Below are 72,089 nucleotides of genomic sequence, written 5' to 3'. Positions count from 1 at the left end.
CTTAAACATTTCCTATTCGATTTCTTACCTTTAAACTGATGATAATGATAACCTGTTAATATAGTCCTTGTTGGAGATCAGACCAACTATGAAATATATAATATAGTGTCTAGAAAAAAAGTAAGAAATATACAGAATAATACAATTTCCCCCATACCCAAACTGTTCTGCTTTTATTTCTAATTAAACTAGGGACTTTCCCAGTGACTCAACAATAAAGAATTCGCCTGCAATGCAAGAGACTCAAAAGATGTGGGTTCATTTCTTGGATCAGGAAGATCGCCTAGAATAAGAAATGGCAATCTGCTCCAGTATTTTGCCTGGAAAATTTCATGGCCAGAGGAACCTGGTGGGCTACAGGCCATGGAGTCACAAAGAGTCGGACATGACTGAGTAACATGAATGCATGCACAAACTCTAACTAGTAAAAGATATCCATTTCTTTTTAGAAGGCCCTCTTGGCATAAGACCCATAGTCATTAAGCCAGTTTCTCTGACATTGCCTCCTATAAAGACGCTATGTATGCTTCCATTCTCCCATCATTTTACCAACATTACATTCATAACTATGAGAGTTAAAAATCATCCCTAAGGTGTGAGACTACATATAAAGAAATTAAAATTAAAATGTAGATTTGAAAAATAGCTGGCATGCTCATATCAGTCCCCTTCCATATGATTAATATGAAATAATATTGGTAGTAACAGGACAGCTCTAGATCAGCTTAATTTTTTCATTTGTTTTGGTAAACTTGATAGGAAAATAGCCACATTATTGTAAAAGAAAAGTGAATAATATTTCTTATTCTAGTGTTTCACAAAAAGAAAAATTAATGAAAATGAAAAATTATAATAAATCTCTTTAGTAAAATAAATTTAAGAAAATTCCTTGGAATAATCCTCAATATTAATACATAAGAATGAACATGTTCCAATATGTTTTTTGAATTTTTAAATGAGTTATTAATTATCCTGGCTTAAGTCAAAGTGATATAACTTGTGTGATTTCACTATCATGAGCCTCACTTATAATTTATTAGTTCACCAAATTCTTATCCTATTGAGTTTTGATTATAATGCTGATATTGGTGTTTTAAACTGCACCATGAATTATTGCAAGCAGGCTCCATCACTTTGTAAAATCACAAAGGTATTTCTAAACCTTCATCTCTATTGCATTTAATGGCAATGATCATTTGTGATAAAAAGGAATAAACCATTATTCCTTGACTGGAACAGTTTTAAACATTAGAATTAGTGAGCTGAGATCGTTTAACCTAGACTGTCTTACTTGCGATATAATATTATGTAATTGTGAAAACGTTAATGTGATGCCCATGGAGCTGCCTTCAATGGATGTTTTTATATTCGGGGGTGGCACAGCTGGCAATTTTGAATGAAACCTCACTCAGGATCTTTAATTAGAGTTTAACTGTAAGTTTAAAATTCATTTTTAAATGGTTAATCTTATATATTCAAATGCTTTTATAATACATTCTAAAAATTCAGATTCATTCTTGACTGAAGTCACCACAGAGTTTAAATGTTACGGCATGGGCACTAATTTCCTCCTCCATAACTAGTTGTGAGTCTACATTTCAATTCTAAGGCTTTTTCCCTTTTTACTATAATATATCTTGAAAGATTTAAATCACATAGTCAAAAAATAATTGCCATTTTAAATTGAACTCAGAGCAGAACAAACCAATTACTGTAGTTGCCTCAGTGTAAAGCATTTTACTCTTCTAGCAGCTCTGGAAGTGGGCATACTTCCTCTATCACAATTATTATCACATTACTACTGAATTTGTATTCAACTCCAGAAGCAGACTAAAAATCTTACAGGGGAATGAATATCCTTGAAGTCCATATTAGATTTTAATGGTCTTATATGGCACAATTTAAAATATGAGAAATCTAAAGTTAAACTAACATATTTATTCTCAAGATCTCTGATTGCATGAAATTCCAGTTGCCTGTAATCTCACCAATGCATGGTAGCATCAATTATAGCAGGTGTGTAGTGATATTTTCACTTGGTTTTAATATACATTTCTCAGATGGCTAATGATTTTTAGCAACTTTATATGTGTTTTTGGCCACTTGTGTGTCTTCTTTTATGAAGTGTTTGTTCAAATCTTTTGCCCATTTTTATTGGATCATTTACCTTATTATTACCGGATTGTAAACTTCCTTTGCATATTATGGAGACAATTGCTACACTGGCACTTTAAGTTGTAAGAGGCTACAAAAGAAATCAGCTGAGCTTTTATAGCCTCTGTAGTAGAAGGAAGGCAAAGTTTAGAAATCTGGTTATAGCAGTTCGCATTAGCCTGTAAACAATGCTTTCCATGGGTATCAATCCATATTTATAACACTCAGTTGAAAAAATTATTATGATGAGACTTGCAACAATATATGTGATTATGAGGGCATGTGTGTACAAACATGAATATATAGTATCCTGTCCATTACCAACTCCTGGAGTTTACTTAAACTCATCTCCATGGAGTCAGTGATGCCATCCAACCATTTCATCCTCTGTCATCCCCTTCTCCTCCTGCCCTCAATCTTTCCCAGCATCAGGATCTTTTCAAATGAGTCAGCTCTTCGCATCAGGTGGCCAAAGTATTGGAGTTTCAGCTTCAACATCAGTCCTTCCAATGAACACTCAGGACTGATCTCCTTTAGGATGGACTGGTTGGATTTCCTAGCAGTCCAAGGGACTCTAAACAGTCTTCTCAAACACCATACTTCAAAGGCAACAATTCTTTGGTGTTCAACTTTCTTCACAGTCCAACTCTCACATCCATACATGACTACTGGAAAAATCATAGCCTTGACTAGATGGACCTTTGTTGGCAAAGTAATGTCTCTGCTTTTTAATATGCTGTCTAAGTTGGTGATAACTTTCCTTCCAAGGAGTAAGCGTCTTTTAATTTCATGGCTACAGTCACCATCTGCAGTGATTTTGGAGCCCCCCAAAATAGTCTCTCACTGTTTCCCCATCTATTTCCCATGAAGTGATGGGACCAGATGCCATGATCTTAGTTTTCTGAATGTTAAGCTTTAAGCCAACTTTTTCACTCTCCTCTTTCACTTTCAAAAGAGGCTCTTTAGTTCCTCTTCACTTTCTGCCATAAGGGTGGTGTCATCTGCATATCTGAGGTTATTGATGTTTCTCCCGGCAATCTTGATTCCAGCTTGTGCTTCCTCCAGCCCAGCATTTCGCATGATGCACTCTACATATAAGTTCAATAAGCAGGGTGACAATATATAGCCTTGATGTACTCCTTTCCCTATTTGGAACCAGTCTGTTGTTCCATGTCCAGTCTTAACTATTGCTTCCTGACCTGCAAACAGGTTTCTCAAGAGGCAGGTCAGGTGGTTTGGTATTCCTGTCTCTTTAAGAATTTTCCACAGTTTGTGGTGATCTACAGAGTTAAAGGATTTGCAACAGTCAATAAAGCAGAAATAGATATTTTTCTGGAACTTTCTTGCTTTTTTGATAATCCAGCGGATGTTGGCAATTTGATCTCTGGTTCCTCTGCCCAATTAAGTTTCTGTAATAATAATTTGTTACATTATAAGACATGCAGATCTACAGGGTATTTAACCACAAAGGCCTTTTAGTGTACCTTATCTATCCTTCAGAGTGTCCCACTCCTGTTCCTCTTTTTTTGTTATAGTTGTGTGAGGGTATTTGTTTCTTTGTGTGATGAAACAGAAAGGTGGAATGGCCACCAGTCCCAAACTATACAGATACAGAGACTTGCTTGGCCGGAACTTTTTTTTTCACACACATACACACACAACATTAGAATCTGAATGGCAAGATGATTCAAGTATTAGAAAAATTAAATGGCATTCAAAGAAACAACAATAAATATTAAATGAAATCTTTACTAGCTACTTCAAACATAAAAGTGAATAAGGCACAATCTCTAAATTAGAATTCACATCCTAGGAAAAGATTAAGTTACATATAAACATAGGCTATGTGAATACACTTTCATGGCAATGCAAAGTAACTCTGTTACTTGGAAGAGGTGAAATGATTTGTCTTCACGAAGCAAATAGTGACATAGGACCTAACTCTTAATAGATGTCTGGGCATTTGTGAAATGAAGAAAAGAACAAATAATATTCCATATAGAAGGATGAATGAACACAAACACAGATATTTGAAAAACCTACAATGTCCCAATTGACAGAGGAGCATGAAAAGACAGTAGAGATAACTAGAGATGGATTTTTTTCTCCTTGCAAAATACAACTGTCCCTGAGCATCCATGGAGCATGGGTTCCCGGACTCCTCTGTCAACAATCTATGGATGCTCACGTTCTTTGTGTAAAATGGCATAGTATTTGCATATAACCTTTGCATATCTTCCCATATACTTTAACTCATCTCAGATTATTTGTAATACCTGATATAATGTAAATGATATGTAAGTAGTTCCCAGAGTGGGGCATTCAAGGTTTATTTTTTGTAGATTTCTGGAATTTGGGGGGAATATTTGTGATCAATAGTTGGTTGAATCAATATGTGTGACAATGGCAGATATGGATGGTGACCACAGTTTGAACCTTATTCTTCTTTGGGCTTCTGTGTGGGAGTGACATATTGCAGGTCTACCTTTATGCTAGGTGACTCTAGCATCGATATAAGAGGTCAGCAGGGTAAAGCAATCTTGTAATAGTCCAGGCAAGAAAAGGGATTGGAATGTGCTGTAGAAAAGGGATGTATAAGAACAATAGGTTAAAATGTTTATTATTTAACATTTAACATTATCATTTAACATTTAATAGAAGAATTTCAATACCTACATATTGAAATGCCTATTGATTGAATAAGTACTATTTCAATAAATTTAGAGAACACGGAGGACTTTTCAAGAAAGGAGAAAGGCTATGGATAAAAAAAAAAAGATGGAACTAGCAAGTTAACAGAGAAGGAAATGCCAACCCACTCCAGTGTTCTTGCCTGGAGAATCCCAGGGATGGGGAAGCCTGGTGGGCTGCCATCTATGGGTTCACACAGAGTCAGACACTACTGAAGTGACTTAGCAGCAGCAGCAAGTTAACTCATTTGGCTCAAGCAGAGTGTAGGGTGCAAAGAAACAGAAACCTGAAGAGACAGTTTTAGGACCAGGGTTGGTGGCTCAAACAATAAAGAATCTGCCTGCAATGCAGGAGACCTGGGTTCAATCCTTGGTTGGGAAGATCCCTCGGAAAAGGAAATGGGAGCCCATTCCAATATTCTTGCCTGGAGAATTCCATAGATAGAGGAGTCCGGTGGGCTACAGTCTATGGGATTGCAAAGAGTCAGACACAACTGAAGCGATTAACACTTCCACTTTCCAGACAAACAAAAGTGTCAGATATAGAAGCAGAAAAATTAATCATTCTGGGACAATGTGTCTGATGTAAATAATAATATTCAGGGAAGCTAGCCTTTTGCAAAATGATGGGATTAGAGAAGGAAGGGTAGAATTTGATGAGAAACCGACAGTTCATTCACAAAGAAGTTCACCAATCACTCCATTTAAAATTAGGGCTATTTCAAAAATTGTTCACACATAAGGGTACTGGGAACTATAAAACCAATATTGGGCTGGTAAGTGACTAACTGGTTTCTCCAGGGGAAAACAGGAAAAAATTTTAAAAATAGATATATTGTATTTGCTAAGTACATAGTGTAAATACTCAGACAATGACCAATTACAATGTAAATACATTATGGCAAATTTCGTAATATCAATGTGCTCACAAAATTCTTTGTTTATCTTTCTCTTTTTTTTTTATTCTCTGTCTCTCCATTCCTTCCATTCATCAGTTAGGACTTAGTTCAGTCACTGAGACATGTCCGAGTCTTTGCGACCCCATGAACCACAGCAGGCCAGGCCTCCCTCTCTATCACCAACTCCTGGAGTCCACCCAAACTCATGCCCATTGAGTCAGTGATGCCATCCAACCATCTCATCCTCTGTCATCCTCTTCTCCTCCTGCCCTCAATCTTTACCAGCATCAGGGTCTTTTCAAATGAGTCAGCTCTTCACATCAGATAACCAAAGTATTGGAGTTTCAGCTTCAACACCAGTCTTTCCAATGAACACCCAGGACTGATCTCCTTTAGGATGGAATGGTTGGATCTCCTTGCAGTCCAAGGGACTCTCAAGAGTCTTATCTAACACCACATTTCAAAAGCATCAATTCTTTGGTGCTCAGCTTTTTTAATAGTCCAACTCTCACCTCCATACATGACCACTGGAAAAACCATAGCCTTGACTAGATGGACCTTTGTTGACACCGTAATATCTCTGCTTTTTAATATTCTGTCTAGGTTGGTCATAACTTTCCTTCCAAGGAGTATAAGTCCCTCAATAAACTAAACTTTTCCATACAAATTAAGTAGTTCAATTTTCATTGCCGACACTCTTTTCCCTCCATATGAATGAATTTAGCAATCTAAAGTGCTTAGTCTTGTGACCCATGGCAGAGTGAATCATTTGGGAAATGAAAATCCTCTTATATATCCTTATAATTTTTGTTTCATAAAGTCACAAAAGCACATAGCTCACTCAGTACAACATCTGTTCCAAAATATGGAACTTTAGAATTTCAAAGTAATTCCAAGAAGCTAGAAAAATGACTTTTGTGGAACTAACCCCCTTAACTGAAAATTCTAACTCCAAATTAATGTAATTAACTATTATGAATTTTATGTTTCAAAAATCTAAACTTCTATTATACGTTCTTCTGGTTTTGTTTTTTTTCTTTTTAAATTAAGTTACTTTGCTAAATGCACCAAACTAAAACTCCCTTTAGCTGAATTTTCTTACTCTATTATAGATGAGTTTAGCAGATAGTTCATTTTATTTTTAAATATCTCTTCTATGCAAATAAATCAAATATAAATATTATGCTTGAATCTCCTGTACTTAGGTGAGTATTCAAAAGGGTGATTTGATTCATTGTAGATCAGTGAATCAAACTTTAAAAATATGTAATATACTCAAACTATGGAGATTAAAATATAGATGCCTAGTTTAATACAAAATTTAATTAAAGCATATATGAGCTATTTAACAGTTCTGCTAATTATATCTGATGAGTTTTTCTCTTTGCAAATTATCGCATTTTTTAACACCATGAGATCTAACCCAGTAAACATAAGACATTTTATTACCTCACAAATGCACAGCCAGACATGTAGTCTGAAAACTAACATTAGATAAAAATAATCTTTGCCTAAGTTTACCAAGTGTACTAACTTTCAAAAGCTGGCTAGAACTTTAACGAACTGTTGCTTATTATGGACTGGCGTCTCCCCTAGCTGTAGAGTTAACCAGCATTTTGCCATTTTCAAAAGAGTTTCATACTGATGAACGGCAGAAACCAACACACTATTGTAAAGCAATTATCCTCTAATTAATAATAAATAAATTAAAAGAGAGATATTTGGGATTCTAGCGATTAAAGGGACACAAAAGAATAATTTATAACAATGATAGTATTTTGTGGGTGTGCACATTGTATTTTGTTTGATTTGGATTAGTTTGGTGTAATTTTTGCGCAAATGCATTAGTATAGGTTTGAAACAGACTTTGTGAAGGAAAACTTTGCTTGTTGAGATGATTTTTCCCTTTGACTACAACTATCAGTTGTTTTCAATTCAGATTAAAAGTTAAACTCCTGAAGCACAATAGCCTTCCCTGGGAGCACCAAGTGTGCCCAGAATTTTGAAAGGCAACAGCACATCACTCACAGCTATAGTAGAGTGAAAGTCTAACTCACAGGCATAGATGCTGGCGTGCCAAGATCACTGCGACTTTGATCATACTGAGCTCACACAGACCATCTCAAATGAAAGATGCCATCAGCCCACCAGCTTTTCGCTTGCCAGCCAAGTGATGTCCTCAGGAAGACACAGTGAGCTTCCATTATCTGGAACAGTTGTATTTGATCAATACTCATTTCTCTGTACTTGGTTGTGTTTCTATGAATCATAACCTCTGCCTTGTTCTCATTTATGTGGCTCTGCATATGCTCTTGGAGAATTCTTAAGTTACTCTTTCAGGAAAGATATCAAATCTTCACACATCTCTGGATTTAGAAGAAAGTCTAGAAAGTATCTATCAACTCTTCTTTTCCACTTTGGCTCCAGTGCAAACAAATATAAGAACACAACCTGGAAGCAGAAGTATTTTCTTATCAAAAAGTGAAATATTGAGGCTATTGGGAGAAGACAAAAAGGGAAAAACAAAGGATAAATTATATTTTGTGAAATAAAAATGTTTGAATCAAATAAAGTTAATAATAAGTACATAATTTTAAGAAATATAACATCATCACAGATTTCAAATATAACATCATCACAATTATAAGAAAATTGGGAAGTCAGAATATTCTTGAGATCACTTCAGAGTTAAATATAAAATTTCATTGTCTGAAATTACTTGGGTACATAGTTCTTATTTTAAACTAATTTTAAATATTATTTTAGGCTTTAAAACCCTGTTGCTTTGGAGTAGGGGTATTATAAAATAACCAGGGTGCTGAACATTCTAACAAACTTAAGATACATCTATGCTTTGAGATGAAAATATTACTTCACTACTCAAATAATTATACAGATATTTTAAATTTTTTTCTAAAATATTTAAACTGAAGGTAAGTGAATTATATTAATATATCATTATATTAAATAATCTTTTATAGTATATAATATATATGTATATTATGTACATGTATATTACATTTATATATGCATATTATATGTTTATAATATATATGTGTATATATAAGTATAGTATATAATATAAATGACCAAGTATATTTATAAAATGCAATCTTTATCTCCAGCTGTGTAAATCATAGAATAATTTCTCATTAAGGATTATGAGATTTTTCTTATCACTTGCATAGCTATAGTAGTTACTGACTAGAAATTCATCTGATCAGATAATTTTAAGGTCTAGACCAGAAAGTATGTGCTAATATTTTCATGATAAGATTTTATATTATTAAATAAAATTAGTGGCAATTTATCCTGAAATAGTTTAAAAAAAAAGAAACAAAGTCCATCTGGTTATTATAATCTCAGTCATTTTTCCAGCATCAGCAGGAACGTGAATGAAAATAGAAACAGGGCTGGCAGAGGAAATTTACCTGAGGTTCTATTTATGATTTCACTGTGCTCCTTGGCCATCCTAGGTCTTCTCCACACAATAGAGCTCACATGAGGTTTATCATCTGACAAAGTCTGTATGTCCCTTATGCAAGAGAAAACAAACACACAGGTGATTTTAAAAGAAATATTTATTCTGCAGATGTGAATGTCTCAGGGCAAAGCTCAGCTTCTCTGATTTTTGAAGACTTTAGGACATGTCCAGGAACACTTACTGTAACCTGAACACTCTAGATATGTAAATCTCACCCATGATTTATACTGAAGAGAGACACCAGCTGAGAGAGAGAGCTGTTTATCCAATAGCAGAGGAAAATCCACTGTCTTCCTCAGGCCTTTATTTATAACCTTGATGATATTATTAGAATCCGTTGATATACTACCCATGCGTGCATGTTAAGTTACTTAAGTCGTGATCGACTTTTTGGGACATCACAGACTGCAGTGTGCCAGGCTCTTCTGTCCATGGGATTCTCCAGGAAAGAACACTAGAGTGGGTTGCCATTTCCTATTCCAGATATTACCCAAATGTATCACTATATTTGTCACTGACACGACAGAGAAAGATGAAGATAAAACAAAAATCTACCGGGGAAGAAGAGATTTAAAAGTAAAAAAGAGATTTGAACACATTTTAAATATTATAATCACTGTCATATAAAGTTTTGCTCTAATATTTTGTTTGAAGCAATTAGATTTGTAACATTCATCATAAAATAATAAACTACTTTGCAATCATTTATTTTTATCACATACACATAGGACAATTCTGATAATTCCAAAATAAATACACATTGGAAATTCACAGAGTAAAAAAGTTATATGAATATACTTCAGTTCAGTTCAGTTGCTCAGACGTGTCCAACTCTTTGTGACCCAATGAACCACAGCATGCCAGGCCTCCCTGTCCATCACCAACTCCCAGAGTTGACCCAAACTCATGTCCATTGAGTCGGTGATGCCATCCAACCATCTCATCCTCTGTCGTCCCTTCTCCTCCTGCCTTCAATCTTTCCCTGTATCAGGGTCTTTTCAAATGAGTCAGCTCTTCACATCAGGTGGCCAAAGTATTGGAGTTTCAGCCTTAACATCAGTCCTTCCAATGAACACTCAGGACTGATCTCCTCTAGGATGGACTGGTTGGATTGCCTTGAAGTCCAAGGGACTCTCAAGAATCTTCTACAACACCACAGTTCAAAAGCATCAATTCTTTATGCTCAGCTTTCTTTATAGTCCAACTCTCACATCCATACATGACTACTGGAAAAACCATAGCCTTGACTAGATGGACCTTTGTTGGCAAAGTAATGCCTCTGCTCTTTAATATGCTGTTTAGGTTGATCAAAACTTTCCTTCCAAGGAGTAAGTGTCTTTTAATTTCATGGCTACAGCCACCATCTGCAGTGATTTTGGAGCCCCCAGAAATAAAGTCAACCACTGTTTCCCATCTATTTGCCATGAAGTGATGGAATGGGAGGCCATGATCTTAGTTTACTTATGTTGAGCTTTAAGCCAACTTTTTAACTCTCCTCTTTCACTTTCAAAAGAGGCTCTTTAGTTCTTCATTTTCTGCCATAAGGGTGGTGTCATCCACATATTTGAGATTATTGATATTTCTCCTGGCAATCTTGAATCCAGCTTGTACTTCTTCCAGCCCAGCGTTTCTCATGATGTACTCTGCATATAAGTTAAATAAGCAGGGTGACAATATACAACCTTGACGTACTCCTTTTCCTATGTGGAACCAGTCTGTTGTTACATGTCCAGTTCTAACTGTTGCTTCCTGATCTGTATACAGGTTTAATCATCTATAAACCATCAACTCTATGTCAAACCATGAACATTTCAAAATTTTCAAAACTGATTTTCTTTCCTTAAGTATTATGGCAATTTCAAAACTGTAGAAAATTTTAGTTTTCTTTTCACATTGATTGAATCATAACCTGCATAGTTTTCTTTACAATACTATTTATTTTATTCTTATTACACAAAAAATGTAGGAATATCATACTGGTTTTACCAGAAGCACTTTGTTTAATCCACCTTCTTTTTTTGTTGTTGTTCTTCTTTTATTCTTCTGAGTTTCTGATTTAATTTGAGATAAGCACTTTGTGGTTTTGTTAATCATCTCTCACCACATATTTTTAATATATACACATAACAACAACACCATAGTTTGGCTTCAAGTCAAGCAACAGGGAGCAAACACAGTCCTGCCCATCAACAGAAAATTGGATTAAAGATATACTGAACATGGCTTCACCCATCAGAACAAGACTCAGATTCTCCTCCAGTCAGTCTCTCCCATCCGAAGCTTCCATAAGTCTCTTATCCTTATCCATCAGAGGGCAGACAGAGTGAAAATCACAATCACAGAAAACTATACAAACTGATCACATGGGCCACAGCCTTGTCTAGCTCAGTGATACCATGAGCCATGCCTGCCATCCACGATGGACAGATTATGGTGCAGAGTTCTGACAAAATGTAGTCTACTGCAGAAGGGAATGGCAAATGACTTCAGTATTCTGGTATTGAGAACCCCATGAACAATACAAAAAGGAAAAAAAATGTATGACACTGAAAGATGAACTCCCTGGTCAGTAGGTGCCCAAAATGCTACTGGAGAAGAGTGGAGAAATAACTCCAGAAAGAAGGAAAGATGGAGCCAAAGCAAAACCAACACCCAGTTGTGGATGTGATGGGTAATGGAAGTAAAGTCTGATGCTGTAAAGCGATATTGCATAGGAACCTGGAAAGTTAGATCCATGAATCAAGGCAAACAGGAGATGGCAAGAATGAACACCGACATTTAAGGAATCAGTTAACTAAAATGGACTGGAATGGGTGAATTTAACTCAGATGACCATTATATCTGCTACTGTGGGCCAGAATCCCTTGGAAGAAATGGAGTAGCCATCATAGTCAATGAAAGAGTCCAAAATACAGTACTTGGATGCAATCTCACAAATGACAGAATGATCTCTGTCTGTTTCCAGGGCAAACCATCACAGTAATCCAAGTCTATGCTCTGACCAGTAATGCTGAAGAAGCTGAACAGTTCTATGAAGGTCTGTAAAACCTTCTAGAACTAACACCAAAAAAAAAGATGTCCTCTTCATCACAGGGGCCTGGGATGCAAAAGTAGGAAGTCAAAAGATACCTGCAGTAGCAGGCAAATTTGGTCTTGTAGTACAAAATGAAGCAGGTCAAAGGCTAACAGACTTTTGCCAAGAGAACACACTGGTCATGGGAAACACCCTCTTCCAACAATAGAAGAGAAGACTCCTCACATGGACATCACCAGAGTTAATACTGAAATCAGATTGATTATATTATTTGCAACAAAAGATGGAGAAGCGCTATACAGTTAGCATATTCAAGACCAGGAGTTGACTGTGGCAAAGATCATGAATCCTTATTGCCAAATTAAGACTTAAATTGAAGTAGGCAAAACCACTAGACCATTCAGGTATGACCTAAATCAAATCCCTTAAGATTACACAGTGGAAGTGACAAATAGATTCAAGGCATTAGACCTGATAGACAGAGTGCCTGAAGAATCATGGGCAGAGTTTCCTGACATTTTACATGAGGCAGTGATCAAGATCATTCCCAAGAAAAAGAAATACAAAGAGGCAAAATGGTTGTCGGAGGAGGCCTTACAAATAGCTAAGAAAGGAAGAGATGCTAAGGCAAAGAAGAAAAGGAAAGATATACCCATTTGAACGCAGTGTTCCAAAGAATAACAAGGAGGGATAGGAAAGCCTTCCACAGCGATGAATGCAAAGAATTAGAGGAAAATGATAGAATGGGAAAAACTAGAGATAACTTCAAGAAAATTAGAAATATCAAGGGAATATTTCATTCAAAGATGGGCTCAATAAAGGACAGAAGTGATATGGACCTAACAGAAGCAGAAGATACTAAGAGGTGGCAAGCATACACAGAAGAACTATACAAAAAAGATCTTCATGATCCAGATAATCATGATGGTGTGATCACTCACATAGAGCCAGACACCCTGGAATGCAAAGTCAAGTGGGCCTTAGGAAGCATCACTACAAACAAACAAGTGGAGGTGATGGGATTCCAGGTGAATTATTTCAAATCCTAAATGATGATGCTGTGAAAGTGCTGTACTCAATATGCCAGCAAATTTGGAAAACTCAGCAGTGGTCACAGGACTGGAAAAGGTCATTTTTCATTCCAATCCCTAAAAAAGGCAACGCCAGAAAAAGCTCAAACTACCGCCCAATTGCTCTCATCTCACACACTAGCAAAGTAATGCTCAAAATTCTCGAAGCCAGGCCTCAAAGTATGTGAACCATGAACTTCAGATGTTCAAGTGGGATTTAGAAAAGGTAGAGGAGCCAGAAATCAAATTGTCAACATCCTCTGGAGGAATAAACAAGAGAATTCCAGAAAAGCATCTACTTTTGCTTTATTGACTATGCCAAAGCCTTTGATTGTGTGGATAACAATAGACTGTTGAAAATTCTTAAAGAGATGAGAATACCAGACTACCTGACCTGCCTTCTGAGAAATCTGTATTCAGGTCAAGAAGCAACTGTTAGAGCTGGACATGGAACAACAGACTGGTTCTAAATCAGGAAAGGAGTATGTCAAGGCTATATTTTGTCACCCTGCTTATTTAACTTATATGCAGAGTACATCATGTGAAATGCTGGGCTGGATGAAGCACAAGTTGGAATCAAGATTGTTGGGAGAAATATCAATAACCTCAGATATGCAGATGACACCACTCTATGGCAGAAAGTGGATAAGAATTAAAGAGCCTCTTTTGAAAGTGAAAGAGGAGAGTGAAAAAGCTGACTTAAAACTCAACATTCAGAAAACTAAGATCATGGTATCCGGTCCCATCACTTCATGGCAAATAGATGGGGAAACAATGGAAACAGTGAGAGACTTTATTTTAGGGGGGCTCCAAAATCACTGCAGATGGTGATTGCAGCCATGAAATCAAAGACGCTTGCTCCTTGGAAGAAAAGTTATGACCAACCTAGACAGCATATTAAAAACCAAAGACATTACTTTGCTGACAAAGGTCTGTCTAGTCAAAGCTATGGTTTTTCCATAGCCATGTATGGATGTGAGAGTTGGAGCATAAAGAATGTTGAGCACTGAAGAATTGATGCTTTTGAACTGTGGTGTTGGTGAAAACTCTTGAGAGTCCCTTGGACAGCAAGGAGATCCAACCAGTCCATCCTAAATGAAATCAGTCCTGAATATTCATTGGATGCACTGATGCTGAAGCTTAAACTCCGATATTTTGACCACCTGATGTGAAGAACAGACTCATTTGAAAAGACTCTAATGCTGGGAAAGATTGAAGGTGGGAGGAGAAGGGGACAACAGAGGATGAGATTGTTGGATGGCATCACCGACTCAATGGACATGAGTTTGAGTAGGTTCCAGGAGTTGGTGATGGATAGGGAAGCCTAGCATGCTGCAGTCCATGGGGTCGCAAAGAGTTGGACATGACTGATCGACTGAACTAAACTGATAGACTCATTATATGTATGTATAAACGTATATATATATTTGTATATGTAGAAATTTAACATTTTTAAAGTTATGTATATATATACTGTTAATATCTTAGGTTTTTAGAATATTCAAGATACCTCTTAGGTGTATTCCATGTTATGTTGCTTGCATGTTCTCTTTAATAAGTGTTTCAGAAAAACTGAGATATACTTTCCCTGAAAGATTAGAATGCATTTTTAAGCAGATTTCTGAAAATTTATGAAAATTCTTGTCTAAAAATGCCCTGTCAATTAACGTTGCAACATGGCATGATACAGAATTCTATACGGAGATGGATACTGATTTTTTTTTTCCTGACACATTTGAGCAACACTTGCCCGCTCTGTCTTGCACAACGTTGCTGATGGAGCACCTAGTTCTGATTTTTCTCTCTGTATAAATTGCTCAGTCATGTCTAACCCTTTGCAACCCCACGGATGGTAGCCCACCACGTTCCTCTGTCCTTGGATTTTCCAGCCAAGAATACTGGAGTGGCGTGCCATTCACTTCTCCAGGGGAGCTTCCCTACCCAGGGAGCAAACTCAGGTCTCCCATATTGCAGGCAGAGTCCTTACCATCTGAACCACCAGGGAAGCTTATTTCTCTTTGGAATCTTTTATACTCTAAGCTTCATTTTAATTAACTAAAAGTTCACCAAAACATTCCTTGATGTAATAATCTTTGCATTCACTCTGCTTCTCCAAACATGAATAGGGGAATATGCCATTAATATGGAGGACTAGCGTGTGTTTTCTCTGTAACATCATCAGTCTTCTCCAATCTGCCTTTCTCCTATTAGGATGCACACACACTTTAAGCAAGAAATGCCTTGGTGGGAGACCAAGCAAGTGGGCTAGGGGACCTACTTACTCCAAATGCTAATTTCAGGATGAGTGCCTATTTTGAACATAGCACTTTTTGGCATTTCCTTTGTGTAAAAATATTTTCTCCCTGAATCCTTCCTCCTAATTTCAACTGTTGGTTTACCCATTAATATGATGATCTGATGTATCATTTGTCTCCAGAAGTCCACGGACAGTATATGACAGTGTTTTTCCCACTATCATTTGTGCTGCAGAATTTGAAGATATTTACTTATCAGAATGGAGAAAGGTAAATATATTTAATCACTCTCTTGTCTCAAACCAGATGACCCAATTTATTCCATTAAAATTCCTTCAATCATTTTTGAAACAAACAGTGTCTAAGGAGAAAGCACACTTTTATTTAATAGCAGATGTGTCTGAGTGCATGAAAATTGAGGTAATAAAACCATTAGCAATCTTTGCTCAAATTGTTAAATTGCAATCCATTTTGTTGGTGGTGAAGGGAAAGGTATGTGTGAATCTGTCATGTGAATGTTGAGGCTGTGACATGTAGTACAGTATTCAACGCACAATTCACTCCTAGAGGCTCACTCAGGCATTGCTGAGGTAACAGAGGGGGCAGGGGTGAAGACATGGGGATGGGGGTCCACGCAATGCTGTGCCAGCTCTAATTCTCCTCCTCCCTCTTAGGCCTCCACGGCACAATGTATGATGACACAGAAGTGGACAACCGCTGGTTTGGAGACCTGCATATCACAGAGGCATGTCCCCTCTGCCAAAGGGTATAAGGGGGTATTTTAAATGCTGATAGTATCAAGAAGGAAGACATAGGATGAAGTACCTTGGTCTATTTTTCAGGGACTATATCTTAAGAGATTTTTATAAATTCCAGCTATATTCCATGCAGTGAATTTATTTTATTTTGAATTTTGAATTTTTAAATTTTGAATATTTTTATTTTCTTTAACTTTATTGAGGTATATTTAGAAAATCAGGTAAGAATGAGACAGAAAAGTAGAGAGGTATTTGGAAATAAAATAGTTACATTTACAGAATAGAAAAGAAGTGAAATATTGGTTTATATGACCTAATGAGGTACAGTTACTGAAAGTTACAAGAAGATAGATTTTGGCTTATAAAAATGAATCTTATCATAATTATGATAAAATGGGCTACCTCTAAAGACAGTAGATGCACTGTCCCTGAAGGTTATCAAGTTGACTGTGCAACCACTTGGTGGGGAACTAATAGAAGAAACTCAGACATCATCTTGTACTCTTACTAAAATGTTTTTCAAACTCTGAGGCTTTTTGAAATCTATCCACAGCTCTGCTTGAGGCTACTACTTAATTTTGAGACCTTTGGCTTCTAAAATCTTGACTTATCTCTAAGTATTGCCAGGTGATTATTAGAGCAAAGATATTAAATGTCATGTTAACACTTCCTTATAATTCTGAGAGGAGTTTTATCAACCTACTCTAACTTTCATATTTCTCATGAGTGAAAAATTATTCCTTTGCTTTTTTTGGACAGAACAAAAAATCATGGAGAATAAAGTGTGTTGCATTTTTGGTCCATTATTTGTATTATAATAAGATACACTAAGAGGTTGATTTGAGAAAATTGGCATTGTATTTTCTCCTTTCAATTGCTGGCACTTCAGTGCACTTGAATGCAAACAAGACTTTTAAAAGTGCATTCACATGGATTTGTATGGCTAAGTTGAAGGTAGTTAGGAATGGAGTAATTTCTTCTAATCAACTAGAAATATTCCTACAAAGACAAAAAACTGAGTGGAACAGCCCTTTAAATGCAGGTGGCATTAGTTTAGTTCAGTCGCTCAGTCGTGTTTGACTCTTTGCGACCCCTTGAAGTTCAGCACGCCAGGCTTACCTGTCCATCACCAGGTGCTGGAACCTACTCAAACTCATGTCCATTGAGTCAGTGATGCCATCCAACCGTCTCATCCTCTGTCATCCCCTTCTCCTCCCACCTTCAATCTTTCTCAGCAGCAGGGTCTTTTCAAATGAGTCAGTTCTTCGCATTAGGTGGTCAAAGTATAGGAGTTTAAGCTTCAGCATCAGTCCATCCAATGAATATTCAGGACTGATTTCATTTAGGATGGACTGGTTGGATCTCCTTGCAGTCCAAAAGACTCTCGAGTCTCTTCCAACGCCACAGTTCAGAAGCGTCAACTCGTCGGTGCTCAGCTTTCTTTATAGTCCCACTCTCACATCCATACATGACTACTGGAAAAACTATAGCTTTGACTAGATGGACCTTTGTCAGCAAAGTAATGTCTTTGGTTTTTAATATGCAGTCTAGATTGATCATAACTTTTCTTCCAAGAAGCAAGCATCTTTTAATTTCATGACTGCAGTCAACATCTGCAGTGATTTTGGAGGCCCCCCCCCAAAAAAAATCTGTCACTGTTTCCATTGTTTCCCCATCTATTTGACATGATGAGATGGGGACAGATGCCATAATCTTAGTTTTCTGAATGCTGAGTTTTAAGCCAACTTTTTCACTTTCCTCTTTTATTTTCATCAAGAGGCTCTAATCTTCTTCACTTTCTGCCATAGAGTGGTGTCAACTGCATATCTGAGGTTATTGATGTTTCTCCCAGCAATCTTGATTCCAGCTGGATGAATCTTGTGCTTCATCCAGCCCAACTGTTCACATGATGTGTTCTGCATAGAAGTTAAATAAACAGGGTGACAAAGTACAGCCTTGATGTACTCCTTTCCTGATTTGGAACCAGTCGTTCCATGTCCAGTTCTAACTGTTGCTTCTTGACCTGAATACAGATGGCTCAAGAGACAAGTCATGTGGTCTGGTATTCTGTTCTGTTAAGGATTTTCCACAGTTTCTTGTGATCCACAAAATCAAATGCTTTGGCATAGTCAATAAAGCAGAAGTATTTTTTCTGGTTTTCTAGTTTTCTCTCTCGCTTTTTGATGATTTAACAGATGCTGACAATTTGATCTCTGGCTCCTCTGCCTTTTCTAAATTCAGCTTGAACATCTGGAAGCTCATGGTTCACGTACTGTTGAAACCTGGCTTGGAGAATTTTGAGCATTACTTTGCTAGTGTGTGAGATGAGTGCTATTGTGCAGTAGTTTGAGCATTCTTTGACATTGCCTTTTTTTTGGGACTGGAATGAAAACTGACCTTTTCCAGTCCTGTGGCCACTGCTGAGTTTTCCAAATTTGCTGGCATATTGAGTGCAGCACTTTCATAGCATCTTCTTTTAGGGTTTGAAATAGCTCAACTGGAATTCCATCACCTCTACTAGCTTTGTTCATAGTGATGCTTCTTAAGGTCCGCCTGACTTCACATTCCAGGATGTCTGGCTCTAGGTGAGTGATCACACCATTGTGATTATCCGGGTCATGAAGATCTTTTTTGTACAGTTCTTCAGTGTATTCTTGCCACCTCTTCTGAATATCTTCTGCTTCTGTTAGGTCCATACCATTTCTGTCCTTTATTGAGCCCATCTTTGAGTGAAATGTTCCCTTGATATTTCTAATTTTCTTGAAGATATCTCTAGTCTTTCCCATTCTATTGTTTTCCTCTATTTCTTTGCTTGGTCACTGATGAAGGCTTTCTTATCTCTCCTTGCTCTTTGTTGGAATTCTGCATTCAAATAGGTATATCTTTCCTTTTCTCCTTTGCCTTTCACTTCTCTTCTTTTCTCAGCTATACGTAATGCCTCCTCTGACAACCATTTTGCCTCTTTGCTTTTCTTTTTCTTGGGAATGGTCTTGATCACTGCCTCCTGTACAATGTTATGAATCTGTGTCCATAGTCTTCAGACAGTCTATCAGGTCCAATCCCTTGAATCTATTTGTCATTTCCCGTGTGTAATCGTAAGGGATTTGATTTGGCTCATACTTGAATGTTCTAGTGGCTTCCCCTACTTTCTTCAATTTAAGTCTGAATTTGGCAATAAGGAGTTCATGATCTGAGCCACAGTCAGCTCCTGGCCTTGATTTTGCTGGCTGTATAGAGCTTCTCCATCTTGGGCTGCAAAGAATATAATCAAGCTGATTTTGGTATTGACCATCTGGTGATGGCCATGTGTAGAGTCTTCTCTTGTGTTGTTAGAAGAGGGTGTTTACCATGACCAGTGTGTTTTCTTGGCAGAACTCTCTTAGCCTTTGCCCTGCTTCATTCTGTACCCCAAGACCAAATTTGCCTGTTACTGCAGGTTTATCTTGACTTCCTACTTTTGCATTCCAGTCCCCTATAATGAAAAGGAAATCTTTTTTGGGTGTTAGTTCTAGAAGCTCTTGTAAGTCTGCATAGAATCGTTCAACTTCAGACTCTTCAGCATTACTGAAGAGCATAGACTTGGATTACTGTGATATTGAATGGTTTGCCTTGAAATGAACAGAGATCATTCTGTCATTTTTGAGATTGCATTCAAGTACTGCAGTTTGGACTCTTTTGTTGACTATGATGGCTACTTCATTTCTTCTAAGGGATTCTTGTCCAGTCAAAGATGTAATGGTCTTCTGAGTTAAATTCACCTATTCCTGTCCATTTTAGTTCACTGACTCCTATAATGTTGACATTCACTCTTGCCATCTCCTGTTTGACCACTTCCAATTGCCTTGATTCATGGACCTAACATTCTAGGTTCCTACGCAACATTGCTCTTTATGGCATCGGACGTTCACTTCCATCACCCGTCACATCCACAACTGGGTGTTGGTTTTGCTTTGGCTCCATCTCTTCCTTCTTTCTGGAGTTATTTCTCCACTCTTCTCCAATAGCACTTCGGGCACCTACTGACCTGGGGAGTTCATCTTTCAATGCCGTACCTTTTTGCCTTTTCACACTATTCATGGGGTTCTCAAGGCAAGAGTACTGAAGTGGTTTGCCATTCCCTTCTCTAGTGGACCACGTTTTGTCAGAACTCTCCACCATGAGCCATCTGTCTTGGGTGGCCTTACACGGCATGTCTCATAGTTTCATTTAGCTAGACAAGCCTGTGGCGCATGTGATCAGATTGGTTAGTTTTCTGTGATTGTGCTTTTCATTCTGTTTGCCCTCTGATGGATTATTATTCAATCCAAATCTAAAACAGAAGGGTGGATGTTAGTTTGTAGGTTGAGAAAGTCACAGATTTATAGAATATAATTCAGAGAATATAAATTATTTATAGGATAGGATCATTGAAGTACCATTTCCAGCAGACAATGGACATCTCTGAATTGATTTAAGTATAAATTTCTGGCTATGATTTTCTAATGTATTGAATTTTTTTTAATTGACCATATTATTTTATTTTTCAAGTATGAATTAGGACTTTCTAGTAATTTCATATTGGTATAATTGGTTTTCCTTGGAAAGATAATTTTTTTCATTCTAAGTAGAAGCTTGTTTTTTATCAATGACTATATATGAATATAATAGTGACTTCCTGGAAATGAGCCAATGCTTAATAACCTGAGGCAGTTTTAAAAATTAAATGAGTTAATGGACAATGTTTTAAGTTCAAAGCTGAAATACTGATCATGTTATAATAGTGAATTAGTATTCTAAATACTTTACTTAAATTGATGAAGTATCCTTTTAGTTCTAGTATTCTATTATTTCTAAAGTGGTACTAATTTATATAACAAACATGGCCTTAGAATTAATGGCAAGAGATACATTAGTTGGATTACATTTATTATAACTCATGAGCTGATCAAATTATAATCAGAGTTTCAGTTTTAAAAAATGAATTTCTAGAGATGTTTATATGATTTTTTTCTCAATTACAATGATTATGCATAAAAAAATGAAGCACATATTATGGAATGAGAGAATTCACCATTAAGACACTGTAGAAAAAGCTACCCTACTTATTAGAAAGAAAATTTTATTTGCTTGTCTTCATGTTTTTAATTTGACTGCAACTATAAAACCACAAGGCCATGGGGATAGATATTAAAATACATAGATTTTCTCTTAAAAATTAATTCTATATTATTGCCTTTTGTAATCTAACACAGACAAAAATGTCAAATGCTCTAAATTATGTGATATATATATATATTACCAATCCTATTAAGTTTTTAAAATTACTGTCATTTATAACACTTCCCTGTAAAATTATTAAAATATCAGAAAAATACCTCTTCAAACACATGCTACATTTAGAAATTAATAAAAAGTAAATTAACTAAATGTCAATGTTTAGGTAAATATTTGACATATAAGTTTTTAGAGTACTGACAGCTAGTAGTACTAGCTACTGTCTAGCTTCTGTAATTCTTTATAACTACCAAACGAGGTAATTAGGCTTCCATTAACAGCTAAAGAAAGAGAGAGAAAGAGAATGTCATACGTGTTGTGGTTACAATATAATATGCATACATACTCGAGAAGAATTTTTCAGAGGGAAATATTTTATAGTATTTTTATAAAACTATATAAAAATTTCTACCATGAAATTTGGAAGATTTCTTCATATCCCTTAATTTATTCTTCCTGCTAATCTCATTTATTGTTTAAATTCTCATGAGCAAATGTATTCAAAACTGGAGGGGACAGAAAACATAATTATGGTGAACCAGTGATTTCCAAGAAACTAGAGTGCATCTTTTTTTTTTTTTTCACAATGATTGTGTTGAGTTTGGATTGAGGGGATGGATTGAGAAGGATGCATTTGACAGGTAACTAGAATATCAATTCTCCCCATTAGAAGTAAAACTGATATGCTATGCTAAAGAATAAAACTTTCACAATTCAGATAAGTAAAAGACTTACTTTAGAATCTGGCTTTTTGAAAATAGCATTTTTTCCCCCACAATTTTGATATATTTTTATTTTTATCATTATAAAATCAACATACTTTCCCCACAGTTCTGTGTATTATCTATCTATCTATCCATCTAGCCTCTTCTCCATATACCCCTCTCATCTGGTCTAAGCATTTGAGTATATCCTTTTAGCAAATGCTCTTTTCTGTATCAATTCAAACTCCTATTATAATAACCTGGTAGAGATAACCACAACATAATGTGATGAGTTCCAAATAAATATCTGTGCATAATACTATGGGAAATTTCTTAATGGGAAAGTTTTACAATCAGAAAATGAATCATCCATATCCCCTATTCGTCACTCATTCGGTCATGCCCAACTCTTTGCGACCCCACAGGCTGTAGCTTGCCAGGCTCCTCTATCCAAGGGATTTCCCAGGCAAGAATACTAGAGTGGGTTCCCATTTCCTTCTGCAGGGGATCTTCCAGACCCAGGAATCAAAGCCAGGTCTCCTGCATTTCAGGCAGATTCTTTACTGGCTGAGCCAATCCCCTGATCTACTTTCAACAAATTTTTCACTCACAGAATCTATGAACGGACATTAAAAAAAAAATGTTTGGTCATTTAGTTGAAACAAATATATGTATAACCATTCACATTCAGTACTACTGCATGAATACTTAGGTAAATTAAGTTGTTTGGAAATTCCTCCTATATGTAATACTTACTGCATTTGAAGGGATTGTTTACAAACTGTAAACACAAAAGTGAGTAGTGCATGGTGCATGTTGACATGCAGTTTTTTAAACTCATACTTCATTTTTCTTAAGCTATACTTTTAATAGTCAGTTCTCATTTTGATTATATCAAGCTTTGCCATGTTAATGAATTGTTTTTTGCCTCTCTTATTTTTTGAGTGGGTTGCTTTACCATTTTTTTTTTTTTCATTTTCTAGTTCACTGAATTCTAAATAAGTTTTATGAATGTGGCACATTCTGATTGTGTTCTGTGTATTAATGGCTCATTGACCCCCCTTTGTTATATTTAATCTCTCTTGATTTTTAATATTCTCCAGATGAAAGACATCTTATATGCAGATTGTTATGATAATTCAGAATCTTCTTAAGCCTTTTACTTCTTCAGTTCATAAAGTATAAAATCACTTGTATTCTATTTTTAAAAATGAAACACATCTCCAAAGATTTTGAATATAAAACCATATATGCAGTCAGAAGTAGGTGAATAAATAGAAGCCCATGTCTCAGGAGAAACTGGAAAAACTGGTCCGTGGGACTTGACAGCTAGGTATGACTATCTCTATTAAATAGCAACTGAATTGCTTTTCCTAGCAAGGGGATTTTTTAAGAAGGATTAGAATTCTAATGAAGTACAAGCTTCTTAAAATACCATAGCAATTCTTACTAACGTGCTTCTAGCAATGCATATAGTCAGTTTAAAATCAGTCTGACATGACTGGGGACTAATAATCTAAACAGTAATGCTGTATCTCAATTCAGGATCTGGTTAGGGTGAGAGGGGTCAATTGACTTTACTTTTTAATCTTCTTATTAGCTCTGTAATGGATATTAAATTGTAAAGTGAGTCTAATGAATGCACATAATGGCACGATTTATATTTGCCCTTATGATTTCTCTTCCAGAGCTTCATAGTCCCCCATCCCCATCTTCTAAATCCCATTTCCCCACAGTCAGAGTAGGGGCTCTCTGCTATGTTCCCTCGTGAATCGTCTCGGCTATAACCAGGGTTCTCTAGTACTATCCCTGCCCTTGAGAATGTAATTTATGAGTACCTGTAGCAAAAAGGCCATGGTCTCTGCATTCAAACAGAGACTGCTACTTCTAGCTATGTGAATGCGGAGTTTCCCAGGTGGGTCAGTGGTAAAGAAGACACTTGCCAATGCAGAAAACGTGGGTCTGATCCTTGGGTCGGGAAGGTCCCCGGAGAAGGAAATAGCACTCCAGTATTATTGTCTGGGAAATCTGATGAGCAAAAGAACATGGCAGGCTACAGTCCATGGGGTCACAAAAGAGTCAGACACAACTTAGTGATGAAACAACAATGATGTGAATATAGATAATTCATCTCACCCCCCAGAACCTCAGTGTTCCCATCTGTACAATGTGTATCCCTTTGCAATGACGATGCAATAAGGAGATGAAAAGCAACAGGGAAGGAACTCAGCACCAAGTATTTAATATTGAGATACTTTTAAAACCGAGTCTAAGTCACTTATGGGTGATTTCTGTCCTGAGACTCATACTTTGATTATCTGGCTAAGAATGTTAATAGAATAGAATATTAGGCTTTGAATAATTTGCCCTTTATCTGATTCAAAAATGCAAGCACAAATCTCCTTTAGTTTTTTTGGTAATAGTGAAAGTAGTGACAAGAAGCAGCCATGGGAGACTGTAAGGTATGTGCACTCATATTTTATGTTTTTGGTGGAGAATTGGCATCCCAGTTAGAATTTCTAAATGGTGACCACAATGAAGTTGCAGATTTACCCACACTTTACTCAGGTGGGCAAATTTAGCTTCTTTAACTTCTCCACAATTGATCGTTTCTATGTACCTTCTTCTCTCAAATGTTAAACAGACTCACACTCACATGCATGCACACTCAACCCACATGCAAACATACACACACATATGCATGCACTTCAGGTGTAGTGTAAGACTATTTGATAAGCTTAGAATGGACAAATAGTTTTTACCATCGGTTTATGTGGTCAATCTGTTTATGATAAATCAACATTTCATATTTGAATCATACTCCCATATTTTTTCCAAGATAGTATCAGTATATCGAAGTTTGTGTAATCATATTTTGGAAAACATATACTGACTACTCTTCCCAGGGAAAAGGCAGAGCAGAACCTCTTCTTGGGCCTGTGCAGGTCAAGTTGATGGCTGCTGGGATCTCTTGGTTTCTCAGAGGTCGCTTAACCTAGGCTTGATTATGCCAGCACTGCAATCCCCCTGAGGTCTGACCTTGGCTTTCTGCTCTGGAGATTCCACTTACAAGGTACTTTCTCTCTCACTTCACTGAAATCCCCAGTAAGCTTTCCAAACAGAACGATCTGACTCATGTGACATGGGTGCTGAAGAGACCCTCAGGTCTTCCTTCTGTCTCAGCATGTCTCAAAACTCATTTTATTCTCAGGGCAGGTATAATGTGAAAGACACAGTCTACAAGTCTAGAAGTTTTCCCACAACAACTGAAACTGAACAGAAATAATCCCTCTTCCTTAGTCTGTATCTTCAACCTGTTGATCACTCCTCAGGGCCCCTGGGACTGTAGTCAAGCAAAAAAATGAGAGGTCACAGCTTACTCCTTCTCTGCCTCCTGAAAATCCCCACCCTTCATCCCCCAATTCCACTGAGAGGCAGGAGTCAGCTTTTCCCCTTCTTCTTTTGACAATCCATGGAACAGAAGAGATGCGCTTTCTTCTTTCCATTTTTCCCGGCTCAGACACTTATACAGGCTGTCTTTGCCATTTCTAAAATAATATAAATTCATTCACTCTGTCACTGTCATGCCTACTGGAAGGAAAGCTGGATTACTAAATAGAAAACACAAATCTGAAGGAATTTTAGAAACTAAAAATTCATTACATAACTTTTATTAATGTATTAACTATTACCTATCATCCCTTATATAAAAGCTTTTAGTAATACAGTAGGAATCAAATTTGATTATAAAAGTAAATTTAGGTTTCATTGTTTGTGATAAATGAAGACATGGTTCATATTTTTGTGTTTGGGAATACGACTTGTATAAGATGTTGTGTATGTGAATATATTATTTATATACTCCTTTTTTTTCTTATTTTAAGTGTTCTTCCTTTCCATCTTGTATCTTGAAAAGAAGGAAGTTAGGTAGTTTGTTTGCCTCTATGTTTCCATCTTAATTCATTTCTAGAGAAACTTTGGCACTGAATGTAACATTGAACTGATTTTACCTGGCTGTTTTAGATCTTCACAGCTTGTTGTAACAGTGACCTACACCAGACAAACAGATTTCTTCACCTGTTATCCAGAAGCTTTTCAACCCTTGTTTGAATTAAAGAGTTATCACTTAAAAAAAAGTCTATGACTTTATCCTCAAAAAAAAGCATTGCAAATATAAAAATATTTTAGTTAATTCTTTTGTTATGAATGATGCATGATTAAATTCTTTAGTGACAGGGATACTGTGCTGGCAAACTCCAGTGCCAATGAACAGGAAAGTAAAAAATGATCTTCTTTTTGCACTATTTAAAGGCTATTTTTTAATGGCCAGTGAGAATGACAGCTCTTTGTACCTAATAAAGTTATCTGATTAAGAACCCAACAGTGCCTGAAAATTGTCACTTTAGTCGAGGCTGAATGCCTGAGACATATGTCTTATCCCCCGCTTGCACTTCATGGTTTACAATTTTATTGTTTCTTCACCCGAAATACAATCTGCTATATAGCTATTAGAGCATTACTTTTCCCAGTGCTATAATTAAGGTTTTCTCAGCACTTCCACTGTAACCCCTATTTTTTAAAGGATTTAAAACTGTAATATGAACATTTTTAGATTGGCATTTAATGTTTAAAGGGTAGCTATATTTTTTTTCCAACTGAATTAGAAATATAACTGGATGACTGGAAGTGATGAAATAGGTGAGAGTAAGAAGATATTTTCCTATTTTTTGAGCTATGTTTTGAAGATGTAATATAATTTTAAATGTAGTAGGACACATATAGTATAAAAGAAATTCTATGGAAGCTTCATATGTGGTAAATACATGTAACATGTAAACAAACAAAAAATTAACATGTAAACAAACAAATCTGGTTTTCAATTGTCATCAGTGCAGTTGACACTGTTCCTCCCTATCCCTTCAGCCAGTCATGCTCTGGCAACTCTGACCTACTACTTCTTCCTGGAGAATAGCTCTCAACAAGCAGACACTGTCTTGTTAGAAGCACTATGCTCTTCAACTAAGAAGTTTCAAAAAAAAAAAAAATCTGGCCCCTGGCATTAGATGTGACAATTTTTATTTATTTTATTTTTGTCTGATATACCCAGAGCTTGAGGGTATTAAACTAGGGGTTGGTGGGCAGGTTCATATAAAAGAAAAGGAAAGAGAAGTTCCTCAGGGGAGAAAAGAGAGTCAGACATAAGAGTGATGACTTTGGAAACTGATAAGAATTTTCTATGATCCCTCTTTGTGTATTTAGGATTAACAGTGTGAATGCCTACTTCTTGGGGTAATCTGGTGATTAAATAATCAGAGGAGGTGGGAAAGAGAAATAGGGAAAACAGTGAAGCTCCAAGCTAGAGTTAATCCTCAGCCAACATACCACCCTTTCCCACCTTTCTCCCCATGACCGTCCCTGTTTCCTACACGCCTCTCCTGAGAGCTCTCCCTCAGTCAATTGCTTTCAAAAAGACTATCTCTGTTTTGGGGTTTCCCTTGTGGCTCAGCTGGTAAAGAAACTGCCCTCAATGTGGGAGATATAGGTTTGATCCCTGGGTTGGGAAAATCCCCTGCAGAAGGGAAAGGCTACCCACTCCAGTATTCTGGCCTGGAGAATTCCATGGACTGTATAGCCCAAGGGTTGGCAAAAAGTCGGACATGACTGAGCAGCTTTCACTTTCATCTCTGTTCTGAGGGAACCTAACCCAAAAGGCACTAGTACGCTTCCTTATGTCTTTTCACAGAAACTCACTAAAAAGCTCAGAGCCAATGTTGCAGAATGAAAAGGTAGTCTCAATTTAGCATTTTTCCTTAAATATATAAATATTTAAGGCCAAATATTTTCACAGCTACTATCTTTCAAACAACCAAAGTGGTTTTTTTTTCATTGTTATTTACAAACAGTCAAAATGTTTTTTCTTGCAAATTAATATTTGTATGTTATTTATACACTTCTTTGAAAGAGTTTGACAAAGTCAAGTGTGGAACAGTCACAGCCTTATCAAATATATCCTTTTTTCACTGTGGCATATAGGTTCACCCAGTTAAATATAGGAATTCCATCAAAAGGTTCTTCCCACATGTTAAGACACTCAGGGCAAATAGGGACCTTCTGTCTGCATTTCCTACCTATGTTGCATGTCCTCTGAAAACATCTGTCCACACACTCTAGTGCCTTCATCACAATCTGGTGAACTGTGGGCGCATGCAGTTCAAAGGACTGCTCTGCTTCAACTTACTGCTACACCAGTGGCAATCAATGTTTCACTCACTACCATCAACAGAAAGTGAGTCTTCCCTGCCTGCACAAGTTTGAGTCACATTTTCTTTCATTTTTATTAGTAAATATCTTCCTTTTGTTACATCGTGTCACAAGTGTAGGGGAGTTAAGGGCTGTCTCTCAGATTCTACCTGAAATGTAAAAAAAGTGTGGATGTGAAGGTTCTTCACTTCACCTGACTTGCAAAGATTACTAGGTAAGACCATTTCAGAGTTGGAAGTAACAAACCCATTCTGGCTTATTTAAATAATTTCTTTTTTTTGACTACCTCATCACACGGCTTGCAGGATCTTAGTTCCTTGACCAGGGATTGAACTCAGGTCTCTGGGAGTGAAAGCATGGGATCCTAACCACTGGATCATCAGGGAATTACTTGTAATAAAATTATTAATAGTAATAATTCTTTGATAATAAAATAAATAATCTGGGCTAGTTTAAAACTAGATGGGACTCAATATCTGAACCATATAAATATGATGTGTTTAATAAAATGTAACTTGTACCTCTGTTTTCAGTACAGTTCTACTCCTATGAATTATCTATGATGCTGCATAAGGGATATACATAAATTCCAAACATGGTCATACTACTCCCTGTAAAAAAAAAAAAAAAATCCTTCTGTGCTCCCACATGCTTCAGAATAAAGAGCAAAACCCTTTCTTCTGCATTATCACTCAAGTTCAACCTAGCCTTTACATTTATTCCCCCAGACATACCAGTTCCTTATGATGTTGTTACATTTTTCTTAATTGCAATTCATCTTTCTCCATTTCATACAATACTAAACAATCTTCTGTTATCTTTTGTAACTCAACTCAAGCATCATCTCCTCTGGCACACCTTGACTTCTCCGCTCCAAAAACAGTCAGTGTTTCTTCTTATGCCCCCACACAGCACTGTGTGTACCTCCATGAATAGGTATTATACTGATGGCTTGATTGTCTTTCTCTAAGTAAGTAGTAAGTAGATGGAAATATCCAGATGCAAAGGTTTAGCTCCTTGGATTGTATCTACTGCCACAGAGCACCACAATATTTGACATAAAATATTGAATAAACGGGCTTCCCAGATGGCTGATTGGTAAAGAATCCATCAGTCAATGCAGGAGATGCAAATTAGACCCCAGGATTGGGAAGATCTCCTGGAGAAGGAAACAGAAACCCACTCCAGTATTCTTGCCTGGATGATTCCATGGACAGAGTAGCCTGGCAGGCTATAACCCATGGTGTCACAAAGAACCGGACATGACTGAGTGACTGAACATGATTGCATCGAATAAATACCTGAATGTATAAGAATGGATAGAACATTGTTCCTTATTGTAAAGAGCTGGCCATCTAGTGTGAACAGATGCTTTTCAATTTATTAGTCTATGTGCAACAATTATAAACAGATTACATCCACATAAGAATTTTTTATTTTTTTAGATTTTAATTCAAGAAGTTTCTAAGTGATTTTTTTTTTTTTTTTTTTTTTTGATGAAGAGAGAAAAGGTTTAGAGTCTGGTATATTTGTGACAGTGTTTCTTAGTCTTCTTTGGCTGAAGTTTAGACTTCAGAGTGCCAAAACATGAGTCACCATGCTCACAACTTCCATCTGTTCTGAGCAGACAAAGCCTTCTTAGCTGTCAGTGTACTTGAGATACTTAAATGGGTATCTAGTCAAATGTCCTCATTTAACAATTGGGTTTACATGCAAATAGGTGGACTGAAGAGAAGCAATAAAAGCCAAATTTTAGTGAATGACAAGAGGAAATAAGAAGAAAGATGATTTGTATGTCATACAGGAAGCTGACCTGATGGACCCTGTGGTGGACATAATGAGATTGAGCACAAACTCTCCATCTTCAAAGTTCTAAACTCTTTCTTAGACTTCTACCATTGCCTATCAGTGACTCTAAGTCAAGGAATTTCATTAAGATCATAGTGGTAGTGGTGACGATGGCGAAGTGAATTTTTCAAAAGATGCATATACCCTTGTGAAATAAAATTCATGTTTTATGGCAAAATGAGAAAATCTTAAATGTAAAAACGTATTTATTCCCCCCCACTCCCACACTTCTACTTTCTTTCTCCCCTCTACCGTGCATCGTGTATCTACATTATGCATTGACTGATTTTCCCCATTGGTGGAAGTACCTGCTCAACCATAAAGAAGGACATTCTCCTAGGATCTACAAGACAACTCCTTAAAAGAGAACATATTATCTTGATCTTAAAGGGGTCATGATGACCCACAACTTTGTACTTAGAGATCTAGATTGTGCAAACTATCATAGATCATTTAATGTATAGCTCTCTGAGTCAAAAACCTACATAACTTAGTTAAAGAGATTGAGCACAAACTCTCTGTGCTTTAACTTCTAAGGGGTGGCACTTTGCTCAAAGCTTTGTCAGAGGGTGTTCCCAGGTTAAAATCCTCAATTTCACTGGAACAAAATTTTCCGTTTATTTCTTAAGTAAATTTTTTGTTGACACTCTGGAGATAAAGATACAACATACTTGCAGGTCATTTTCTTTCTACCCATCAATTTCTCCCACTCCAACCACCCCCTTCCCAACACACGCAGAAGTTCAAAATACTTGCCATGAGAATCATTAAATAGTGACTCAGTGATAAGGAGAGGGATATTTCACATTCTTCAGATGCAAAGCTGTAGAAAAGAAGACAGAGGGCTGCTAGCCTATGCGTCCTATGAGGTAGGAGATAATGTGGTAGCAAATTTATTAAAACAAAACAGAAAACTTCTAATATCTTGAGTACACTGCAGACACAACCATCTAGAATTAATGGACAGTACAAGGGTAAGGTGTTTTTCATTTGTTTTATTTTCAGTTGTCTGCACCTGAAGGCTGATATTATGGTTAATTGCAGGACTAAATGATCAGGAGTGGGAGAGTGCACTTTTTTATAAGACTGGGGAGTCTGCAGTAGAATTAAAGCAAGGAACACCAAAGAGTGTAAGAAGATTTGCAGAACTGCTAGAGGCAAATGCAATTCCTTTAATGCATTGTTCTACCTCATCCTCATTTCTAAAGAGCCATAATGCAAGGAAGGGAAAGGATTAAGGTTTTTAAATTATTAGGTAGTATACTGTATTTAGGGAAAGACTATTAAGGCTACTCCTACAGGAACCACAGGTTGATGAGATGTAGGGGATATTTTGGGCTTCCCTGGTGGCTCAGATGGTAAATAATTTGCCTGCAATGTGGGAGACCTGGGTTCAATCCCTGGGTTGGGAAGATCCCCTGGAGGAGGGCATGGCAACCCACTCCAGTATTCTTACCTGGAGAACCCCCATGGACAGAGGAGCCTGGTGGGCTACAGCACATTGGGTCACAAAGAGTTGGACACGACTGGGTGACTAAGCACAGGGTATCTTTTGTATATACCCCGATAAACTTGCAACTGTGTTAGGGAAACCAGGGACCAAAACTGCTTGCACTGGCCAGGCAAGACAGTAACTGCTTGAATGAGTTATCTTATAACAGGAGGTCCTGGTAAGGAATTCAGAACTAAAAAGCTACCATCAAGTGGAATAATTCAGGACAGGTCAAAAGGAGAGAGGAGACACCAGTCTATATGTCCTATCAACCTCCCAGAATCCTTCTTGCTGGAATCCATCTTGGCTGAGAGATGTGCAGACCATCAAGAGAGATTCTGAATCAAAATGACTGGCCAGCGACAACCAGGAAATTTACCCCATTAAAACCTGAGACTGTGAGCATGTGGCAAAGCAGTTCTCCTGGGTTCACTTACCCTGCTGCTCTCTGCCTGGGCACCCCATCCCGAAAAAGTCTCCTGCTTTGCCAGCACATGTGACTACTTGGACAATTCATTTCTGAGGGTTAGACAAGAGCCCACCCTATGAAGACTGTATATTGTCACCCTGCTTATTTAATTTATATGCAGAGTACATCATGAGAAACGCTGTGCTGGAAGAAGCACAAGCTGGAATCAAGATTGCCAGGAGAAATATCAATAACCTCAGATATGCAGATGACACCACCCTTATGGCAGAAAGCGAAGAGGAACTGAAAAGCCTCTTGATGAAAGTGAAAGAGAAGAGTGAAAAAGTTGGCTTAAAGCTTAACATTCAGAAAACTAAGATCATGGCATCTGGTTCCATCACCTCATGGGAAATAGATGGGGAGACAGTAGAATCAGTGTCAGACTTTACTTTGGGGGGCTCCAAAATCACTGTGGATGGTGGCTGCAGCCATGAAATTACAAGACGCCTACTCCTTGGAAGGAAAGTTATGACCAACCTAGATAGCATATTAAAAAGCAGAGACAGGAGAAGGAAACGACAAACCACTTCAGTATTCTTGCCTGGAAAACCCCATGGACAGAGGAACCTGGGGTGCTACAGTCCATGGGGTCGCAGAGTCAGACATGACTGAGCACGCACACAATAAATCAGACAAAGACAAATGATGTCACTAACATGTGGAATCTGAGAAACATAAATGAAGCAAAAAGCAGAGACATTACTTGGCCAAAAAAGGTCCGTCTGGTCAAGGCTATGGTTTTTCCAGTGGTCATGTATGGATGTGAGGGTTGGACTGTGAAGAAAGCTGAGCACCGAAAAATTGATACTTTTGAACTATGGTGTTGGAGAAGACTCTTGAGAGTCCCTTGGACTGCAAGGAGATCCAACCAATCCATCCTAAAGGAGATCAGTCCTGGGTGTTCATTGGAAGGACTGATGCTGAAGCTGAAACTCCAATACTTTGGCCACCTCATATGAAGAGTTGACTCATTGGAAAAGACCCTGATACTGGGAGGGATTGGGGGCAGGAGGAGAAGGGGACAACAGAGGATGAGATGGCTGGATGGCATCACCGGCTTGATGAACATGACTTTGGGTAAACTCTGGGAGTTGGTGATGGACAGGGAGGCCTGGTGTGCTGAGATTCATGGGATCACAAAGAGTCGGACACGACTGAGCGACTGAACTGAACTGAACTGAATTGTGATATAAGACATTATGGATTTATTGGAACTAATTCTTAAAAAACTATTTGCCTCACCTTTTATTCTTTTCTGGCTCTAGAGATCATTATTGAAAAACAATCTGTACCATGAATGTGACAAACATTTTATTTTTTATTATTGTGTGGTAAATTCCATAAAAATAACAGAACTAGCTATGGATGTAGAAATGGGATAGGGAAGTTTCCCTAAATCCCTAACATATGATATTGGCAAAAGTTACAAACAGGCTCTTCAAATTTTTCTCTTTCATTCTTATAGCTTGTCATCATTTGAAAGATGATATTAGATACAAATAATTGAAATAAGTAAAATGATATATATCTAATATGGGTAGAAGAAGAAACTAGAGATATCTAATTTAATTAGATAAGAGTCACCTTGCTTAATCGTGCTTTTTAATGCATAAAAATAGCACTATTCTTTAGGTGATATCTCCCAAGTTGCTTAATTCTTTTTTTAAACATCCAGTGAAAAATGTTAGAGTAACTGTTAAAAGAAACAAGTCTAATTTGAAATTGAGATTATGTTAATAACCACAGCTCTCATTTTCAGCTCATCTCTCTTATTGCTTGTTTTTGTACTTTTTATCCTTTCTATTACCTATGATAAATCTCAGCCCACTCTGTTTTTATGACCATTGTTTTTGCTTATATGCACCTAATAGTTGGAATAAAGGTATTACATAACTTATTAGTACACATTTGCTGCTGATTCTGAGCTTTAAAGACTCTCAGAGCTATTAAGTTTTCTCAAAACAAATGATCTCTCCAGCATTTAAAATTTATGTTTTAAACCACCAGTGTCTGTTCTCATCTTTTCACAATACCCAGCTCTATGCTTTAGTACCTATAGTCAGCTTCTTCTCACTTGTGGGTTTCAATCATCATAAAAGGCTAGCAGACCCTTTTGTTGTTTTTGTGTTTTTCTATATTGCATAAGATAAAGTTATAATTCTTCCAGAGTGCTAGCTGGTTCACTTGCAGCTTTGTGTTTTTATTGTGGTTTAGAGGATGAAATCATTAAGCCACTTGAAAAACAGCAGAGCTTTAAGCAGTTAAAGCATATTACTTTATCATGATTCTTATGTAAAATACATAGTGAGATAAACTTACAGCAGGTAGGAAATGTACCAGTGCCACCTAGCAAACTTCAGTTGTCTAACTATTTCAAAAGTTCTATATCATACAGTAACATTTTGCCCCAAAGGTCTAATTTTATACACCAAAGCTGTCTTTCCATCTTGTAAAGTTTCCCAGTACATAAGTATTTATCAGTAAATTCTTTGAATCACTATTAGATCACTGAGAATAGGCAAATATCTCTTGCCATGACTATGTGGTCTCATAATACTATTATCTTCTAATACCATTTATATAGCTAATTACTAATCTTTAATTTGAAGTGTGAATAAAGATTTCAAGAAAGACTCCTTTGTTTGGTTATGTGATAAATATAAAGCTGAAAAAAAAGTTATGCCAAAGAAGTTATGCCAAGTGATTTTTATATTTCATTTCATTATCTTATTTTAAGAGCCATTATGCTCATTAATAATGACATTAATCTTTCATAAGCTTCTTTCATTTTCAAATCAACTGCCTGTCAACATAATTACCTTTTAAAATCAAATAAAAATATTTACATACATGTTAAAAATTACCTATGTCTTATGCATTTTAAATGTGTTAATTACTACGGGAGAAGTAAAAATATTCATTTAGAAAGCAACAGATTTTAAGAGCACTAACATGTATCAAGATTAAAAGAATATTTTATACTGTCAAAAATTGTGTTTTTCCACCAAAATGGCCACAGAATTCCCAATCCCACCTAGCCACAATTTGATCTGTCACATTTCCACCAAGAGGTAGGGGTTATATTGGCGTTCTTTGAGTTTAGGTGGGCTTGTAATACACTTGTAGCATAATTTATGAGGGAATTGATACTATGTGACTTCTAAGGCTAGGTTATAAAAGGCAATACAGGCTCTGCTTTGTTTTCCAGTTTGGATCCCAAACCTGTGTGTAAGTTTTACATGCCTTAGAGGCAACATATAGGTGCGCCAGTCAACAGCTCCAGCGGAGCATCTCAGTTTATAGTTTGCAGGCCATGTGAGGGAGCCATTTTGGTCATTCAGCCCAGGGGAATTTGCAGAAGATTAAAGCCCTAACTGATATGTGGCCAATAATATAATAGAAATTCCAAGTCAGAACTGCCAAACTCAGTTGTTCATGACTCACTGACTCATCAAATAATGATAAAAATAAATGATTGCTTTAAATTGTGAAGAATTGGGAAAATTTGTACATATAAATAATACCCAGCATAGAAATTTGTGACTGGGTTGAGGTAATGCTGTTAAAAAGAAAGAAAGAAAGAAATATGACTCCCGAAGGTATGGCATTTACTTTGAGAATGAGCAGGGGCAGGGGACAGAATGGGGGGGTGGGGGTGGGTCTTGAAGAGATCCCAAAGACACTGTGCAGTTCAGTTCAATTCAGTCGCTCAGTCGTGTCCGACTCTTTGCGAGCCCATGAACCGCAGCATGCCAGGCCTCCCTATTCATCACCAACTGCCGGAGTCTACCCAAATCCATGTCCATTGAGTCGGTGATGCATCCAACCATCTCATCATCTGTCGTCCCCTTCTCCTCCTGCCCTCAATCTTTCCCAGCATCAAGATTTTTCAAATGAATCAGCTCTTCAAATCAGGTGGCCAAAGTATTGGAGTTTCGGCTTCAACATCAGTCCTTCCAATGAACACCCAGGACTGATCTCCTTTAGGATGGACTGGTTGGATCTCCTTGCAGTCTAAGGGACTCTCAAGAGTCTTCTCCAACACCATAGTTCAAAAGCATCAATTATTCAGTGCTCAGGTTTCTTTATAGCCCAACTGTCACATCCATACATGACCACTGGAAAAACCACAGCCTTGACTAGATGAACCTTTGTTGGCAAAGTAATATCTCTGCTTTCTAATATGCTGTTTAGGTTGATCATAACTTTCCTTCCAAGGAGTTAGCGTCTTTTAATTTCATGGCTGCAGCCACCATCTGCAGTGGTTTTCGAGCCTCCCAAAATAAAGTCAGCTACTGTTTCCACTGTTTCCCCCTCTATTTGCCACCAAGTGATGGAACCGGAGGCCATGACCTTAGTTTTCTGAATGTTGAGCTTTAAGCCAACTTTTTCACTCTCTTCTTTCACTTTCATTAGGAGGCTCTTTAGTTCTTCTTTATTTTCTGCCATAAAGGTGATGTCATCTGCATTTCTGAGGTTATTGATATTTCTCCCAGCAATCTTGATTCTTGCTTATGCTTCCTCCAACTCAGCATTTCCCATGATGTACTCTGCATATAAGTTAAATAAGCAGGGTGACAATATACAGTCTTGATGTACTCCTTTTCCTATTTGGAATCAGTTTGTTGTTCCATATCCAGTTCTAACTGTTGCTTCCTGACCTGAATACAGGTTTCTCAAGAGGCAGGTCAGTTGGTTTGATATTCCCATCTCCTACAGAATTTTCCACAGTTTATTGTGATCCACACAGTCAAAGGCTTTGGCATAGTTAACAAAGCGGAGCTAGATGTTTTTCTGGAACTCTGTTTTTTTGATGATTCACCAGATGTTGGTAATTTGATCTCTGGTTCCTCTGCCTTTTCTAAAACCAGCTTGAACATCTGGAAGTTCATGGTTCACGTATTGCTGAAGTCTGGCTTGGAGAATTTTGAGCATTATTTAACTAGTGTGTGAAATGAGTGCAATTGTGTAGTAGTTTGAGCATTCTTTGGCATTGTCTTTCTTTGGGATTGGAATGAAAACTGACCTTTTCCGGTCTTGTGGCCACTGCTGAGTTTTCCAAATTTGCTGACACATTGAGTGCAGTGCTTTCACAGCATCATCTTTTAGGATTTGAAATAGTTCAACTGGAATTTCATCACCTCCTCTAGCTTTGTTTGTATTGATACTTTCCAAGGCCCACTTGACTTCACATTCTAGGATGTCTGGCTCTAGGTGAGTGTGAGTGATCAAACCATTGTGATTATGTGGGTCATGAAGATCTTTTTTGTACAGTTCTTCAGTGTATTCTTGCTATCTCTTCTTAAAATCTTCTGCTTCTGTTAGGTCCATACCATTTCTGTCCTTTACTGAGCCCATCTTTGCATGAAATGTTCCCTTGGTATCTCTAATTTTCTTGAAGATATCTCTAGTCTTTCCCATTCTATTGTTTTCCTCTATTTCTTTGCATTGGTCGTTGAGGAAGGCTTTCTTATCTCTCCTTGCTATCCTTTGGAACTCTGCATTCAAATGGGTATATCTTTCCTTTTCTCCTCTGCTTTTTCTTTCTCTTCTCTTCACAGCTATTTGTAAGGCCTTCTCAGACAGCCATTTTGCTTTTTTGCATTTGTTTTTCTTGGGGATGGTCTCGATTCCTGTCTCCTGTACAATGTTATGAACCTCCCTCCATAGTCATCAGGCACTCTGTCTATCAGGTCTAGTCCTTTAAATCTGTTTCTCACATTCACAGTATAGTCAAAAGGGATTTGATTTAGATCATACCTGAATGGTCTAGTGGTTTTCCCCACTTTCTTCAATTTAAGTCTGAATTTGGCAATAAGGTGTTCATGATCTGAGCCACAGTTAGCTCCCGGTTTTGTTTTTGCTGACTGTATAGAGCTTCCCCATGTTTGGCTGCAAAGAATATAATCAATCTGCTGCTAGTGGGGGCTTTAAGTAAAGTGAGTCTACCCTGGAAGACAGAGTAGATCCTATTTCCTATCTGATTATCATGTATGCTCCTTAGTACGGTCTCGTCTTCCCTGTTGTTGGTAGAGTTTAATTTTAGCAGTTTTGAGATAACTTTCTCACCTAAACTTGTCCTTATCCTTTGACACATACAGAGAGAGAAAAGTACATGTTTATATCTGTGGATAAACATACAAGATAGTTAGGTAAATAGAAGATATATATACACCTACAAGAAAGAACATCTTTTTAAATTTCTACTCCTTTTTGCTGTTAAGAGAATATTGAAATTTAAACTAAAGAACCATTTGTGGAAGATAATACAAGTTTAATACATAATGCAAGTTTAATACATGCCAGGTTCCAATCCTGATCCACACTGTCTCTGTGGCAAAGCGAAGATCTGCTCTTTCTTCGCTTCTCTCATACTTTCCCCATCACACACCACCATGCTGTGCCTAGTTAAATGCCTTCCAGAGATCGCCATTCAGAACTGGCTAGGCGACCCTGTAGTGCAACACACATAGATAATGTGGCAAAATTACACAACCCGTAAAAAGAAAATTGTATTAAACACACACACACAAACACACAGCTATTGTTGATTTTGAGTCCTCCTATATTCCATCTGCTGTATTGAGCTCTCAGTATATTTTCTAGAAGGTGGCATAGAAAGTTACAGAAACTGTCAAAAATTACGCAGCTGCTAACTGACAGAATTTGTGAAACAAACAAGCAAAGAACCAGACTTCGAAATCCAAGTCCTTAACCACTATGATACATTGCCTCTGGAAAATGACCCCTCAATTTAAAGAGTGATCTATCCAGTAACATTTTTTAATGTTAAGAAACTACTGGATCCAAGTGGTCTCTCATTCCCAGTTTTAGTGACTATAAAATTAAATATGTATACATATCATAGGATCCAATGCATACACCGTGAAGTGTAAAGGATTTTTACAGACATAGTTGTAGCTGTATTACCATTATTGAGGTTGGCACGTAGAAATGTTTCAGAATAGCTGTACTGCTATACCTCCGCAGTAGAATAATGCAACATGACAGCACACAAATGAGGACTGCCTTTTCATTTGTTTTAGCCTCAATTTAGAAAGCAATAGCTCTGTTGCATTAACATGGAATTCTGATCATCAATTTATAAACAAAGCCTAGAGTTTATGCCTGTATTGGATTGTTTAATTTAATTATACCTATTGCATTTAAGTGTATTTCTTTTGATGAAGAGGGAACATACTGGGAGAGGAGCCATATAAATTATTTCCTTTGTGGACTCATCATCAAAAAGATACAGAAATACAAAGCCTTTTGTAGTTCTACTTGGCAGAGTAAACTAAGACCTCAGAACAAACAGAGGCCTTCTTAAGCCTTCTATTTGTCTCCTGAGCTGAGATATAAGCACCGAGCAAGCTCTATGTGCTAGAAAAGCAGAACACAGCAGTCAGGGCTTCATGCTTTGTCTAATACATATGGATGCCGCAGCTTTTCATGAAGGGAGCAGCTCTGCCACTGGCAGAAGAGAAAAGAAAAGAAGTTGTCTAATTCTAAGCTAAGGCCAGGAAGGTCAGCAAGGAGAGCACACTTTGCTTGGCAAGTAAGACTAGCTTGAACGGTCACTACTGTGGCTGGAGGTATAGGTTTCAATCCAAGCATGACAAGCAAACTATAAAAAAATAACCAAAAGCGAAATAGCAAAAACCTGGGGGAATCAATAGACTAAACGAGGTAGTGTTTGCTTCTCCTTTAATTGTGTATATTAAAGAAATTGATTTGTCATCCAAACAATAAAATCTATGCAAGCTAATTAAATACAAAACCTTTCATTATCTAAATTTTCTCTCAACAAAGGATGATATTAAAATATACGTGATAGTAACAACTTAAGAGGCTAACAGAAATGTAATCAATGACCCATATGTTAGAGTGGACTATGTTTGAGTAGCTTAGATAGGCAGACTTTTTTTCTATTTTAGAGGAATTTTATCTTATATCTATTACACATTATTTTTAAAAACAACTCAGGAGGAAAAACACTGTCAAAATTCATTTCAAGATATCGATGTTCAGAATAAAATTACTAGATTAATTAAAAGGAGTTTTAAAATAAAAAAACATTAAACTTCTTTGAGTGTCAATATCCATAGTTTTGCCAAATGTATGGATTAGTTTGTATTAGTTTGCATCATGATGTCTGATAGTAGATTTTCTACAGTAGTGCATCAGACCTTTAGGAAAGCTTTATTCTTCAAAATATATTGAGATCAATGTTACATATGTGACAGAGAGCTTTTTAAAATTATTTTTGAATACATGATTTTTATATTGATTCAGTTCTTAAATAATAGCATACTAATATGTGTCATAAGAAATAATATGTGTCATAAGAAATATTCAGATGAGTGTATTACAATGTGACTATTTTTAGTATTTAGGAGTAGGAGCAGACTAATGGAAAGAGGTTCCTGATATTTAGCAGGAGGCAGTGATCAAGAGCATCCCCAAGAAAAAGAAATGCAAAAAAGCAAATGGTTGTTTGAGGAGGCCTTACAAATAGCTGGGAAAAGAAGAGAAGCTAAGGCAAAGAAGAAAAGCAAAGATATACCCATATGAGGGAAGATTTCCAAAAATAGCAAGGAGAGAAAGAAAGTCTTCCTAACTGATCAATGCAAATAAACAGAGGAAAACAATAGAATGGGAAAGACTAGAGGTCTCTTCAAGAAAATTAGAGATTCCAAGGGAACATTTCATGCAAAGACGGGCACAATAAAGGACAGAAATGGTGTGGACTTAACAAAAGCAAAAGATATTAAGAAGAAGTGGCAAGAATACACAGAAAAACTATACAAAAAAGTTCTTAAAGACCCAGATGGCCATAAGAGTGTGATCACCCACCTAGAGCCAGATATCCTGGAATGTGAAGTCAAGTGGGCTTTAGGAAGCATCACTACAAAAAAAGTAGTGGAGGTGATGGAATTTCAACTGAGCTATTTCAAATCCTAAAAGATGATGTAGTGAAAGTGCTACACTCAATATGCCAGCAAATTTGGAAAACTCAGCAGTGGCCACAGGACTGGAAAAGGTCAGTTTTCATTCCAATCCCCAAAAATACAATGCCAAAGAATGCTCAAACTACCGCACAATTGCACTCATTTCACACTCTAGCAAAGTAATGCTCAAAATTCTCCAAGCCGGCTTCAACAGTACATGAACTGAGAAATTCCAGATGTTCAAGCTGGATTTAGAAAAGGCAGAGAAACCAGAGATCAAATTGCCAACATCTGCTGGATCATGGAAAAAGCAAGAGAGGTCCAGAAAAACATCTACTTCTGCTCTCTTGACTACATCAAAGCCTCTGACTGTGTGGATCACAACAAACTATGGAAAATTCTTAATGAGATGAGAATACCAGACCACCTTACCTGCCTCCTGAGAAATCTGTATGCAGGTCAAAAGGAACAGTTAGAACTGGACATGGAAAAATACACTGGTTCCAAATTGGAAAAGGAGTACATCAAGGCTATGTATTGCTACCCTGTTTATTTAACTTATTTGCAGAGTACAACATGAGAAATGCTGGGCTGGTGAAGCACAAGCTGAAACTAAGATTCCAGGAAAAATATCAATAATCTCAGATATGCAGATGACATCACCCTTATGGCAGAAAGCCAAGAGGAACTAAAGAGGCTCTTGATGAAAGTGAAAGGGGAGATTGAAAAGGCTGACTTAGAACTCAACATTCAAAAAACAAAGATCATGGTATCCTGTCCCATCACTGCATGGCAAATAGATGGGGAAATAATGGAAGCAGTGAATGATTTTATTTTCTTGGGCTCCAAAATCACTGCAGATGGTGACTACAACCATGAAATTAAAAGACGCTTGCTCCTGGGAAGAAAAGCTATGACCAACCTACACAGTGTATTCAAAAGCAGAGACATACTTTGCCAACAAAGGTCCATCTAGTCAAAGCTATGGTTTTTCCAGAAGTAATGTATGGATGTGAGAGTTGGACCATAAAGAATGCTGAGTGGCAAGGAATTGATTCTCTTGAATTGTGATGTTGGAAAAGACTCTTGAGGTTCCCTTGGACTGCAAGAAGATCAAACCAGTCAATTCTAAAGGAAATCAGTCTTGAATATTCATTGGAAGGACTGATGCTGAAGCTCCAATACTTTGGTCACCTGATGCAAAAAACCGTCTCATTGGAAAAGACCCTGATAATGGGAAAGACTGAAGGCAGGAGGAGAAGCGGATGACAACAAATGAGATGGTTGGATGGCATCACCGACCTGATGGACATGAATTTGAGGAAGGTCCAGGAATTGGTTTGAAGGTCAGGGAAGCCTGGCATGCTGCACCCCTTGGGATTGCAAAGAGTCCAACACGACTGAGCAACTGAACTGAACTGAGCAGTCTAAATCTCAGCAGTTCTGTTGCATACAAAAATATATTAGGGTTTAGAAGGAGTAATAAAAAACTGAATAACACTTAGACTAAGATAGAATATCAACTGTATAGTTATTATGGCAAATCATGTAGGGGATCATCAAAACCAAAACAATCCAAAACAATGGATTATTCCTTGGAAGTTAAGTGAAGTTTCTCAGAACAGTGTTATTTAAATTAAGGCTTGAGAAATAAATAGCTTAATCAGATCTGTGTGTGAGTAAAAGAATTCTGACGCCAATGTGAAAAATGCTAGAGATAGATATTTTAATTTTTTTAGATCGGGTGGAGAGGGAGGTGGGAGCGGGGATCGAGATGGGGAATACATGTAAATTCATGGCTGATTCATGTCAATGTATGACAAAAACCACTACAATATTATAAAGTAATTAGCCTCCAACTAATAAAAATAAATGAAAAAGAAATTTATTTATGATTATAAAATTTATCTTACAACATTTAAATTCATAAATTTCAATGAATATCTATATGTACATTGGTTACATTTAGTTTTTAACATATTGCCCCATTTGCTGCAAGATAAAGCAAAACAAATTATGGTACACACAACCAAGATCCATAAATCAATAAAGCACAAATTGAGCATGCATCTATAAAAAAATTAGAAATATGTTCTAAATAAATAATACTATTAAGCAAAAGAAAACTAAAATTTCCTTGGATGATTAGTATTCAGCCCATATTAAAATGTTCATAACTGTCTCAAAAATGCCTTCAACGTTTTTCAGTATGCACACATTGTATACTGATATCTCTTTAGTCTTCTTTAATCTAGAAACAGATCACCATCTTATGTTTTCTTCATGGTATTACTTTTTTAAGACAATATTATTGTCTTATAGAATGTCACATAGTCTGGATTTGTCTGTGAGTTTGAGGTGTTATTAAACTGATATTCTTTCTCTTGTGTTTCCAAGATAAAGGAAGTTAGGTTTAAAGAACTGATTATACTCAGGTGAAATTTTACTTGGTGTGGACCCTGCAGTCTTCATGATATGACATTAGGAAACTCATCAGATTGGGTGGACTCTCCATTGGCAATGCTATGCTATTGTTTAAGGTGGCGCTACAGCTCATTTTCACTTCTCTGTAATATTCTTTTGCTTTTAGACTTTCTCTTTTTGAAGGAGAGCTTTGTTGCAAAAACTATACTATCATGAGCATATAGCATATGTGTATGTATGTGTTTATTAGGCTATAGAACAAAAGGGGATCATGAAATCATAAATTCTGTTCATGTTTCATATTAAAAATAATGAAACATTATTTTCCAAGGTAGTTTTACCAGCTTACATTCTTATGTTATGCTCTCATCCTTTTATTTAATCCGCCTTCATATTTACTCTTGTCAGGTAGATATTTTTCAATTGCTTAATTTTAAATAAGACATCTTTATAATTTTATATTTCACTGATATGATAAATTAGATCAAAATAGGGCACAAGGAAACTTTGGGAATGATGGCTTTGTTAATTATCTTAATTATGCTGACAATTCTAAGAGCGAATATATAAAATTGTACACTTTACGTCTATATAGTTTATTATACGTCAGTTATTCAGGGGTTCTGAACCTTTGGGATATAAGGTCTGATGATCTGAGGTGGTGTGCGTGTAACAGTAATAGAAATAAAGTTAATTAAAAATGTAGTGTGCTGGATTCATCCCCCCACTCCCAGTCCGCAGAAAAATTGTTGCCAACAAAACCAGTCCCTGGAGCCAAAAGTGTTAGGGACCCTTGATTACTTTAATAAAACATAAGTCTTTTGTATTTATAAAGTAAGCCACTTTTTTACAATGTACTATGTGATATGGTTTCTTATTTTTGTTCTGTTTTATTTCAGTGTTTTGACATCTATATTCATTCATAAATGAGATTGATTTCTACCTTTTTACCCCTTGCCCCAAAGTATAACCAAGATCTCAACTTGTCTGTGGGTTGTTTGTTCGGCAAAAACCCAAGAAAGTGAAGGACATGCAACTGAGAAAACCGAAAACCAACAGATGGAATCACTAAGCCGGTTACCACTGTGTGCAATTGGAGTCCAGTCTTGCTGGGGACATGTAGAATCAATTAAGAGAATTATTCACTTATTCATTTGCTTAATTTTATTTTCCCTGATATGAACAAGCTTAATTTATTATTATTTGTAAACAAACAATTTCCCCAGGACTAGTGAAAGAGAATATATATAATATAACTATAGATCTGCACCCAGACCATGAACACAGATGAGGAGGGAAGAGAAAAGCAGAGAACTAGAGCAGCTACAGCACCAGATAAGAGCTTAACAGACAGATGGCTAGCAGAAAATAAGGGAACGGCCACTGCACATAAAGCTGAGGTCAGAGGTGGACTGAGGGGCTGTGGATGCAGTACCAGCAGTACCGTGATGCTGAAATATGACTACACTTGGTACTGTCCTCCCAAGAGGAGGTGAATTCTATATTCTAGTCACTTAAACCTTCAGCCTTTGCTCTGTTCTTGGAGCCCTAGCCATTTTACAGAAAGCTCAAACACTTAGTGGTCACCATACGGTGAGGGACCTCAAGTTATATGGAGAGGACACGTGTAAATAGACATCCCTAGCTGACCCTGCTCTACAAATCATCTCAGCCTAGATGACATGTGAATGAGTATCCAGATAAGTCTCACCCTCTGTTGTATTCATCACCTGCAGGTATTTTGAAAGAATGGTTCATAGAAACAGCTGATGCTTTCCAGATGGGCCAGATGTTTCTAAGCTGTAAACATTTGTAGAGTCACCGTATACTGCTGCCAGAGGAATGCAAATGGAGAGAGGAAACAAGGATGAGTCTACCCAGATCGCCTTATCAGAATGCCTACCCCATACAAAATGGGTTTTGTTTTACGCCACTCACTTTAGGATAACATCTACACCAAAAACTGGAATAAAGGATACCCATCACAGCCAGTGAAATCACTTCCTCCTATAGTTCTTATTTGTAGGAAGCAACAAAGTCATATAATGAGTTAAAAAAGTATTTCTCCATTTATTTTCTCTGTTACAGTTTCAGGCTTAAACTCCCTGTTCTTGACTCACCTTAGTAATTCAAGAGAGAGACTTACATTTGGTCTAAATCATCTTGCCTTTTATCTATATTTTTCCCTGTCTATTGTCTCAATTACATTCTCTTGTATTATGAAGTTTCATCTTTCAAGTTCTTAATCTTCTGAGATTCAAGAAAAAAAAGAACAAAAAACTAGTAATTGCAGTCAGCATTCGGTTGCTTTTTGAAGTATTTTATCCGTGTCTTGAACATTTGTAATCATAGGAGACATTTTTCAAACTTGGCTTTCTTTATTGTTTTCTTTTTCTCTTCTCTCTCTCTGTTCAGACACACATTTGGTACTGACTGAACTATTAGCATTTTTATGAGCTAATATACTTGCTTATATAAGTTCCCATCAAATAACCCCTAGCAAATGGCTTCTTTTGAAATATGTTTTGGTCTTACCATTTCAAGGGGCAGCAAATCTTTAAAAATACTTTTGAAGACTTATAAAATATACTTATAAAAACTATTGCTATTTAAAAATTAACCAGGCTCCAGCCTAAGCCTATAAATCAAAAATGCTAATGAGAGAGAAATAACTATTTTTGCCAGGTGTTTCCATGTGTATTGTTTCATTTCATTTACACAACAACACTTCTTGATGTTTGGTATTATCATCACATTTTAGGGATGAACACTGTAAACTTAATAGGGATTACTTTATAGTTTTGGGCCAATACATATAGCTAATAAGCTGCACACTTAAAATATGAAACTAAAATCTCTGATTTCCATGACTTATATATAAAACACTTAGCCCAGTTCCTGCTGTATACAATAATATTATTATTCAAGACAATATTTATGCATATTGTGATACTGTCAGCAATTCTAATTTTTCTAGAAGTTATCTTAGAAGATTATAGGTTACTCATTCAAATGATATTTCCATGTTAATTTGCTTTTTAAGAAAATTTAATCAATTTAGAGTCTCATAGACAATATAGATATGTATATCTTTTACACTTTTCACTTTTTAAATGGTATAATTTAATATTTTATGAAATGAATAGGAGGATTACAAGTTTTAGTTAAATCACCAAAGTTTTATATCAGAAATGTTCTACATTTTCATTTTATTGATGGGCAATATCCAGGGCATAACTTCTTTTTTAAAATAGTTTTGTTCCAGACTATGTAGAGGGAAAAAAATAGTATTTTGTTATCACTGAGACAGGCATTGTTCTCATTGATCATACTTACTTTTTTCTATCTGGAGAACATGTTTCTTCTTTTTATATATAATTACACATAAATTTGTTAGTCTTCTTAGAAAACTTTTAAATTTTTCATTAATGCTTTCATTAAGAAATAAGGATCTCCTTATGTTTAAATTTATAATTGTGAATCATGGTTACTTTCCTAGTTAACTGAGAAACTGTTTTTTTATGATTTTAAAATTAGCTGTAAAACTTAGCAAGCCAGTATAGGAGAATAAATTAAGTGCCACTGCTTACACTAATGAGAGGAAATAGAGTTTGGCATAGTCTATCATTTTTCGTTTAGTGACTGGTACTATATATATAAGAGAACTAGGTGTGTTAGGGGAAAAATATCACTGTGATATGCATAAGGAATCTTAAATTAGAAAAAATTTTTGGATAAATAAATAGCACATTGAGAATATCTGCAAAGGGTAGATGAGAAACACTGCATTTTTTTTTGAACCTCATTTTCTCACTTTATTATTTTTTTCATTTATTTTTATTAGTTGGAGGCTAATTACTTTACAATATTGTAGTGGGTTTTGTCATACATTGACATGAATCAGCCATGGAGTTACACGTATTCCCCATCCCGATCCCCCCTCCCACCTCCCTCTCCACGGGATTCCCCTGGGTCTTCCCAGTGCACCAGGCCCGAGCACTTGTCTCATGAATCACCCCTGGGCTGGTGATCTGAGAAACACTGCTTTTTACACAACTCTCTCAATATTTGCAGAGAGGTGTAAAATTCTCTAAAGGGCAAAGTCTATTTTCTGGGCATTGATCAACAGGAAATTGAACAGCCTGCATGAAGCAGAGAAGAAACAAGACAAAACTATGGTTTTGAGGAAAATCCTCTAAGAGTATGTTTAAAATTAATATGATCCAAGTGATGGCTCTTTCACTCAATGTTAAAGTTGTCTTTGAAAATTATGAGAGTTGTACTTATAAACTATATTTCAATTCTATCATCTTTTAAAATAGTATCTTACACTAAATTTTACTTTCTTATTTTATACACTCTATCAAAACTCTTTATGTATTAGGAACGTTTGCATTATACAACCCTGGTTTCCATTACTTTTCTCTTATTCCCTGAGTGTTTTTTTAGTTATGGTATCCTTCATGAGATAATTTCCCACTGTTTCTTTTGAAAATTAATATGAAAAGACTTCAGATATTTCAGATATATTTATCCCATAATTATACACATGATTAATTCTGTTAAAATATATATCTATTCTTTTTTAATCTCACTGATATAGAATATAGTCTTGATGAGGGCCAGGAACTGTTAAACACTGTATCATCAGTACTATGAAATAGCATCTGACACATGTAGCATTCCTAATAAATATATGATGAATTAACAGCATAAACAACCTTACAAACTAAATGTACATTCATTTCAAAAAAAGTGACTTTTAAATCTTATGCCAAACATAGTATTCTTAATAACTCTATACTACTGCATTATATGGATTATCTCACACACACACACACACCCCAAACACAAAGAAAGTTTTCAGTGTATCAATGAGTGATACATAAGCTGCTTTGCTGCTGCTGCTGCTGCTAAGTCGATTCAGTCGTGTCCGACTCTGTGCGACCCCATAGACGGCAGCCCACCAGACTCCCCCATCCCTGGGATTCTCCAGGCAAGAACACTGGAGTGGGTTGCCATTTCCTTCTCCAATAAGCTACTTCACTCCACCATTATTTACATCTTAATTTTATGTCCCAGGGAAAACAATTGCTTGCATTTATTTCTCATTCAGATTGATGTCTAAGTGCTGCTATATATGTTAGTTCCTCTGCCTGGAATGATTTTTCTTTTCTGTCATTGTTTGGGCAATTAAATATTATATATTGAAATGTTTAAGAACAATTGTTTTAAATTCAAATTGATTTCACTGCAACAAGTATGGCCCCACTAAATATTTCATAAACAGTTCTTTCTAGTTAGTAGATATTTATGCTTTGTTTCCCCTATACAAGAAATCTCTTTATGATCCTAAGGGGGATGGGATGAAACAGAATTGGCAGAAGTTATTCTTGCAACATGGTAAGATTTTTTTTCTTCTAAAGCAGGCCAGTCTCAGCCTCATTCTAACTCCTCTAGCTGAAAAGCACAGAGCTATAAGAAATCTCTCCCATGTCTGTATCCTCCCTCTGATCCACTATTTTTACTGGAGGAGGTATGTGTGTTTATGTTTATAGTTACATTTCTTTTTAGCATTGGAAAACACCTATAAATTTATCTGAAACTTCTGAAGGGGCATTTTTTCCCAGTCTGAATCAAGGAAACACAAATCTTTTAACTAAATGAGAATTAGTCTGGAAATACAAATATATGTTCAACAACAACAAAAAACAAATAAAAATTTGTTTTCAGAATGTAGCAAAATCATAAAGAAAAAAAAAACAGCACAAATCACTTAGTGACCAAATAATAATAATAAACTTATATTTGTCTTAAATTTTCATATATATCAGAAAAATGGATTAGATTACATTATAGAGTGTTCCATTGTTGAAAATACTTTGCTATGACATATGTATTATCTATCCATGTTTCGAGACATAACCCTTGAGCCAGCTCCTTCTGAACGTCTTTTCTGACTCAGATTTAATGTTGCACTAGTTTATTTTCCTTCGTGTTCTGTCTCCTCTTTGAACATCTCTTTACCAAGAGCTTACCAATTTTTATTTCTTTATAACCCAACTAATTTGAATTAGATTTTGTTGTTCAGTCACTCAGTCATGTCCAACTCTTTGCGACCCCATGGACTGAAGCATGCCAGGCTTCCCTGTTCTTCACCATCTCCCAGAGCTTGCTCAAACTCACATCCATCAAGTCAGTGATGCCATCCAACCACCTTGGCCTCTGCTATTCACCTCTCCTCTTGCCTTCAATCTTTCCCATCGTCAGAGTCTCTTCTAATGGGTCAACTCTTCACATCAGGTGGATAAATATTAGAGCTTCAGCTTTAGTATTCCAATATTTAGGGTTGATTTCCTTTAAGATTGACTGGTTTGATCTTGCTGTCCTAGGGACTCTTAAGAGTCTTCTCCAACACCACAGTTCAAAAGCATCAATTCTTCAGCACTTTGCCTTCTTTATGGTCCAACACTCATATCCATACATGACTATGGGAAAAACCATAGCTTTGACTATTTTGAACGCTTGTTGGCAGAGTAATGTCTCTTCTTTTTAATACGCTGTCTAGGTTTGTCATAGCTTTTCTTCCAAGGAGCGAGCATCTTCTAATCTCATGGCTGCAGTCACCATCTGCAGTGATTTTGGGTCAAAAGACCCCAGCTTATTCACTTTAGTAATCACTTGTCTGGTATATAATATATGCTAAGCTTAAAGAAATGTAAAAATTGTTAGTCCTTTATATTTCTAGCTTATAAAAATGCAGGCTGTGTGGCTAATATTAATATTACTTGGAGATCCAGACAGTAAAACCACCAATGGAGGGAATACTTTCCCTCACCATTGACAAGGTCTCCCGTGAATGGCATGTTTTGGAGAAACAGCACCTTCTAAAGTGGTTGTGTCAAAGTGTGAGGCCCAGAGCAACCACATCAATAGCACCTAGAATATGGTTGAAATGTAAAGTCTCAAGGTCCCCACAGAACTACTGAAATAGAACAGTAGGAGTAGGTCAAAATCTATATTTTCACATGCCCTCAAAGTGATCTGACTCTCACTAAAGTTTGAGATGCAGTGTTCTGGGGGGGTCCCTAACTTCAGGATATAATGCCTGAAGATCCAAGGTAGAGCTGATGCAATAATAGAAATAAGTGCACACTAAATGTAATTTGCCTGAATTATCCTGAAACCATCCCCCCACCCTGGCCCATGGAAAAAATATCTTCCATGAAATTAGTCCCTGGTGCAAAAAAGGTTGGTACCGCTGCTCTAGGGCATTGATGCACTGTGTAGAAATACTGGAGCCAATTGTGAGGTTTTTGAAAATTGTATATGTGCTCCATCTTCTCCAAGGAGGAAATTCTCAGAGTCCCCTATAGGTTTATAAGCCACAGTGACAACTAACAATAATGTCCTGCCCTGTCTCAGCATGGGTTTCTCTGATAATTGACATCATGTGTGTCTATCACAGTCAGTCCTTCTCTGATCAATAACACAACTTGTGCATCTTATCCACATCTTTATACTCCAATACAGGCAGCCTTTAGTAGACAAACATAACCTGAAGAGCATTCTATAAAATGAAACTGTACCCAAATAATTTCAAAATCAAGATTTGATCTAAATAGAAATGTTTTTTGATAGCACGTCTAATTTTTAAAAGAATGAAGAATATAGTTTCTTTGCAGGCACAAATAAAATAAAAATAATATTGAAATCAGTCATTATTTGATGACATAATACACTGTCACCCAGTTTATCTAGTTGCCTGAAAGGCATAAAGTACTTTCCTCAAAGACACAAATTTCCTACATAGCCATTAAATAGTGATTTCATATGAAGAGACGTTTCTGTTGATGGTGATATGATAATATATTTCAAAATGTGTGCTTAATGTGTAGCTTACAGTGGAAAAGAGTATTCAGGTGATTTTTGTATCACACAATTTTAAATGTCATCCTCTATGTGTAAATGATGAATTTACCCATATGTATTAGCTTCTATGCTGTGCTGTGATTAGCTGCTCAGTCCTGTTCAACTTTTGTGATCTCATAGACTGCAGCCCTCCAGGCCCCTCTGTCTGTGGGGATTCTCCAGGCAGGAATACTAGAGTGGGTTGCCATGCCCTCCTCCAGGCGATCTTCCCAACCCAGGGATCGAAACTGCATCTCCTGGATTGGCAGGCAAATTCTTTACCATCTGAGCTACCAGGGAAACCCATTCAGCTTCTATAATTTTACCTTATTAGCAAGGATTTTTAAGTAACTTGGGAATGTAGATAAGACAGAGGTCAGACAAAAATTTAATTTATTGGCAGTATTCCAAATGAAGCAACAACACATGTATATCTTCATATTGTTTTATCAACTATATAAAACCTAATATATGAAATGTTGATATTGCTGTTTGCTTATTCAGAAAGAAGTTTGCTTCACAATTTTAGACATTATCTTCTAACATATTTTGACAGGCTATATCACTATTATTTGAATTAATCCTCACATTATCTTTAATTTTTGTAGATTGAAGACAGGAAACAGAGACTGTAGAAGTTATAGCGACATTATTTAGAATCAGCATCTACTCTAGGCTAAGCTGAGATATTTATACATGGTCTATTTTACGCTTCTTTTTTCTCTATATAATTTTGACATTCAATCCCTATATGCAATTAATTTTGATGCAATGTCTGTGTATAAAACTCACTAATGTATTTATTTTTTTCTAAACACCTGTTTACTTTTAAATAAATCTGTACATTTTACAACATTCCTAGAAACACATACTAGAAAGTATTGAAGTCATATGTAATACCACATGAATTTCTTTAAAGCCTGCCTGAAGATGCATTTTTACTTTTTCACTCAGAAAATTAGAAAATATAGAAGGCGTGAGGGTCAAAAACACAGAAAAACATAATGTTTTAATCTAAAGAGTATGCATCTTTATCTTATCTCTGATCAAGTTCATATCACAATAAAGTTTTTAATTAGATCCATAAAAATTTTCCTGTATTTAAATGAACATGAAGATTGAATTACTAACATGAAAATAATTGTTAATTTGCACATGCATTTCCTTTGTTAGTTATATTTTGCTTCACATTTGAAATGAAATTATCCAACTTTGCATTTTTGTATTATTTTAACTACAAATTGATAATAAAATTCACGGCAAGGTGGTTAGCACTCCTAAAAGGATGGAATTTAGTTAATGTGCTTCTTGCCAATATAAACTAATTTATATAGGGCCCTGACTATTCTATAATTTTACATTTAATGCCCAATTGTATCCACCTGTGATTTTTTACATATATACAATCAGGCAGCCTATTAACATATTACCATATGGACTTGTGGGCTCTTACAATTTAAAATGCTTTCCTATTTGTACTTTATGTGCTTATTAAAATACATATACACCATGGAATACTACTCAGCCATTAGAAAGAATTCATTTGAATCAGTTCTAATGAGATGGATGAAACTGGAGCCCATTATACAGAGTGAAGTAAGCCAGAAAGATAAAGACCAATACAGTATACTAACACATATTATGGAATTTAGAAAGATGGTAATGATAACCCTATATGCAAACAGAAAAAGAGACACAGATATACAGAACAGAATTTTGGACTCTGTGGGAGAAGGCGAGGGAGGGATGTTTCGAGAGAACAGCATCGAAATATGTATATTATCTAGGGTGAAACAGATCACCAGTCCAGGCTGGATGTATGAGACAAGTGCTCGGGCCTGGTGCACTGGAAAGACCCAGAGGGATCGGGTAGAGAGGAAGGTGGGAGGGGGGATCGGGATGGGGAATACATGTAAATCCATGGCTGATTCATGTCGATGTATGACAAAACCCACTACAATATTGTAAAGTAATTAGCCTCCAACTAATAAAAATAAATGAAAAAAATAAAAAAATAAAATAGTGATTTATGCAAAAGTCATAAATTACATTTTCTTTATCTGCAGGGCTTCCCTGGTGGTCAGCTGGTAAAGAATCTGCCTGTAATGGGGGAGAACTGGGTTCAATCCCTGGGTTGGGAAGATCCCCTGGAGAAGGAAATGGCAACCCACTCCAGTACTCTTGCCTGGAAAATTCCATGAACGGAGGAGCCTGGTAGGCTACAGTCCATGGAGTTGCAAAGAGTCAGATGTGATTGAGTGACTAACACTTTCACTTTCACTGTAAAGGTAAAAATTGTGGAGGAAGTTAAAATTGTGCTGACATGTTTTTAACCAAATATACTTCCTATAATCCTATGATTCTAAACGTTGTTAAGGAGCAGCTGTTTAAATAAAGATCGACAATCTAATGGACATTGATACAGGGAAACGTACATGGCAAGAAAAAAAGGCAAGGACATATACATAGATATATATGGGTCGATTTCCTTAAAAAAGGTCAACTAGCCCTAAACTACCTTATAATTTAATCTCAAATATAGATTTGAAGATCTATTCAAAGGATTGCTTTTGAATTCATAATACTGAATAAAGTATTACCAGCCTATAACCTCGGATCATCATTTCTAACATTTAAAGAGCTCTTAAAATGCTGTTCATCTTTCAGTGGAGAAATAAGATGTGGTAGATAACAAATGGCCAATGTACACAGTGGAATTTAACATATGTATATATCTTATATGCATTAAGCTCACCAGAGTTCAATTCTGTTTGCCTTATATAATAATAATACAAGTATGATTCATGTGCTAGTTTGCTTTGCAACTTCATCGATGTGTATTGTCACATATGGGAATTATCTTTACCCTTTCCCCTTTTTTGCTCATATCTCCCACTTTTTGACTTTGAGGTGTTAAAAATTCTGAAATGCTATTTTCCTTTGAGCTTTCTCAAGCAAGAAATATCTCTAAATTGTTTATCAATGTGTAACATTTAATAAACCATTTTATATATTTTTAAAATCATTAAACAGAAGTTATGAGAATAATTATGTTTCTATTATCCTGCGTCTGTGTCTTGAATTTCCATTTAAAAAGTGAACTCGTACCTCATCTCATTTTATCTTTGCACAGTCTGGTTAGCTTGATTAGTTTTCTCACTTTGCTTATATACACCCTATACTAGGAGCATACACTGCCTTATTTATTGCTCTCATCAGGAATATTAGTTCCTCTGCTACATAAGTGGATGCTTAGTGAGACTCCAGAGTAATTCAGAGGACAAATAGGTTGCAAGCACAGAACAACTGTGTTTCATTCCCAAAATACCTGCTAGAGCAAAACAATCAAGTGTTGCTTATGAAAATAAGAGGCATTTCATTTCATAGTAATTTTCATCTCTGAACATATTCAATAATTAAAATGCTGAAATAAAATAACAAGAGAAAAATAACATATTTCACTTCAAAATTAAGGGCCATAAATCAAAAATTCTGCTTTGCATACAGAATTTTTAAAAGTGGCATTTTAGTTTTACAAATATGTCATTTCTAATTAAGTGGTGTCATCATAATGAAAAAGATAATTAAAGATTTATTTTGAAAGCCTGATATTGCCATAAATACCAAGAATATTTGCATTTGTTCTTAGACTGTAATAATGTGGTGCTAAACTATAACAAGTCTCCTTGTATAAGCTGTATTCATCAACATGTTTTGAATGTCTACTATGTGTAAATCACTGTATTAAAAGCTTTAGGGATTCAGGGAAACACAAATCCTCAAGGAATTTAATTACCTTTTGGAAAAAGAAACAAGAAAAAAGAAAGAGAAAAATTCTGAGAAATCAATACTTGCCTAATTTGTGGTAAATAATATCTACATTCAAAAGCAGCATATTACTAGTTATGTAGGATGACACAGAACACAAATCACAAAATCTTGGGCATATAGAAATGAATGTACGTAAAAGAGGCATTTTAAAGCACAGATTTTAGAGATTAAGTCAACAAAAAGATGTTGGAGGAGAAAATTGATGAGAAGTCGTAAGAGCTAAAAGAGAGAGTTGATCAGCAATTTCAAATACTCTGGCTATCCAAGTAAAATAGAAGCAGAGAAATGTCTTCTCAAAAAGTAATGTCATGATCTTCGGTGATTTTAATTTGGGTTATTGTAGCTTCAAGTTCTAAAATATGCATTTGGTTCTTTTATAGTTTCCAGTCTTTGGTGAAGTTTTTGATATTGTCCTTTATTTCTTTGGTCATATTAACCATGTTTATTCTAAAGTCTGCATAATGGTGATTGCATTATCTAGATTACTTATAAAAATCTATTTTTACTCTGTTGTTTTTCATAGTCTTTTGTCAGACAGTTTTGCCCTTTTGCATCTTAAGTTATCTTTGTTATTATCCTTGTTTGTAAACATTTTAATTTTGAAATAATTTTAGATACACAAAAGAATTGCAAAGATAGTATAGAGAAATCCTATGTACCAGTCACTCTTCTCTAAATGTCAACATCTTACAAAAAACAGTTCATTTATCAAAAGTAAAAATTAAACATTGGAACAGGACTGTAAAAGAAGCTAACATACTTTATTCAGAATTCCCCAGTCTTTCCACACAAGTCCCATTTCTGTCCCAGGATACAATCTAGAAGGCTACATTGAGCTTAATTATGACATCACCTTACTTTCCTCAAGTCTGTGACAGTTTCTTTGGCTTACTTAGTTTTTGTTGACTGAAAATTTTCAATGCTAGTGGTCATATTTTGTAGACTGTCTCTCATTTGAGTTTTCCTATGATTACACTAGATTATAATTTTTGTGGAAAGATTACAAGAAGTCCATGTGCCCTTATCGTGTCATTTCAGAGGGTATGTCACCATGACCTATCAGTAGTGATGTTAACAATGTTATTAAAGTGATATCTTCCAGGTTTCTCTTCTCTAAAGTCACTACTTTTCATTTTCCATATTCAATTTGTTAGAGTGATTCACTAAGTCTAGCCAACTTTCAAAGAAATTGTATTTAATGCGTACCACCAGAAGGAGAGGTATTAACAATTTTGTGAATACATGTTAAAGCAATCACATGAATTTATATATTTTTGAAAAGAGCATTTGAGGGTATGCAAATATCCTGCTTCTCCCTAATATTTGACTTGCTAATAAAATATTAATCAATAGCTCTCACCTGCAGTACTCATTACTGAGGAGTACTAACGGCAATTTTCTAGGATCACCTGCCTTCTATAATTTTTACTTGAAACTCTTGTAAAATAAGGATGTCCATTTTATCCAATTTTTTATTTTTTCAATCATGTATATTTTATTTTTGGTTTCAAAGATGTGTGGGTGTTTATTTTATCCTTTGAGTTATAATAAGCATTATTTATTTTGTGGCTCTAATTGCTCCAACTTTGGCCACTGGGAGCTCTTCTGAGGTTGGCTCCTGTGTCCTTTTGACAGTCCATTAACCCTTTTTTATGTCTTTTTGAACACTACTTATGGCACTACAAGAGGCTCCATGTGTTTTCCATGTGTTTTCCTTTTCCTAGCACTAAACTCAGCCATTTTCTTAAGGAATCCTAGTTCTTTTTTTTGGAGAGTTCTTTTTCTTTGGAGAAACCAAGATCTAAGAATAAGTTATGCTTATTATTAGGTTGTCAGTGTTTATTTATTGACCCTTTCAACACAAACAGAATATATATATATATAGAAAATATATATCATATATATGTATATATATGAGATGTTTATATATGTCTCTATCATACTGAAAATTTTTAAAAACTATTGAAAAAAAAGAATTTCTTCTATTTTTGTTAAAGATTTTCTATATTCATGAAAGTCATTGTTCTGTAGTTTTATTCTAGTGCCTAAATTTGCTTCTGATATTAGGGTAATGTTTCCTCTTCTATCTCCTAGAAAAGGCTATGTAAAATGTATATTATATATTTCTTAACTACTTAGCAGAACTTGCCAGTGTCTGGGCCTGGGCCTGTCTGGGCCTGGATTTATATATCTATTTAATCTCTTGAATTTTTAAGTTAAAAATTAAACATATTTAATAGATATAGGGCTAGTCAGGTTATTTACTTCTTTGGCGAGTTTTGGCATTTTTCACTTATCAAGGAATTGGCTCACTGTAGCTAAATTGTCAAATTTACAAGAATAAATTTGTTAACAGTATTTCCTGTCTTTCTTTGAAGTTGTATAGTCATGTGGTTATTGACATTGATTATATATAATCTAAAATTAATGAGTAGTCATAAATTGATGGGATGGTGCTAAAATAAGGGTAAGGGTTAGTGAGGTCATTGTGAAGGGGCCATGTGACCAGCCAAGGAATGCCAGTGATGATCATTCCCTAAAGAGAAAAATGTCTGGCCCACTTGGCTGCACCTCTCTTGATCACATATGTCTAGGTGCCAAGTGAGAGCCAGAAGTTTGTCATTCTCCTGTGGGTACCCTATTGGCTGTCTTCTCTGTTTTGTTAAGCTAAATGAACTTGCTTTACTGTGTCCCCGGAGTGTGTTCGTCTACTCAAGCCCAAGACTACTGCTGCGGGCAGACAACAGTGGGCATCTCAGCACAGGTATCTTTTAATCCTGAAGATGCTTATAGTAAATTTTAGACAAAATGTACATTGAAAAAATGCTCCCTCATCTTTGAATCTATTGCCTTTTATTCTATACCATAAACTCTAAAATTAATTAAAACTATACATACGATAAAGTCCCCAAACTACAAGCATTTGTTTCAATACCAATCTGCTACACTAATATAGAATTTTATAACATATTTTTAAAGATGAAAATAACTTGTCTGGTACACTTTCTTTAGAGCTTTATATAGGCCTTATTAGGAATAAAAATATATATTATTTATAGAAGGATTCATGTCTAAAAATAGTTCAGAAAATATTCTATAAATTTAAAGACTATAACTTTCCATTTTAAAATGGCTAGTTCCATTTTTTTCTACTTTGTGAAATGGTTAAAATGGATAAGCATTTTAAAAGACTATGGAAAATAGCATATTAATTCTTGATTTATTTGCACCACTTTTCTCTTTCAGTATAAGAGTCATAAAAATAAAAAGTAACATATAAATATTTGTATAGCTGTTCCATCTATCTCTTCAGGCATATAATAATTGATAGTGGTGCTAGCATCCTAGCAGTTGCCTGGGGCCCTGTCAAAGATTAAGCTGTTGAAGGATAAACTATCTTTAATACATTGCTCTTTCATAATCTGTTAGATTTCTGTGATATTACATTGTATTATAACCCCTACTTCAAAGATCTCAGAGTGCTTCATAGATTTTATATATTTTATTCTCAAACTCCCTTCAAGGTCAAACTGATAAAGAATTACTCCCTCCCTCTCTCCCTCCTTTTTTTTTTTTTTTTTTTTTTTTAGTTATGGGACTACTCTAAACATACAGAAATCATAATGAAGTGTTCAGTGCAAGTAACCCTCAACCCACAGTAACAGTTATGTGGAGGACAATGCAAAATAAAATAATCATACCTGGATTTCTAGTTCCAGTGGGATTTTTCATTTTAAATCACATCATCATAATTATTAACATAATTGATAAGAATCATTAGAAAACCTTCATTATTCAGATATATGCATCTTTACAACTAATTTCTGATTATTTAAAAAATTTTATTGAAGTATAGTTGGTTTGCAAATTTGTGTTAGTTTCAGGTGTACATCAAAGTAATTAAGTTATTCACATTCTTTTGCATTATAGATTATTATAAGATTTCAAATATAGCTCCCTGTGTTACACAGTAGATCACTATTTTTTATTTTATATATAGATAGCATATGTCTATTAATGTCAACCTCCTAATTTATCCTTCCCCTACCCTCTTTCTCCTAGGGTAATCTTTAAATTTGTTTTCTATGTCTGCGAGTCTATTTCTGTTTCCTAATAAGTTTATTTGTAGGTTTTCTTCAGATTCCACGTATAGGTGATACTATATGATAATTTTATTTCTCTGTTTGACTTACTTCACTTAGTATGATAATCTCTAGGTCTATCCATGTGTTGCAAGTGGCATTATTTCATTCATTTTTTATGGCTAATTAATACTCCACTGCTTCCCTCATAGCTCAGTTGATAAAGAATCCACATGCAGGAGACACTGGTCCAATTCCTGGGTCAGGAAGATCTGCTGGAGAAGGGATAGGCTACCCACTCCAGTATTCTTGGGCTTCCCTTGTGGCTCAGATGGTAAAGAATCCGCCTACAATGCAGGACACCTGGGTTGGGAAGACGCCCTGGAGAATGGAAAGGCTACCCACTCTAGTATTCTGGCCTGGATAATTCCATGGACTATAACGTCCATGGGGTTGCAAAGAGCTGGACACAACTGAGTGATTTTCCACTCACTTAATACTCCACTGCGTCATACTCCACCACGTATTCTTTATCCATTCATCTGTCAACAGACATTTAGCTTGCTTCCATGTCTTGGCTATTGTCAACAGTGCTGCTGTGAACATTAGGCACATGTATCTTTTCAAATTAGAGGTTCATCTTTTCCAGATACATGCTGAGGAGCAGGACTGCTGGATCATATGGTAATGCTAGTTTTAGCTTTTAAAGAATCTCTCCACTATTCTCCAAAGTGGCTGTTCCCGTTTACATTCCCACCAACAGTGTAAGAGGGCTCTCTTTTCCCACAACCTCGCCAGCATTAATTACATTTGTAGGCTTTCTGATAACGGTCATTCTGACTGGTGTAATGAGATACTTCATTGTAGTTTTGATGTGCAATTCTTTAATAATTAGCAACGTTGAACAACTTTTCATGTGCATGTTGGCTATCTGCATGTCTTCTTTGGGAAATAACTTTAGGTCCTCTGCTCATTTTTTTGTTGGGTTGTTTGATATTAGGCTGTATAAGCTGTGTGTATAATTTCAACATGGTCAATTAATCTATGACAAAAGAGGTGAGAATATACAAAGGAGAATAGTCTCTTCAATAAGTGGTGCTGAGAACACTGGACAGTTACATGCAAAAGAATGAAATTCAAACATTTTCTAACACCATATACAGAAATAAACTCAAAGTGGATTAAAGAGCTAAATGGAAGACTGGATACTATAAAATACCTAGAGGAAAACACAGGCAAAAATCACTGACATGAATCACAGCAATAGTTTTCTTGGATCTGTCTCTTACAGTGATAGAAACAAAAGCAAAAAGAAGCAAATGGGACCTCATTAATCTTAAAAGCTTTGCACAACAAAGGAAACAACACACACACACACACACACACACACACACACACACACAAAGACAACACATGGAATGAGAGAAAATATTTGCAAATGATGCAACCGACAATGGCTTAATTTCTAAACATAACTTTCATATGCATGCTCTGGGGAACAAAAAATATTCATGTAACTTGTTTTATTTGGTATTTGCTTTACTGCAATGGTCTGGGATCAAACCTGCAACATCTGAGGTATCCCTATACAGGTAAAATAATTCAATGGTTTGAAGTCAGAACAAGGATTTTGTTTGGTGCCTAGGGGCCAGGATTGGTTAGGAAGAGACAACAAGGAACTTTCCTAGGTAAATATGTACTCATACATACATATTTAAATGAGTATACATAAATATTCATTGAATTATATACTGGAATTAATACATTAACTCAATTTACTGCATGCATTTTTATTTCATAGAATGTTTTTAGAAGTACACATCACAGGAATATCATGCTCATTACATTAGATTGTGTATGTCAAGAAATCTAGTATTTTTGCTTTTCACTCCTTTGTGTTTTACAAACAAGAACACTAAATCTCAGGTTAATGTAGTCAAGAAGCCATGAAATGAAAGATCTTAGAAATAAGATAATGACAATGAGAACAGAAATAAAAGAATTGACAAAAAACATTGGAGACTGGTTATGTGGTTAGAATTTTTAAAAAAAGTTACCCACATAATGTTTTATGTAGATAATGGAGACACAAGTGCTATTAACCAAAGCAGTATAATCATGTACAGAAGTGGGAAGATGTAAAATTTATGTATTTGTATTAAGGCTTGTAGCATTTGTACTGGTAATAGACTATTTAATGAGATGTCAAGTATACAACAGAAACTAAAGGCTGTAAGATAATCATCAGTTCATAACTAAAGTGGCTATTTTTGGAGTTAGCTGCATATTTGATTATGAACATTGTATGTTTTGCCTCAGGGCTTCCCAGTTGGCCCTGGTAGTGATGAACCTGACTGCCAATGCAGGAGACAAAAGAGGTGACATTTAGATCCCTGGGTCAAGATGGTCCCCTGGAGGAAGGCAGGGAAACCCACTCCAGCATTCTTGCCTGGAGAATCACATGGACAGAGAAGCCTGGTGGGCTACAGCCCATAGGGTCACAGAGTCGGCACGACTGAAGTGACAGAGCAGGCATGCATGCATATTTTGCCTCGAATATTTAAATTTAAATTTTTTTTTTTTAAATTCAGGGAAAATTACAAGGTGTGAAATATTAGACTTACCTTGAATTTTGGGGGAAAAGTCTGGTAAAGGAAATGGAAGTCTCAAAACATTAGATATAAAAATACATTTGAAAACAGCGTGATAACTAGATTTAATTTTTATACTTTATGGTATATTAATTTCTACAAAAATGAAGTAAAAATATAAATTTAGCTTACACAGTTTCTCTTTAGCATATATTTTTGGTGCATATATTATTTTTCTACTGCTGTTTATAACTAGTTATCATGAACTTAGTTGTGCAAATTTTTTATCATTTTTATCCTACAGTTCTTGAGGTCAGAAATTTTACATGATTTTGTCTCACTGAACTGAATTTCCTTCTGGAAGATCTTGGGAAGAATCCAATTCCTCTTCTTTTCCAGGTTTTAGAGGGTACCCACATTCCTTTGGTCTTTATCCTTTCTTAGTTTCTAAGCTAGCAAAATCTAGTAGAGCCTTTCAGAAAAAACATCACTCAAAAATGGAAACTTCTGTCTCCCTTTTCCACACTGAAGACCCTTGTAATTACACTGGCCCCACCAGGATAATCCCCCTATGTTGAGGTCAGTTGGTTAGCACCCATAATTCCAGCTGGTACCTTAATCCTCCTTCGTCATGTGAGGTAACATATTCAGGGGTTCTAGGGACTCGGATGTAGATATCTTTGAGAGCCCAATAATTTATCTACTATTCTGGTTATATGAGGTTCCTTTTTGAAATTTTATTCTAGAATATCAAAGAGGCAGTCTGTCATAATTCATTTATAAAATCCAATTTCACATTGTCAACCCTAGTTGATATCTATGGCTTAGGTGAATTGTTGGTCATGCTTGTGGAAGACAAATTGCACTATAAAATTTTAAATGCACCACTCTGACTTTTTAACATGAAAATATTTAAACAAATTGAATAAAAGATCTTGGTATATATAGCTTGAAATGCTAATTTTGACCTTTACATTTTTTTCCTGTGTATCACTTGTTCATTTAGATTTATCTCTATTTTTCCATTCTCCCTTATTTCCACAAAAGAGTTCACAAATATTGCTAATCATAAAAATATGCTATTGGTGTCATGAATATATAATAATTATGCCAAAGACCTTAGATTTCTTTTAAAGACAAAAATGTATTTGCTTATATAAAACTGTATTAATACAGTTTTTAAAACTGAAAGATTTCATTCAGGTATCTTAAAGAAAAACATGTTTCTTGAAATTCTCTTAAAATAATCATTTCTTGAAAACCAGACACTTGTTACTTTGACCTTCATTTCTGATTTTAGTTGATTTTTACTCAGTTCCAACTTGAAATTGATGCGAACTTCTCATTAAAGAGCAGTACTGAAGATGACAAAAGACAGTTAAATGAGAGGACTATGAAGTCCCGTTGTTCAGTCGCTAAGTCATGTCTGACTCTGTGACCCTATGGATGGCAGCACACCAGGCTTCCCTGTCTTTCACTGTCTCTTGGAGTTTGCTCAAACTCGGTGTCCACTGAGTCGAGGATGCCATCATCCTCTTTTGCCCCCTTCATCTCATGCTGTCAATCTTTCTCAGCATCAGGGTCTTTCCCAGTGAGTCACCTCTTCGCATCCAGTGGCCAAGTATTGGAGCTTCAGCATCAGTCCTTCCAACGAGTATTCAGGATGATTTCCTTTAGTATTGATTTGATTCCCTTGCTGTCCAGGAAACTCTCAAGAGTCTTCTCCAGCACCACATTTTGAAAGCACCAGTTCTTTGGTGCTAAGCCTTCTTTACGGTTCTATTTAAATGTAGAAAATCCCATCATAAAGAAATAATATGCCTTCATAATTTGTTTTTCGAAAGTCACTCAGTTGTGTCCAACTCTTTGCGACCCCATGGACTATACAGTCCCTGAAATTCTCCAGGCCAGAATACTGGAGTGGGTAGCCTTTCCCTACTCCAGGGGATCTTCCCAACCCAGAGGCTGAACCCTGATTTCTCCATTGCAGGCGGGTTCTTTACCAGCTGAATCACAAGGGAAGACCTGGAACTGCTACTGCTCAGAAAAGTGCTGAATAATGTTAGCAGTGGAAACAGTGAATAGTAGCATATGAACCTAACTTCCAGAACAGGCTACAGTTATATTTGAAAAGGATAAGCAAGTTCTCCAACTTGCTGAGTAATAGTTCAATTTTTGGAACAAAATAATTAACTTCCTGTTAAATAATGTTAGCTGGTACACATTGGTGAATATATATGTATATTTAAGCGGGGTACCAACTGTAGCAAAACCACTATAATTATAATGGGAAAAGTTTTCAATGCTAGCACATCACTTAACAAGTCTTTCTTCTTGTTAGTTTACATGTTTTACTTGGGAATGGATTTTCTTGGATCCTACAAAGCAGAAGACAAATAATCTGTTTAGGGATGCCTGCATATCTCTTCTGCTCTTTTTCCATTCTCTTTCCCATGCCCAAGACTGTTAACAAATGGCTAGGGTAATATATAGATTGTTGGAGCTTGGAGGGAATTCACCACATACTATGCAGCAAATGTATGTTTTTGCATGAATCTGAGGGAACCTATGAAGCGCATCTGACAAGAAATATATTGTGCTGTTACATGCTGAGTGAATCTATTTCCATACAGAAATGCTATCTGCTTTAAATCTATTTGTGTTTTTCTGTGTCCCATGCCACATTTTGTTTATATATTTTCTGTATAAGTTAAATCAACATATTGCATTTTCAAAACTGTTTCTATAAATACTCACATTATTTAGCCCATTGCACTGACCATAATTTGCACTTGTTATATATTGAATAAACACACATAACATTTTTTGACATCTCACTGGAATGACAGATATATTAATCAATCATTCATGCCTCCATAAAATATTTATTGAGCACTTATAATTTGTCAGACACTATTGTGATTGATGAGGATATCACAGAGAGTAAAACATATTGTTTCCACACTTACGATGCTTAAATTCTAATGTAGAGAAAAAATAAATATAATAATACCTAAATGTCTGGAGAACATTAATACAAAAAGTTTTGTTTGGGGATAAATATCTTCAGTAATAGAATATTATTTAATAACTAAATATTAATTGAGTAAAATGAGGCATGACAGAATCTCTATTCAGTGAACCTGTGGATAAAAAGGCAGTCAGAAATAATAAGTTATTAATTCTAGTAGAATATAATATATCAAATTTTCATCAATATTTTACACTAAAATAAATGAAATTTTTGATCCTCAAAGTGTGATGGTTAACTTTATTTGTCATCTTGACTGGGTGAGGAGATACCCAGATAGTTGGTAAAACATTATTAAAGTATTTTTGAAAGTGTCTGTGAGGGTGTTTCTGGAAGATTAGTATTTGACTTACTAGACTGAAGAGATCTGCCCTTACCTATACGAACTTGCGTGATCCAACCACTGGGGACCTGAATACAATAGAAAGAAAAAGGAATGATGAATTCTCTCTCTCTCTCCTTCAACTGAGATGTCCATCTTTTCTGCCTTCAGTCATTAAAGCTCTTGGTTCTCAGGCCTTTGGCCTCAAACTATGAATTATACCACTGGCTCCCCTGGTTTTCAGGCCTTTGACCTTGAATTATACCACGAGCTTTTCTCTGTCTCTAGTTTGCAGGCAGACTGTGAAATTCATGAACTAGATAACTACATGAACCAATTCCTATAATAAATCTCCTCATATATGTGTGTGTGTGTGTGTGTATGTATGTATATCTGTGTGTATACATATTCTAATATACACATCTGAATATACATATCTGAATATATTTTATTGATTCTTTTTCTCTGGAGAACATTAATACAAAAAGTTTTGTTTGGGGATAAATATCTTCAGTAATAGAATATTATTTAGTAATTAAATATTAAATAAAACATACATTTTCAAATGCATTTATTTCCATGGGCAGAAGCCTCTGAGAATTATAGAATATATCATTAGGAAAAGACTGCAGCAACTCAAGTGAAAGGAGGTAAGGTCATGTGCTATAGCAAAACAGGACTGAATGAAGAGACACGCAGATCTAAAGATTATTTTAGAGGCAAAATCAGATGCATAAAAGCAGGTCTCTAATACTTACAATTAAAAAGAACATGGGAAGTTCATGGTAAAATTTAGAAAGGCATATAAAATCTTGAATTGAAATGAAATTACCATTCAATTAAAGAAACACATTGGTGAGATTCAGAATTTCTTTCATCTAAAAAACAGGAGGAAAATACTCCACTAAAATCTTTTTATGTTCTGTGATAAAAGAATCAAGTTGACATTTTAAATCAAGATCTTCTGTATAAAACTAAATTGATGGCATTACTTAAGCTAGTCATGTTCATTAGTCTTTTCAATTTGGTGTGGTATTGTAACTTGTGAACATCTCTAAACATTTAAATATCTAGAGAAATATTTATTTGAGAACACTTGAATATTATGTGCTGTGCTGTCACTTCAGTTGTGTCTGACCCTTTGTGACTCCATGAACTGTAGCCCACCAGGCTCCTCTGTTCATGGGATTCTTCAGACAAGAATACTGGAGTGGGCTGCCATTTCCTTCTCCAGGGGATCTTCCCAACCCAGGGATTGAATCTGCATCTCTTGAGTTTCCTACACTGGAAGGTGGGTTATTTACCACCAATGCCACCTGGGAAGTCCTTCAATGCTATATTTTAATACAAATAATTATGTTTCCCTGAGGAGTAGGATTTTTTGATTACTTTATCATAAACTTTTTAAAGCTTATTTTCCTCCAAATAAGTACAGTGTGCTTGCGTGCTCAGTTGCATCCCATTCTTTGCAACCCCGTGCACTGTTGCCTACCAGGTTCCTGTGTCCATGGAAATTTCCAGGCAAGAATACAGGAGTGGGTTGTATTTTTCTCCTTTGGGGATCTTCTTGATCCAGGAATTGAACAAACCACTCCCATGTCTCCTGCACTAAAGGTGGATTCTTTGCTGCCTAGCCACTCTTCCTGACTTCCTGCCAAGGGAAACCCAAATAAGTACACATTTATTTTAATTCAACATCTCTTTAACATTTAAAAAGATTGTTGTTTTTAGTCCATGACCTTTACACTGTTTTATATATATTTTGAGATCAGGTAATTTTTCTTAGAGGTAGATGTCAAGGATGGTTTTTCATTTTAGGAATTAAGCATGTGAAACACTAAATGGCTGATTACTTTATTCTAAACTAGGATATTACCTCAGAATTAAAAATTTTGAACTTTCATGAATGTTCTCTGGCTACCCATAATTTCCTTCCATTTTTTCTTGTTCTATCTTCAGATGACCTTAAAAGTAAATTTCAACAAGTTAATTACTTTAGTTTGATTTAATATACCATATGCAATATAGGGATTATATACCTATATTTCTAACTACATGTTGACACTCTTGATTTTCAATTTCACTTGTGTTCACTGCATTCTGATTCTCAAGAGATGAAGACCCACGTTTTTTCCTGCAATCTCAAAATCTAATGTCTCCAAAACCACAGCATGTTTTATTCTTAAATTTGATATAATTGTAGTTAGAAAAGCTTACCTGAATTTACATGTGACTATTTAAGTTTTTATCTCAACTAGTGTGAATATTATATGTAATGAATACTTACATATTTCAATGAAGTCACATAAACGCTTATGACTAAAGAGTGTTGCCTCAGATATTGCCAGGGTTGTTTAGTAATGACATTCACTCTGTTACTTTGGTAAAATTTGGAAAGGAAAAAAAAAAAAACACCAAAACCTGAATTCCAAAAGGCATCTCTGTGCAAATGGTTTGGACAATGAGTTGTGGATTTGTGAAGACAAATCTACAGCCACTATAGAGTACATATAGACCTTGATTCTCTGCTGGTAGTTTGTCTGCCTTGATGACCTGTGTTCTATCTGCTTCTTTTATATCTCTTGAAATTTCTCACTCTTCAGTTCAGTTTAGTCATGTCTGACTCTTTGCGACCCCATGAATCACAACACGCCAGGCCTCCCTAACCATCACCAACTCCCGGAGTTTACTCAAACTCATGTCCAGCGACTTGGTGATGCCATCTAAACATCTCATCCTCTGTCGTCCCCTTCTCCTCCTGCCCCCAATCCCTCCCAGCATCAGGGTCTTTTCCAATGAGTCAACTCTTCGCATGAGGTGGCCAAAGTATTGGAGTTTCAGCTTCAGCATCAGTCCTTCCAATGAACACCCAGGATTGATCTCCTTTAGGATGGACTAGTTGGATTTCCTTGCAGTCCAAGGGACTCTCAAGAGTCTTCTCCAACAACACAGTTCAAAAGCATCAATTTTTTGGCACTCAGCTTTCTTCACAGTCCAGTTCTCACATTCATACATGACCACTGGAAAAACCATAGCCTTGACCAGACAGACCTTTGTTGGCAAAGGAATGTCTCTGCTTTTTAATAGGCTATCTAGGTTGTTCATAACTTTTCTTCCAAGGAGTGTCTTTTAATTTCATAGCTGCAATCACCATCTGCAGTGATTTTGGAGCTCAAGAAAATAAAGTCAGCCACTGTTTCCACTGTTTCCCAATCTATTTCCCATGAGGTGATGGGACCAGATGCCATGATCTTAGTTTTCTGAATGTTGAGCTTTAAGCCAACTTTTTCACTCTCCTCTTTCACTTTCATCAAGAGGTTATTTAGTTCCTCTTCACTTTCTGCCATAAGGGTGGTGTCATCTGCATATGTGAGGTTACTGATATTTCTCCTGGCAATCTTGATTCCAGCTTGTGCTTCTTTCAGCCCAGCATTTCTCATGATGTACTCTGCATATAAGTTAAATAAGCAGAGTCACAATATACAGCCTTGACGTACTCTTTTTCCTATCTGTAACCAGTCTGCTGTTCCATGTCCAGTTCTAACTGTTCCTTCCTGACCTGAATACAGGTTTCTCAAGAGGCAGGTCAGGTGGTCTGGTATTCCCATCTCCTTCAGAGTTTTCCACAGTTTAATGTGATCCACACAGTCAAAGGCTTTGGCATAGTCAATAAAGCAGAAATAGATGTTTTTCTGGAACTCTCTTGCTTTTTCAATGATCCAGCAGATGTTGGCAATTTGATCTCTGGTTCCTCTGCCTTTTCTAAAACCAGCTTGAATATCTGGAAGTTCATGGTTCACATATTGCTGAAGTCTGGCTTGGAGAGTTTTGAGCATTACTTTACAAGCGTGTGAGATGAGTGCAATTGTGTGGTAGTTTGAGCATTATTTGGGATTGCCTTTTTTAGGGATTGGAATGAAAAAGGACCTTTTCCAGTCCTGTGGCCATTGCTGAGTTTTCCAAATTTGCTGGCATATTGAGTGTGGCACTTTCACAGCATCATCTTTTAGGATTTGAAATAGCTCAACTGGAATTCCATCACCTCCACTAGCTTTGTTCATAGTGATGCTTCCTAAGGCCCACTTGACTTCACATTCCAGGATGTCTGCTCTAGGTGAGTGATCACACCATCATGATTATCTGGGTCATGAAGATCTTTTTTGTACAGTTCTTCTGTGTATTCTTGCCACCTCTTCTTCATATCTTCTGCTTCTGTTAGGTCCATACCATTTCTGTCCTTTATCAAACCCATATTTGCATGAAATATTCCCTTGGTATCTCTAATTTTCTTGAAGAGATCTCTAGTCTTTCCCATTCTATTGTTTTCCACTATCTCTTTGCACTGATCACTGAGGAAGGCTTTCTTATCTCTCCTTGCTATTCTTTGGAACTCTGCATTCAAATGGGAATATCTTTCCTTTTCTCCTTTGCTTTTCATGTGTCTTCCTTTCACAGCTATTTGTAAGGCCTCCTCAGACAGCCATCTTGCTTTTTTGCATTTCTTTTCTATGGGGATGGTCTTTATCCCTGACTCCTGTACAATGTCACAAACCTCAGTCCAAAGTTCATCAGTCACTCTATCAGATCTAGTCCCTTAAATCTATTTCTCACTTCCACTGTATAGTCATAAGGGATTTGATTTAGGTCATACCTGACAGAATGTGGTCCACTGGAGAAGGGAATGGCAAACCACTTCAGTATTCTTGCCTTGAGAACCCCATGAACAGTATGAAAAGGAAAAATGATAGGATACTGAAATAGGAACTCCCCAGGTCAGTAGGTGGCCAATATGGTACTGGAGATCAGTGGAGAACTAACTCCAGAAAGAATGAAGGGATGGAGCCAAAGAAAAAACAAAACCCAGTTGTGGATGTGACTGATGATAGAAGCAAGGTCCAATGCTGTACAGAGCAATATTGCATAGGAACCTGGAATGTTAGGTCCATGAATCAAGGCAAATTGGAAGTGGTCAAACAGGAGATGGCAAGAGTGAACATAGACATTCTAGGAATCAGTGAACTAAAATGGACTGGAATGGGTGAATTTAACTCAGAGGATCATTATATTATATCTACTACTGTGGGCAGGAATCCCTAAGAAGAAATGAAGTAGCCATCATGGTCAACAAAAGAGTCTGAAATGCAGTACTTGGATGCAATCTCAAAAATGACAGAATGATCTCTGTTCGTTTCCAAGGCAAACCATTCAATAACATGGTAATCCAATCCTATGCCCCAACCAGTAATGCTGAAGAAAGTGAAGTTGAATGGTTCTATGAAGACCTACAAGACCTTTTAGAACTAACACCCAAAAAAAGGATTTCCTTTTCATTATAGGGGACTAGAAAAAGTAGGAAGTCAAGAAACACCTGGAGTAACACGCAAATTTGACCTTGGAGTACACAATGAAGCAGGACAAAGGCTAATAGAGTTTTGCCAAGAGAACGTACTGTCATAACAAACACCCTCTTCCAACAACACAAGAGAAGACTCTACACATGGACCTCACCAGATGGTCGACACTGAAATCAGATTGATTATATTCTTTGCAGCCAAAGATGAAGAAGCTCTATATCGTCAGGAAGAACAAGACCAGGAGCTGACTGTGGCTCAGATCATGAACTCCTTATTGCCAAATTCAGACTTAAATTGAAGAAAGTAGGTAAAACCACTAGACCATTCTCACTCTTATGACCTTTCAATTCCTTATTTTAATATTCTCCCCACCTTTCACCAAACAGTAATAAAGCTCCCAAGGAATCACATATCTGATATTTATTTTTCAGGGAAGACATATTTGTGATCTACCGTTGTTTTCTCAGCAAAACATTTTCATCTAATTTTAGTTTGCATTTTAATGTGAAACCTTCCTGCTCTACTTGCCTCTGCTGAGCTCTTCATGTACTCATTCATGAGCTCTTCAGAGGAAATGAGTTATGATTTAAAGGAAGAGTAGGAAACAAGGTGAGGTAGCGCATGCAGCTGAATATTTCAGGATGACTGAAAAATATTTACAGAGTTTCTAAGAAAATACTTATCTTGGTAGCTTGGTTAAAAGTGAAAGAATGTTAACAAGAATGAAAGGAAAGGAACGTGTCAGTCGTTCAGTTGTGCCTGACTCTGCAATACCATGGACCTTCAGGCTTCTCTGTCCATAGGATTTTCTAGGCAAGGATACTAGAGTGGATTGACATTTCCTTCTCCAGGGTATCTTCCCGACCTGGGGATTAAACCTGGGTTTCCCACATTGCAGGCAGTTTCTTTACTGTCTGAGCCACCAAAGAAGCCATAGGAGCTGCTGTTGCTGCTGTTAAGTCACTTCAGTCGTGTTGGACTCTGTGCAACCCCCTAGACAGCAGCCCACCAGGCTCCTCCGTCCCGATTCTCCAGGCAAGAACACTGGAGTGGGTTTCCATGTCCTCCTCCAATGCATGCACGCATGCATGCTAAGTTGCTGCAGTTGCGTTCAACTCTGTGTGACCCATTGACAGCAGCCCACCAGGCTCCACGGTCCACGGGATTCCCCAGGCAAGAATACTGGGGTGGGTCGCCATTTCCTTCTCCCCATAGTGGATA

The sequence above is a fragment of the Muntiacus reevesi genome, chromosome 19, assembly GCF_963930625.1.
Source record: "Muntiacus reevesi chromosome 19, mMunRee1.1, whole genome shotgun sequence".
In the NCBI taxonomy this organism is placed as follows: Eukaryota; Metazoa; Chordata; class Mammalia; order Artiodactyla; family Cervidae; genus Muntiacus; species Muntiacus reevesi.
Note: the sequence above shows the minus strand (reverse complement) of the source record.